Source organism: Zingiber officinale, chromosome 2B, assembly GCF_018446385.1.
Source record: "Zingiber officinale cultivar Zhangliang chromosome 2B, Zo_v1.1, whole genome shotgun sequence".
In the NCBI taxonomy this organism is placed as follows: domain Eukaryota; kingdom Viridiplantae; phylum Streptophyta; class Magnoliopsida; order Zingiberales; family Zingiberaceae; genus Zingiber; species Zingiber officinale.
Genome location: NC_055989.1, coordinates 96453177 through 96525265, shown reverse-complemented (window position 1 = coordinate 96525265; position 72089 = coordinate 96453177). Strand labels below are relative to the sequence as shown.

Genomic DNA, 72089 nt, shown 5'->3' with positions numbered 1-72089 from the left:
TAAAAAAAAAAATCAAATATTGAACCGGTGGGCTGAACCGACGGTTAACCGGCGGTCCGTCGATTTTGCACCAACAGAATCAGAACCGGCCCGACAACTTACCGAGCCGGTTCCGATTCGACCTGACGAACCGGGTCAACGGGCAACCGCCCCGTTGACCCTATTACGGATCCGGGCCAGGTCCGAGGCCGACCCCGGCCGGGTCCGGGCCAGACCCAGGCCGGGGTCGGGTCTAGCTCGGCAATGTTTTGGAGTTCAAAATCCAGGCTACCTTTGAATAAAAAAACATGGCTGTGGATGACGTAGGTTGTCGGTCCAATTTTTAGTCGAATGACGAGGCTGGTAAATTTGGTTGGGCCGCCTGTGGATGATTCTGCCTCGCCAATGGCTGAGAAATTTTTTCAGTTAGGTCGTGTGCGTATTTTTCCTGTCGCTCAATCTTCATTCAAAACCGATGCTTCTGGGGGCCAAGGTACCCTCCTCCCTTTCGCTCCCTTTCCGCGACGTCTAGCTGCTCGATTTCTTCGCGTTGCCTCAGAAGATTGCTCCTTTTGTTTATTCTCTAGTTGTTCGATCGGGAAAGCTTTCTCCTTTTGGCCGATTCTTTGCTGTCGGAGTTCTTATACTTGGATCTTCTCGTTATCTGCCTGATACCTCTCTTCCGAGTCCCGGGTTCATTTTCTCCTTGATTGAAGGCTGCGGGCTTCGGAGATCCTCTTGGGTTTCGATCGGAAAGTTTTCGCCTTTTCAGGATCATTTAGTTTCCGAGTATAACAGAACAATGCCCTAGCTTCGGTAAGTTCTTACGCATTCGCCAAAGGAGTATAAATAATTGCCCCCGGAGATACCAAAATTGAACCTCCCTTTCAGCTGGATTGTGGGATTATTGGGAAATTTTGACATTTGCACCAGAAGAATTCCAAGAGCTGGCTATGGAGGCTGTGATCCCTGGATACTGGTTACTTCCTTATTTTTTCGCAACCTTTTCTATGCTATATCTGTTTGGTTACTTCCTGATCTTTCACAAATGGAATCGAAAGTACCGTCCTGAAGCATCAAGTTGCTTCATTTCCCTGTTCCATGGTACCCCAGCTGTGTTCATGGCAGTTTTGGCACTTCGAAATGAACCTATTCAAGGATTTGCCTCCGCCAATACCAATTTCCAGAATGTCGTCCTCGACTTCAGCATTGGTTACTTCCAAGTTGATCTCCTTCACTACCTGATACTTCTCCCAGGGGACTATCTCTTCATTGCCCATCACTTGGCAACACTCTTCGTCTTCGTTACATGTCGTTACCTCGTTGCTCATGGTGCTTTCTCACTCCTGGTCCTTCTTGTGCTCGCGGAGGTTACTAGTGCTTGCCAAAACGTGTGGACACTGGCTGGACTGAGGAAAGGAGAGTCGGTCAGTGCAGCAAAGATATACAAAATATTGTCTCCTCCTTTCTATACTCTGTACACACTAATGAGGGGATTAGTTGGGCCAGTTTTCTTCTGCAGGATGAGCGTGTATTACTTGAGTGGGAAGGCTACTGATGAGATTCCCATCTGGGTTTCTGCTGCATGGATTATTGTGGTTGGTGCCGCGATTTTAGTTAGTATTTTGTGGATATTCAACTTATGGTTAGAGTTCTTCAGAGTGAAGGAGAATGGAGAGAAAAAGAACAGCTAGCTGCATGTTACCCTATCAATGGCAATAATGTGGCTTGAGCTACAATGAATTCCTTGGTGGATGTCACATTGTCTCCCTGACCAATGTACTTGAAAACTAAAACTATTATAACCTAAAGCTTCTAGTTGCGCAATTTGAATCACAGTCAATAATGCATCTGAATGACTATTACACTAGAAAGTAGTCTTGATGTTATTGTAGTTCTAGTTATTTTCTTTTGCTATCCTTCTTATAATAAAAATTTGACATATACATATTACATACAATATTTTTTACATCCTAGAATATTTGTTATCTTTTTGAATGTTTGATTTAGCGGAACAAGTTAATTGCAATAAGTGTAGCTTTCCCTTCCTCAAGTGACATTTTCTTGTGGTTTGTCTCAGTATTAATATATTGACTGGTGAAGATGATCTTAGTTTTTGGGAGGTTATGAGCTTTCCTTAATCAGGATTCTCGAAGGGTCTATAAGGTATGTGGATTAGATGCACCTTTATTATTGATGTAATGGTGTTTGCTTCCAAACTGAACTTTTGGCAGTAACTTGCTCATATAAAAAAGGAAATTCACATTAGTTGTTCGTAAATCCTTTTTGTTTGTTAAACTTATAGCATTAAGAAACCATGTCCATGCATTTTTTTTCTCCATTAACTTGAGCAACAAGCCTTCACAGAGTACCCATTTTTTCATCTACATTGTCTGAGAAACTCCAACAATATGGAGAGAGTAGCTTGTTGCATATCAAGGAAACGATAAGAGAGAATTCCAGCCTTTTATGGCAATTATGAGAAATTTTCTGCTTTTCTCGATAAGCTTATCTAAATTTTCTCCATTCAGATTGCCAACTCATTTTGAGAGCCTTCAACCTACATTTTTCTTCCACTGTTTACATTAGGTCATGCTTTAAGGAAATTCTCATTGTTTGAGTATGTTAACTGAGTTTTCTCTGTCACAAGACTTTACTCTCGTATTTCTTTTCCCGGACTTGACTTCAAACTGATATGGCTTCAGTGCATTATCAGATTCTTCTACTTCCTTTTCTTTCCATTCTCTTTTATTTCTTCTTTACTTTGGAGTTTGGCATGGCCAGTCAAAATGATTTAGCAGATCTTTTCGGTTGAGTATGGAAAACTGGAATGTGTTTTTACCATGATAGTTTCTCATGTCATTTGGTCCTATATTTTTGTTCCATTTATCAGATGCAATCGTTTGTTCATGGAATATGGTTGACAGTTCAAGCTTTGCAAAACTATGACTAAGTGATGTTAAATTGTCATTGAAAAGGTAATGGATTTGCTAGTTCTTGAGCCAGCAAGTGTTTAATGTTTGTATGTAGTTTGCCAGTTGCGGCAACTGTGTTACTGCATCTTCGTCTTGCTCTACCTTAGAAAACAACCTTCAAGTTTGACAATAACTTTCACCTATAACTTCATTTCTGCTTTTTTGCTAAAACCTTCTAACTTATGCTGTCATAGGCTACATTTTAAGGCTAAATAACTCTTCCTATCATATTTTTTTTATAATTTTTTTAATATATATTTTTAAAATGAAATTATTGAGTGAACCATAGCTATGAACTGAACAAGAGATGACAGCTAGAATAAGAACATTATGTTCCATTAACATGCTAACAATAACTTTCACTTATTGTTTCTTTGTCAGAAGAATCGAGTTGGGCCAGTTGATGGATGGAGCAAGCATTTCATTGTCGAGCTTACAAGACTACAAGGTATGCAACTTTTCAAGCCGTATGCAAAGAGCAAGATAGGAAATTAAGGAAAAACAAAAAGAGCTTGCTAGCCATAACCATGTGTGTTGCATCAGATCATCTCAAGAAGGTCAAGTCCATAGCTACTTGATTTGAAAGAGATGCCCAAACTTGTGCAAACTAATCTATCTAGATAATGGAATATGACTATTTTGAGGTAAAAGGTTGCTAATCATACCCTATGTGATTGGAAATCTTAGATTGAAAGATTAATGCTCAATACTAGCTCCTCCCATGAATTTTGTATCAAAAGATCCTTAAAACATAATTCGAGGTCAAATGTCTCACCCAAATATTGGCTCAATCGACCTCCTAGTGAGTTATTAATCTTATTGTGTATAGTATGTCCAAATCAAACTTGGTCTGTGAATGGACCTTTAGAGATGCCTATTGAATGAGTTAAGGTGACTGCCCACTCCCTACTCCACCAAGGTTCAATATGGAAATAGATCATCAGGAGGATACTCGTATGCCAATGTCATCTATTTTGGTCTTGCGCTACTATGGAGTTCGCAACAAACAATGGCTACTATAGCCGCACACTTTCTTTTTCTCCCTCTTTTATATCATAGCAATTTAGTCATAGACAACGCCCTATATTTTTCAGTCATATATTTATCGATGGTTCCTCTTCCCCTCCTTGGGCATAGAGGTCTTCAAATCCTACTCCTTAGAGATAGTGCTTTTGTAGCTTTGGTCAAGGCCATTTTGCTAAGCACCAACAACTTTTGTGTTTTTCTTGACTTCATTCAACTCATTAAGCAAATCATTGTCTCAAAGAGTTGTAGAGGGCACTTTTGAAGGTGTTTTGGTCTTCTTGTTTCTTGCTATAATGCTATCACTTCAACAATGAAAGCATGTCTTTATAATTTGAATCATGACTATAAGTTAGAATCGATAGGATATGTATTGGAAGCTAGAGGGGGTGAATGGCATTTGATTTGAAATTAAGATCTTTAACTCTCACTAATACTTTGCAAGGTCACACAATTGAATTAGTATAATGGAAATATAAATCATAAACAAACAAGTGCTAATACATAGGATTTACATGATTTGGAACCACCGTTTTCTACTCCATAACCTATAATTCTTGAAGTGGGTTACTCCTGAATCATACTAACTTTTTTCTTTTGGGAGGTGGAGAAACCTCTTACAAAAATCTTACAAGAATGAGTATAAGTAAGACAACTATAATGATAGAACTACAATTGAAACAATGAGAGCACAAGGAAGTAGGAACTTAAGCTTAGTTAACCATTGATTTGACAGTCTTGCAAAGCTCCGCTTGGTCCTCTATCTATAGCATCCAAGTAGTCTTCAAATAATATTTACTTCATGTTCTATAGCACCTCAATTAACTCAACCATTTCAGTTTCTATTTTCACAATCGCTTCAACTTTCTACTTGGCAACAAATCTCTCAATCGACTTACCCTAATTTCAATCTACTACTTTGCTTGGTAACAACTCCTTTAGTCTACTCACTCTGATTTCAATTGATTGAACCACTTTATCGTGTAAGGCATCGACAGCCACAACTTTCCTTTGCCTAATCAATGATCATATTTTTTACTCTTATTAGGGATTTAGTTGGTTGCCTAGCTGACTCCACTCTGATTTTTTTTTTTTCATGAGAAGATCCTTAAGTTGACTCCATAATCAACTCATCACATCACTCGACTAAGATCAACCTCCAATTGTCTAAAACGTTTAAATACGACCAAATTATTGGTTGAGTCATCATTAAAGTAAAGAACTGCCTTAATTCAAATTATAAGTACAGTTGACTCTCACAACTAACTTAAGAGTACTTGTTGCAATTTTACTTTGCCCATTAGGTCATCACCCATCAAATTGTCAGTCTTTTGGATGCATTGAGCCCTCTTCTTTCTACATATCATTCTTAACTTGTTCACCTATGTAGTTTGCTTTTTTGGCTCCATCAAAGCTGTCAACTCAATTGTCCTTGTCCTGCTCTACAATCCTTCTTTGATGTTTAATGGACCTTTGAGTTATTGGGTCAACACCAACTTGGTCGCACTAGTCAAACTTTGCGAGCTTCATGTACATTCTACCAAAAATCTATACAATATCATGCAAACATTAGAATCACAGGCGAATTTAACTTAAATCCTTTGACTAACACATCAAAACATTTTGGTCGAGCATGATCACGTAGGGCATGATTATTTTATACATTATATTCTCTCTTATACTTGCATGTCTCCTTTTTCCTTGTTCAATATGAGGACCCTTTACTATTTATATTGTCATTCCCATTTGATCTACCTTCAATGATGTTGTGGCTATCCCTATGGAGGACTACAAAATATTTACTATAAGATATTGGTTATTTGCTTACTTTGTCTTCTCGTTAATGAACTCCTAAAATTTGAGGTTTCTTTGTTGAACATAACTACTTTTTGGGTCTCTAGGTGGAGCTAGGTGAGGTTCCATTGGGGGAGGGAGTACCTTCATTAGGACTTGTCTAATTAGGCTTTCATTGTTTTGCTGATAAGTTGATGTCTTCCATCATCTAATGGGAAGATGGTGCACACTTTTTTTAATGAGAAATTCCTTCAGTGCTTAGTTTTATCTATATTGTCATTGATGATATCTTTTTTGTTGTTGTTGAAGTTAAGCAACCATTGTGAATCTATTGTCTTTCTCTACCTTCTTTTAGTTTATTCTCACTTGGGGAAGCCAATAATGATTCTCCAAAGAACTCTCTAATCAACATCTCTGCTAGCAAACTTTGGGTGGTTCTTTTTTATGCCTTCTTTGAGCTCTTTGTCGCATAATAAGGAGCTAATAATTACTCCATATATGAACTACCATGTTGGTAAGATCTTGGATAAGGTTCAGACAACTATTTTACAGTGTTCTAAAAATCGGCCTAGGCGGGTCCACTTAGGCGCTAGGCGCCAACCAGCCGCACTGAAAATATGTTAGTCGGCTAGCCTAGGTGGCCTTGGCGCCTAGGCGGGATTAGACAGGCCTAGGCGTCGACTAATTGGTTGAATTGTATAAGCACGACGGAAATAGTGTAGGGTTTTCATGATTTTTTTTAGTTTGAGCTTTTAAATTTAAAGTCCAATTATAAAAAAAAAAGAAATATAATATTTTTTTTTGTATTGGGCTTAAATTTTATCTTGCCCTAGCGGTTAGCACTAAACTTCATTTTTATCATACTGAGTAATCAGAGTTGGAGAAATTAGAGTAAATGAAGAAGCCCACATTTATGAGAAATCAAAGAGTTAAAAGGTGGGAGAAATCTATTTGAAGAAAAATTTATTGTCTGATATTTTCTTAACTGAGCGACTTGAAAGCGATTAAATTGAAGGTTTGGCTAAAGCCTCATCCTTTGGAAATATCATTTCATCAGACAACCTCGAAGAAGCTCTAGAGTGAGGGAACTTCACGAGGATGATTTTACATCTGAAGAAAAAGAAGATCACAATGATGATATTGAGTCTGTCTCTGATGAAGAACAAGTTGTTGAAAATTATGAAGAAGTAGAATAAATTTGTGATATTTTATTAGTTGTGTAATTTGAACTCATTATAAATTTGATGTTATTGTGTTGGAGTTATAGAATGCGATATATTATGTAATTTATATTGATACCGTGGAATTCGCCTAACGGCGTCTAATCCTCACCTAAGCAACCTAGGTGCTAGGCGTGAGTCTGACACCCAACTAGAGTCTAAAGAATTTTAAAACCTTACTATTTTACACTATGGTGATCAAACAAGAATATGTTTCATGCACTAGAATTGTAGAGAGGTTCAACTAATGAGTTCGGAGATGAATGAAATCTCAACTCTTGGAGATTGACATATCATGCAAGTAACATGTGAGATAAATATTTTCGAGAGGTATGGAATTGTATGAGATACCAAATAAACTAATGCAATGAGTGCATTTTAGTTTTGGTTTGATAGATACATGGGATGTGAGTGAAAACTAGAACTTTCAATTAAGATTTAATTGAATTATTTAGTTAGTTTTGTGTTAAACTTGAGATTGGTAAGGAATTTTAAAGAGTTTTTTTTTTCAAGTAGATATGGGTTAGACATATCTCTTTGCAAAATTTGAAATTTTTTAAAAGTTTATAGAATTTTTGAAGAGTTTATGAAATTAACTCGAATTTTCATAAACAGTAGTTGATTGTTTTAGAATTACTGGTCAACTAATACTAGTAGTGATTGATTGATTAGGGGTTTAGTCGATTGGTAATTAGAAAGTTAAAATGGAGTTTTAGCTTTGGGGTAATGACCATATGATTTAGAATTCCTATGTGGAATCCATTTAAGAATTTAGATACAAGTAGATGATCATAAAGATGCATGAGACTGATAATTGAGATATTATTGGAATATCTTTTTTATGTATGACAAAGGGGTAGAGTAGAGAAAAGCTGTGTGAAACCTTGTTCTATTCTTGGGAGGTTTTTCAATGTTGGATTTAGGAGAAACCTTGTTTGAAATTAGAGGTAGGAGAAAAAGATTATGAGAAGCTTTACTCTCATGGTGATCTAGCTCTAAGAGGAGCTTAGGTGAAGAGATAGACTGAGATTGGGTTTTGTTGCATTATATTGCATTTGATGCATGTGCATGAGCATTTTATTGCTACTTTGGTTTACGTAAATTAAACGCACTGTCAAACATAAAAAATGAGAGATTGTCCCAAGTGTTCCGGTGTGATTTTTTATTTCTGATGTTTAGGCAAAAGACTTAAGTTAGGCCTTGATGTTGTATTCGATATGTATTTTTCAGTGTACCAATTTGCAGGAACACACATGGAGCTTAGAGAGAAGGTGTGTTTGGAGTGGTCAAAGTGCATTCTTAGTGGTTTGGATGTTCAATGAGATCAAAGGAGGTTTTTATGATATCTAAAGGACCTTTAAACAAGGAGAACTGAGGTGGTGCTGGAGCAGTTCTGAAGCATTCGCCTGGTGCGACCAGGCCAACATCCAGATGGCTTAAGGTCTATAGAGATTGAGAAGGTTGCATGAGGCAGATCGAAAGACCACAGGATGAGGAACCTTGAGGCTACAAGGACGACAACCGATGGAGGCAAACTTTGTAGGTGAAGAATGACGTGTGGAGGAGTCAATGGCTCATGTGAATATGAGGGACTGCATAACCTAACAGGAGATGGTTGAGATGCGAAGGTAATGACTCTAGTGAACTGAGTGTTAAATGACCTCTATTGATGGGATAAGGGTAAAACTCAATATAGACAAACTCAATCTTAGAACTGATTGTAGTTAAGAGTCAACAGTTGCTTAGTGATGGACAATAGTCAACTGGTGAGTAGAAACCTAATACCCCAAATGAATTGGTTGATGGTTGAGCCAACTTATGAAATAGGAAGTTGACTAAAAAACTAAAATTCTAAAGTGATGGTAAACTAGGATTTGTGGTTTGGATTAATCCACTGTCGTGGATTTTAGACTAAAAGAAGAGTCGGGGTAGTTGATTGGGCTTGAGGAGTGAACAAAAATTGTTCTGTTCATGGATGAGTCGACATGATAAGTGCATAGTCAACTACTTGCCAACGTGGAAAGCATAAAGGAGTTGTTGCTATGTGATAACAGTCGAGGACTAGTCAACGAATGACAACAAACTAATTGAATGGTAGGCAGACTTGTAGCAAAGATTCAAAGGTTATAAAGGAAGAGTGATGGAGGCTTCTAAGGTAGACAAAATAGAATCGGTTAACCCTATTAGAAGTCTTGTATTCTCAAAGCTTTCCTTGTAATCTTGTAATCCTTTGATCTTGCTTCAATTTTTTCACCTCCAGTAGTTGATCGAGAAAGAGAAAGATAGTGGAGCTTTCTGTGAGGGATCCATCAATGGATTATAAGCTACGGAGTAGGAACCCTAGTGTTGTTGGACCATGTTTAATAATGTGTTTGCAATTTGGTAAGTGTGATCGTTTGTTTATGATTATTCTATTATGCTAATTGTTGTTGTGACCTTCCTATCTAGAGAAAGAGTAGATAGCACCACTTTTACGGGTTGGATGATCGTTATTCACCCACCCTTTAGTTAAATCATCCAATCCTAATAGCTAGATCTTCAGTTCTTGGATGCATCAAGTTCCGTGCCATCCTTGGCCTTTGAGTTCACCTCAACCTCTAAGCAATCAAATCAATATCTCATCCGAGCCTTCTAGTTACATGGCAACCTAAAAAGCTTGTTTGATATTGATCTCATAAGCTATCTATCAAGATCTCTTAGACTTTTCTGCAAAACCTCTCGAGTGCTTTTATAAGTGTTACTTTAATAGACACATGTAGTCTGCCTTTAATTGATTACTCAAGAAAATATTATCGTTGAACCACCAATTCCTATATCGATAATGAACTAGAAATATGCATGCTTTACTATTGCTAGTAAGTCTTCATGATTTATTTGTCTATATCTAGTTGGGGGCCGGTGATATTGGACCGTATGTGATGAGCGTTATCATTTTTTGTCACATATAATGAACTAGATGTAAAAATAAAAACAATAAATAATAAAAAAAGATAATGAACTAGAAGTACAATCTAGTCGAGTGGTCAAACCTCCAATCAACTAGATTGAACATCTAATCAATTGCTGCTCAAGCATAACTTTGTCCATTCACCAAACCCTTACATTTAGTCAGACTCACCAGGAAATTTCCATATAGTCGATTGAATCATGTTGGTGAATTCTCCTTCATTAGATTTACATTCTAGTAAACCTAGGAGAAGTGTTGCCATTAAGTTAAGTTGTAGACTTTGACTTGTGACATGTTTTCCCTTAATTGAAGGCTTTAACTATGCCACTAGATAGTGTACTCTTACCTAGTTAAAAACAACCACCCCAAATATGCTACCCAAAGTAAGAACAAAAGTTTACAATCATTCTCATAATCTCTTATAATTTCCATGTCTCTAGGTTTTCAATCTTGTTAATGCTTCTTGCCTTTGAGTACACCTCATTTTAAGCCTCTTGTCCATTGAATGCACCAAGATTCTCGAGCTTACTTCATGTGCAATCTAATCCTCCTCCCTACGAGTTGGTCAAACATCTTTAGTTGTAGTTTGGTCTATTCAGACAAATTCAAATTGATCAATCTAGATGACTTAATCAATTTGGGTGGAATAAACATTTTGGTGCAATCATGCTTTAAGTGATCCAATTTGATCATGCAATTTTGATATATTTGGTAAATGATTTAAGTTTAACTAATATTGTGTTTGTAGTGAAGTTTGTCAAGTGTGCAAATACAAAATACTTAATAGGTCAGGCAGGTGTAGGAAGTTGAAAAGTCCAAGTAATTCGAAGTTAACTGCATACTAGATAGAAAAAAAAGTCCAATGGATATTGGTAGAAAAGAAAGTCTTAAAGGAGTCAAATAGGAGTTAATAAATGAAGTCCAAGTAAGTCTTGATACTTGGTAAATGATAAAGTCCAATAGAAGTCGGTTACAAGTCATGAAAGTTCAAAGTTGACTTGATACCCAACATATGAAAAGTTCAGACGCAATTCCTGTTACACAAGAATTCCTAGGATAAGCTGAGTAGATTGGGTAGTCAACTGAAGACTTTCCTCACAATAATAGCTCTTTTGTGTTGATTGATCAAGTTTTCTAAGGATGATCTAATAGTTAGCACATATGGTATTATTCTAAGAGTTAGTAGTCATCTGTGATTTATTGATCTTGGGAGGAATTAACGGGTACTAAGGACGAGCACGATCACCTTTTGCCGACTCTTTTGCATTGATTGAACAATAAATCAGTCGACTAAGGAATGAAATTGAGATGACTAGGAAGGTTTTATCTCCATTGGAGCTAGCAGTTGGTAGACAAAACTTCTTTAATTATTAGTTCAGTCGATTAATGGTATTTTGAGTCAAGGTCATTTCTTCAAGTTAGATTTCTACGTAAAAAGAAACCGAAGATTACATTCCCTTGTAATCTCTCAAACCTATATTTCTTCGAGTCTTCAATGTCATTGACCAAGCTTTTGGTTGATATTGATCTCATGAGTTAATCTACTAAGATCTCTTAACTTTTCCATCGTATGCTAAGCTTTTAATTAATTTTGATCTCCTTGACTTCCACCAACCTACCAAAACATCATGAATTTATTGAGTCACCAAAATACCAAACTCTTACTTAACCTTAACTTTATGGATCATCATTGCACTTGCAATTGCTTGCTAAGCATATGCACCTATACACTTAACGGGCATGTTAGAATTGCAAACTAAGCCTAACTTTGAGTAGGGAAAACATCTCTCAACTCTTTTAATGGGATCCTCATTTTATTCCACAAGCGTCTTACACTTTATCTCTCATCTCTCTGCCCTTGTGAAATTAAGTTGGGCAAAATTGAAAAGGTTGTACCTCATTTTCTTGAAAAGATTTTTTTTTTAAAAAAATGCATCTTATTATATTTCTGATCTCAAGAATATTCTTATTCAATAGCACTATAACATAAAAAAAATTAACTAGTCAGATAACGTCAAATTTGAGATAACTAATTTGATTCCATAAAAATTTCTCATCAACCGCCACATAAGTACTACAAAATAGCTACTAAAATCATTTAAAACTAATAAGCAAAAGCATATAAAATTTAGATTTTTATCGAATCATGTAGATAAAGTATCTAAAGTACTAAATCACATAGGATAATTTTAAAATGATTATATACTCACTTTCATTTTATCCCTAATCAGTTAATTGATAAAAAATAAGTCGAATCAATTTTTTATTTGAAAATCAGTCGATTAATATATTTTACCAGTTGAATCGATTTATCTCTATGTCAAAATCTCAAAATTTTGAGCAAATCAGTCTATTGATTTGTTTTTTTTTTTTTTATCAAAATTGATTTTGGGTAAAATCGGTTGATAGATTAAATAATCTCAGATTGGTATGAAATTAATTATTATGTGTTCGGCTAGTTCTTCTTATTATATCTATGCTCTTAAATATCAATTTGAGTCAATATATTAAGAGTAGTGATTTTTTTAACACTAATATATTGAGTCAAATTGATATATGAGGGCAAGAATATAATTAGAAGAACTAGACGAATATATAAGAATTGGATTCATATCAATATGAAGTCGACAAAATCAGTTAATGAACCAAATGATCTCGGATTGGTATGAAACTAGTTCCTATGTGTTCGTATAGTTCTCCTGATTATATTCATGTACTCAAATATCAATTTGACCCAATATATTAAGAGCAATCATTTTTTAAAACATGAATGTGTTCGAAAAATTTAATTCATATTCAAAAAATCACTGCTTATAATATATTAGATCAAATTGATATTTGAGGGTATTGATATAATTAGGACAACTAATCGAACACATAGGAGCTATTTTCATGTCAATCCGAGGTCATTTGGTACATCATTCGTTTTTGGATAAAATCGATTGATGGACCAAACATTTCAAATTAATAAGAAACCAGCTCTTATGTGGTCGTCTAATTTTCTTTATTATACCATGCCCTTAAATATCAATTTGACTCAATATATTAAGAGCAATGATTTTTTAAACGTGAATTGAATTATTTAAACACATCATCCGTATTCAAAAAATTGTTGCTCTCAATATATTAGGTCAAATTGATATTTGAAGACATGGATATAGTCAAGAGAATTAGACAAACACATATGAACTAGTTTTATGTCAATCCGTGTAAAATTGGTTGATGGACCAAAAAACTTCAGATTGACATGAAACTAGTTCCTATGTGTTCGTCTAGTTCTCCTGATTATATCCATGTTCTCAAATATTAATTTGACCCAACATATTGATAGTAGTGATTTTTTGAACACGAATATATTCAAAAAATTTAATTCATATTCAAAAAATAATTACTTTTAATATATTGAGTCAAATTGATGTTTGAGGGCATGAATATAATCAGAAGAACTAAAAGAATACATAAGAGTTGATTTCATATTAATTCAATGATGTTTGTGTTGAGACCTTGACGCCGCTAGAGGGGGGGTGAATAGTGTCTCACCCAAATCGTCACTTTCTACACTTGTTAGTACGCATCGGAAAATAAAATACAAACTAACAAGAAGAAAACTAGACCCTATAAACACTAAGGAAAGACAATAAATCAAAAATAAACCGTAACACAAGGCGTTTACGTGGTTCGGAGATTAGGGCTCCTACTCCACAGCTGTCCGTAAGGTGGACGATCCCAATCCGTCGGTGGATGACTTCCCGGAAACCTCCGGCTAGCTCAAACCTCCTTCTCGGTGGAGAAACCTCACCACAACATTGATCTAAACACTCTTAGATCACAAGAAGAGCTTGGAGGCTTTGGAAGACTACTAATAGGAGTTAAGCACCTCAATTTCGTCAACCATACCTAAGCCCCCGAGCTCTATTAAATAGAGCTCGAGAGGAAAACACTAAGCTATTTTCCCGCCACCAGTCGACTGGTGTATGCACCAGTCGACTGGTCCTTTAAGTGAAGTCGACCGTTACCCAACGGTCGACTACCAGTCGACTGGTACAGTATACCAGTCGATTGCTATAGTGTACCAGTCGACTGTTATAGTGCTGCTACAGTGTTGCAACAGTACTGCTACAGTAAATCCTAAATACATAGAATTTTGCCCCGAGTACAATCACTCAGTACTCGTCCTCGCCCGACCAACTTAGACCTAGCCTCCTTCATCAGCCTCGCGTCCCTCGGATGTCTCCCCATCCTTCACGTCTTGCCCTCTGGAGCTTCCTTCGACCTTGTCCTTATTGTCAGGTCTTCCTTTGCCAAGAGGCTCCTCATCTCCGAGACTTCATCCATTGTCAAGTCACACTTGGACTTACGTTGCCAAGACTACATGCTTGGACTTACACCACCAAGACTCATCCTTGGACTTTCCTCTTTTGCCAAGATCACACTTGGACTTTCCTTGTTGTACATATATCCTGTACGCTCATAATGCATATCAAATACAACAATAAAACTAACTTAAACCTTTGCTTAAACATCAAAACCTAGGGCACCTAGATTGCTCCAACAGTTTGGCACCTAGGGCATCCGTCGGTGGATGACTCCCCGGAAACCTCCGGCTAGCTCAAACCTCCTTCTCGGTGGAGAAACCTCACCACAACATTGATCTAAACACTCTTAGATCACAAGAAGAGCTTGGAGGCTTTGGAAGACTACTAATAGGAGTTAACTACCTCAATTTCGTCAACCATGCCTAAGCACCCCGAGCTCTATTAAATAGAGCTCGAGAGGAAAATACTAAGCTATTTTCCCGCCACCAGTCGACTGGTGTATGCACCAGTCGACTGGTCCTTTAAGTGAAGTCGACCGTTACCCAACGGTCGGCTACCAGTCGACTGCTACAGTATACCAGTCGATTGCTATAGTGTACCAGTCGACTGTTATAGTGCTGTTACAGTGTTGCAACAGTACTGCTACAGTAAATCCTAAATACATAGAATTTTGCCCCGAGTACAATCACTCAGTACTCTTCCTCGCCCGACCAACTTAGACCTAGCCTCCTTCATCAGCCTCCCGTCCCTCGGATGTCTCGCCATCCTTCACGTCTTGCCCTCTGGAGCTTCCTTCGACCTTGTCCTTATTGTCAGGTCTTCCTTTGCCAAGAGGCTCCTCACCTCCGAGACTTCATCCATTGTCAAGTCACACTTGGACTTACGTTGCCAAGACTACATGCTTGGACTTACACCGCCAAGACTCATCATTGGATTTTCCTCCTTTGCCAAGATCACACTTGGACTTTCCTTGTTGTACATATATCCTGTACACTCACAATGCATATCAAATACTGTTAGGACCGAAAAGTAGCTAGAGGGGAGGGGGGGTGAATAGCTCTTGGCTCTTGTCATGTGCTTGTCGTTGCTTGTTTCTTCAAGAATGCGCAGCGGAAATACAAAGAAACAACATACAACACTAACACGGTTGGTTTACTTGATATCCACCTCACAAGAGGTGACTAGTCCAAGGATCCACACCTACACACACAACCTCCACTAATAAAACTCTCCTTTATGGTAACTACCAAGGGCGGAGAAGCCCTACAAGACTCAATACAAGAAGAAAGGGAAAGGTAATGAAATACAAGCTTACAATGAGTGCAAAAACCCTAACCCTAGTTTCTTCTCCTTGCTTTGATCCGCCTCTTGACTTGGAAGAACCTCCAAGAACCTTCAAGAACTGGCGATCTCGAGCTTGAGAGGAGCTGTGGAGGAGCTGGTGAAGATCTGAAATGAATTGGTGAAGCGGTGCTGTAGGAGACGCCTGCCTGCAGCTCAAATACGACGCAACGGTCGGATCCCGATCGATTCGAAAACTTCCAATCGATCGGGGAGGCTTTGGATCGATTCACGGATCGATCCAGAGCGCCTCTGTGCTCTGGAAAAACGCCTGGATCGATCCACGGATCGATCCAGCGCTTATCGCGCGAAGCAGCAACGTCCCAATCGATCGGCTGATCGATTGGGACCTCTGGATCGATCCGCTGATCGATTCAGAGGCTCTCTGTTCGTTAGGAAAGGCCTGGATCGATCCACTGATCGATCCAGCTCTTGATTTTTACCCAAAACCAAGTCCCAAGCCTCTCAAACCAACATCCGGTCAACCTTGACCTGTTGGTACATCATACCTAGCATCTGGTCACTCCCTTGACCTGCCAGAACTCCCCACCAAGTGTTCGGTCAATCCCTTTGACCCACTTGGACTTTTCTCTTCGTGCCAAGTATCCAGTCAATCCTTTGACCTACTTGGACTTCCCAAACACCAGATGTCCGAACATCCTTGATCCATTTGGATTTTCCCTTGCCTGGCTTCACTCACCAGGGCTTTCACCTAGCTTCACTCACTAGGACTTTCACCTGGCTTCACTCACCAGGATTTCCTTCTGCCTAACCTTCCAGTTAGGACTTCTCAGTCAAGTATCCGGTCATCCTTGACCTACTTGACACTTCTTCAATCAACCTTGTATTGTCAAACATTGAAACCCAAACCAAGACTCAAGCTTGGTCAACCTTGACCTGAGGGATGTTGCACCAACAATCTCCCCCTTTTTGATGTTTGACAATACCAACACTTTCACTTACAATACCACATGTAAGTTAGGCTAATCCCATAGCCTAAACCTTCTTTATGCCACTAGGTAATGAATACATAAATTAAGCCCTTCATTCTCCCCCTAAGAGGGCAAACTCCCTCTAGGTAATGAAAGCCTAACTTACTCTCTTTCATTCTCCCCCTATTGGCACACATCAAACCATGCCTCATTTTTGGGCACACATCAACAAATTCACTTGTTGAAAACTCTTCCCCTGAAGAGTTGCTCATCGTTGTTCACAACTTCACTCGTTGTGATCAACACAATAATGAAGGTCACATACCCTTCATTATCCTTAACCCTACATTTCCCATTAATGTAGTCAAATGCCCATCCTTGAGCATTTTTAACTTAAACCACTTGAACAATGAGGACATCCACTCCCCATTAAAGTTCAAACGCTCAACCTTGAGCATGTTCTGAAAAGAAGGTTAACCACCTCCCAAGGTTCATGAAAAATAATTTTAATGTCTTTAAAGAGTCCCTCCCCCTAAAGACATGGTAGTAACTTCTGTCATTGCACCAACAATGACTTGGAATCCCTAAACCTTTAGGAAACCCAAATTATGAAGTTTTGAGGTTCAAATATTCAAAAATTTTAAGCAAACCTCAACCTAAACTTCAACTTAGTCTCCCTTAACCAATCCATCCTTGTTTTCAACATGAAAACACCCTTTTTTATGTATACACATGTATTTTGAGGGGTTAGGAATGGTTACCTAGACTAAAATGGGTTCAAAATGCTGAAAATAAGCTTTCCCAGCCAAAATCAGCATCTTCGATCGATTGAAGTTAGGTTCCAATCGATTGAACCCTGCTGAATCGATCCATTGATCGATTCAATCTTCTTGGATCGATCCACTGATCGATCCAGCGAGCTTCTGCTTGCGAGAAATGCCTCTTCAATCGATCGGCTGATCGATTGAGGCACTCCAATCGATCCACTGATCGATTGGAGTTCTGATAGTTGCTGAAATTCCATTTCAGTCAACTTCAGAAACCCCTAGAAAATTATACAAAAATCCAAAAATTGTGAAAATTTGTGTAGACATTATTTAGGGTATATACTATCAAGGAAAAATAAATTTCTATAAAAATATATCATATTTTCAAATATTGACACAAACTTGAAAACTTGCATAAACTTTAGTGTTTTCTTCAAGTTTGTGTCTAACTATTCAATGGTGATTACTATCAAAAGATAGCCTTCACCAAGGTTTTCCAAAATCATTTTAAAAACCTTTTCAAAACCAATATCCCGTCATGTTCCTTGGGCTTAATGTACATGACTTATACATTAGCTTTCCCAATGATGGGAAAACACATAACTATGTGTTTTGATGAACTTAAAACTCAAAGAAATGCACTAAATCAACATGTTGAGTTTTGTTCATCATCCTAACATCTCACTTGTATCTATTGTGTACAAAACACATACAAGTCATCTTATAGGTCTTTGTGAGATGTAAAGTTTGGTTTTTCCCTAATCTAGGGATCATGCATATTTAGCTAGACATTTTGTAGATATTGGACATCCACCTAGGATGTCACTTGTTGATACACTTCGTAAATGCCATTAGTCCTTAATCTTAAGGAATTAAAAATAATGCATGATAATGTTATGACATACATCAAAATGAAATAGTTTTTAAAAGAAAGATTCCTATAACTACATGATGTATGAATGTCATGACATGGTATTTTTGGATTTTTCATAATAAAACATGAATGCAAAAATAGACATGATGTCATGACATATGATGGGCAAACAATCATGGCAAGGTTTAGCATAAATAAAATACCTAGATTACCTATCTAAGTGTCATTAAACCTTAGCTAAGTTAAAACTTAACCCTAGATTGCCCTCTAAATGCTCCAAGAAAATGCCAAAGCCTAAATTTGCATTTCTAGTTCTCTTGATTAACTTATGCCAATTGAAATTAAGCTTATTCCTCAAATGTTGGCATATTTCGTTCTTCCACCAGAGTAGCATTTTAAATTAAGGCTTAGATTGACCTTAAATTTCCTAAGAACATACCAAAATCCCAACTTGGTAGTTCTTATGATTTTTCCAATTTGTGTCATTTAAAATATCATCCAATTTATCAAATTGTGACATATTTTACTCTTCCCAAGAGTAAACATAAATCCACTTCATTTTCAAAGGTTAATAATAACCTTGAAAATGCTCCTTGAGTGTCAATTTCTTCAAAGTTGGGTTAACTACCCTTCTTCTTAGAGTTGACACTCTCTAACCCATCTATGGGGTAGAGAAGATGCTCCTAGGAACCCAAAACCTATTGGTGCTCCTTGGATGCTCTAGGTATTCACTAGGGATAACTTCCCTAGATACCTTCCTAGTGACATTGTTTGGCTTCTTAGAAGCCTTGGTCACTTTTTCTAGGTCAACTCTAGGGATAACCTCCCTTGTGACCTTGTTAGTGACTTTCTTAGACTTCTTAGAAGTCTTAGTCACTTTGGTTGCAAAGATACTTCTAGGGATATCTTCCCTTGTATTTTTGGCTTACCCACTAGACTTAGGGCTTGTTCCATAATTATATGGAACCCTATGATAACTAGGCACATTCTTTTTAGCTTTGAGTTTGTATCCCAAACCTCTATGGCCATTGGATGACTTTTGTACCCCTAAACCTAGGTTATGCTCATTTTGCCCTAATAGGATATTTTTCATCCTTTTTAGGGTCTTTTCAATTTTATCAAGCCTTGATCTCAAGGCTTGATTTTCTACCATTAAATCTTTAGATTTTGGTTTTTCATTAAACCCATGAGCATTTTTATTTTTAGGCTTATAACTAAAACCCTTAGTTTTCTTACCTTGATTTTCATCTACCTTCCTAACCCTAGGTGTGGTAGTTTTTGCATGAAAAGCTATATGTTTTTCCTTAACACTATCATGCCTCCTATTTTCATGGTAAATAGCATTAAAATGATAGAAATTTGAACTATCATGCTTTTTACCATCACGTAAAGGGGTGGACTCAATAAACGTTATCTTCTTCTTTACCTTGGAGGCTCCCCCTTAACTAGTGCCTCCTTGAGCCTTGACCATCTTCTTCCCCTTGGGGCATTGACTTCGGTAATGCCATTTTTGTTGACACAAGAAGCACACAATGTGCTCCTTGTTCTTCTTTGTCCCGGGGGTGGTCTCCTTGGGCTTCTCCTTGTAGGACCGTTGGGCCGGCTAGGAGGGGGTTGTTGGATATCCTGCTAACACAAAAAAGAAAACAAACCCTCCTCGAACTCTTTAGGCTAACACTTGCATAATTAAGTCTTTAAGCAGATAAATTAAAAGCATAAAAAAAACGAGGCACAAAAGATTTACTTGGTTACAACCGATGTGGTTGTTAATCCAAGGAAGATTAAGCTCAATAAAACTCCTTCGGACGGAGAAACCTCGTACAGCGTTGAAGTGCAGAAAACAGAAGCTTAGACTAAAAGAGAGTGTGCAAGCACTGGATTTACAATCAGTGAGTTCTATTTAAGCTTCTGGACCAAGGCTATATTTATAATCTTGGTCCAGGCGCCTGGAAGGGTTCCGGGCGCCCTGGGGGGATAAATTTTATCCCCCAACGGTCGGATCGAGTCAAAACTCGATCCTGTTGAAAAGTCGATTACGGGCGCCCGGAAGGGTTCCGGACGCCCCGGTCGGTTCCGGGCGCCCGGAATGGTTCCGAGCGCCCGGAGCCCTAAGGTCAACATAAGTTGACTTTTCGACTCTGGTTCAACTCGTCTCAGTTCGGCTCGTCTTGGTCTGGGTCTGTTCGCTCCGGCTCCGCTAGCTTGGGTGATCTCTGCCATCCGGAATAGGGCTCACCCGAACCCATCTTCCGGTCTTCTCGAGCGTGCTTCCCTCCGGCTTCTCGTCCCTCGGAATTGCCGCGTGTTCCTTCTCGTCCACCAGGGTCCTCATCCGCATACTTCGTCCCTCGGTCGCACCCCGTGCCGACCTTCGCGCTAGCTGCGTCTCTTGCTCCCCGAGCAATCTTTCGCTCTGGCTTTCGTACCTCGGAACCACCGCGCGCACTTCCTTCTCGTCCGCCGGTGTACTCTTCCGCAGCACCTCGTCCCTCGGACGCACAACGTGTCGTCCTTCTCGCTAGCTGCGTCTTCCGCTCGAGTACCTGTGCTCCTAAGCTCCTGCACACTTAGACACAAGGTTAGAAACAACGCAGGACCTAACTTAACTTGTTGATTACACCAAAACAACCTTGGGGTTCCAACAATCTCCCCCTTTTTGGTGTGATCAACCCAAGTTAAGCTAGGGTCAAAAATAGATATGTAATTAAACAATTTATTGTAATAACATGCAACATGATAGAAGTAATTAAATTTCAAACATTCCAAATTTTAATTTTCAATTTTCAATTTTCTACCTCCCCCTAGACTTATACTTTCCTTCTCCCCCTTTGATCACAATAAAAATGGGGAACAACTAAAATCTAAGGGTTGACATTAAAAAAATTTGAAAATATATTTCAATAATTTTCAGGGAAATATTTCTAAGTCAAGACAAATTTCTAAGTCAAGAAAAAAATTTCAAGTATTCGTCATCAATAATTAAACACTTTCTAAGCCGAAAAATTTATGCAAGAAAAGTTTAAAAAAAATTGATAGCATGAAAAAAAAATTTCTATGCATTTATTTATTTTATACTGATACTTATATCAACAAGTTTTAAATTTCCATTTCAATTTTTCATAACTTCTCAAATTACACTTTTTCAAAATTAAAGCCACAGATATTAAACATGCAATAATTTGTATCATGTTAATTTCTATTATTTTTTGAATTGCAACTTCACAAAAATATTCAAATAGCATAGATTCTAACTTGATAAAAATTTTCGACAATATAAAAAAATTCTTTCGGCAATGTGCAAAATTCGTTTGAAAGAATATTTTGTAATTTGCCAGAATTGTTTAACAATAAGAATTTGCAGGAATCTATTAATAATAGGTTTCTTAATCCGAAAATATTTTTCGATGAATCAATTTCTAATTCATAAAACTTTTTCAATAAAGTAATTTGTAATTCCAAATTTTTAGGACCAGAAAAAGTTTTCGATAATATTTCTAAGTTGCATAATTCTTTCGAAAAACTTCTTTGTGATTCACAAAAGTTTTTTAGCAAAGTTTCCAACTTGCAAAATTCTTTTGTTAAGATATTTTGAAATTCGAAGAACTCTTTCGATAATATTTCAAATTTGCAGGATAAGTTTGACAATTGATTTTCTAATATAAAAAACTTTTTCGATGATTCGCAAAAATTTTCAGGCAATTCTTCGATTGAATCATTCAATTGATCAGAGGTTCGAGTCCATACCTGACTTACCTTGTCAGTAATTGATTCTCCCCCTATCGAGTTGCTTTCTTCCGAAGATTCTCCCCCTTCATCGATCTCGGGATGTACTTCGGCTGTTGTAGTACTTACCCCGATTTCGGACTCTTCTGTCGGTGGCTCGGTGTCTATTGGGGTGTCAGCTTCTGAAGGTTCTTCGTAGAGCTGCAAGAACTTTTCCCAAAGTTCTTTTGCGCTTTCATAATCTGCGACCTTTTTGAAATCTTCCTTTGGTATTACATTCAGAAGATAATATTTTGCTCTCCCATTTGCCACAGACTCCTCACGTTGTTTTTCGTTCCAAAGGCGTAGATCGAGTCCTCCGTTCGTGTTCTTTGGTTCTTCATAACCAAATTTCATTATTAAAGAAATACCAGAATCTGAGTTAAGGTATACCTCCATGTTTTGTTTCCAGATGGAAAACTCCCCCTCGAATGCAGGTGGGTAGTCGCTAGCTCCGGCCATCGTTTTTGTTGCGTCAGACGGCGGTTAGTCCTTCTGAGGCGTACTCGGCTCTGATACCACTTGTAGGACCGTTGGGCCGGCTAGGAGGGGGTTGTTGGATATCCTGCTAACACAAAAAAGAAAACAAACCCTCCTCGAACTCTTTAGGCTAACACTTGCATAATTAAGTCTTTAAGCAGATAAATTAAAAGCATAAAAAAAACGAGGCACAAAAGATTTACTTGGTTACAACCGATGTGGTTGTTAATCCAAGGAAGATTAAGCTCAATAAAACTCCTTCGGGCGGAGAAGCCTCGTACAGCGTTGAAGTGCAGAAAACAGAAGCTTAGACTAAAAGAGAGTGTGCAAGCACTGGATTTACAATCAGTGAGTTCTATTTAAGCTTCTGGACCAAGGCTATATTTATAGTCTTGGTTCGGGCGCCTGGAAGGGTTCCGGGCGCCCTGGGGGGGATAAATTTTATCCTCCAACGGTCGGATCGAGTTAATACTCGATCCTGTTGAAAAGTCGATTCCGGGCGCCCCGGTCGGTTCCGGGCGCCCGGAATGGTTCCGGGCGCCCGGAGCCCTAAGGTCAACATAAGTTGACTTTTCGACTCCGGTTCAACTCGTCTCAGTTCGGCTCGTCTTGGTCCGAGTATGTTCGCTCCGGCTCCACTAGCTTGGGTGATCTCTGCCATCCGGAATAGGGCTCACCCGAACCCATCTTCCGGTCTTCTCGAGCGTGCTTCCCTCCGGCTTCTCGTCCCTCGGAATTGCCGCGTGTTCCTTCTCGTCCACCAGGGTACTCATCCGCAGACTTCGTCCCTCGGTCGCACCCCGTGCCGACCTTCCCGCTAGCTGCGTCTCTTGCTCCCCGAGCAATCTTCCGCTCTGGCTTTCGTACCTCGGAACCACCGCGCGCACTTCCTTCTCGTCCGCCGGTGTACTCTTCCGCAGCACCTCGTCCCTCGGACGCACAGCGTGCCGTCCTTCTCGCTAGCTGCGCCTTCCGCTCGAGTACCTGTGCTCCTAAGCTCCTGCACACTTAGACACAAGGTTAGAAACAACGCAGGACCTAACTTAACTTGTTGATTACACCAAAACAACCTTGGGGTTCCAACACTCCTTGCCCTTTTGTGTCACTTGACCCTTCTTCTTGGCCAAGTTGGGACATTTGCTCTTGTAGTGCCCACTTTCCCTACACTCAAAACATATTATATGATTTTTATTTTTAATTGAAACATTTATACTTTCTTGTGTAGGGATGACATCTTCTCCTTTGGATCCGGAGGTTGAGGCTTCCTCTTGATCCGATGATGATGCTCCTCCATTAGATTTTGCTTGACTTGTAGAGGTGGAAGCCTCTTCTCCATTTGACCCGGATGTAGAAGCTTCTCCTTCTTCTTGATCCGGCGTCACCAAATATTGCTCCCCCTCAATCCTAGAGGTGGAGGTTTCATCATCTTGTTCATGAAACAAGGAGTATGATCCCTCCTTGTTCTCTTCATTGCACTCCCTTGAAGATGAAGCTTCTTCTTGGACTTCTTCTTCGGAGGTTGAGCATCTCTCAACCTCGGAGTCCTCCTCTTGGTCTTGCTCCAAGGTGTCACCCTCTCTGGATTCTTCTTGCTCTTGTACAGTGGAGGGGATCTCTTCATGAAGCTTGGCCAATTTACTCCATAATGCCTTTGCATCTTCAAATTCTCCAATTTTGCAAAGGATGGTGCTTAGCAATAAATTGACCAAAAGCTTGGTCACTTTGTCATTGGCCTCGCATCTTTGAACTTGCTCTTGGCTCCACTTACTCCTCTTGAGAACTTTGCCCTTTGAATTTGTTGGAGTCTTGAAGCCTTCCATAAGAGCAAACCATTGCTCTATCTCCATCATAAGAAAATTTTCGATTCTCGATTTCCAAGAATTGAAGCTCGTGGAAGTGTATGGTGGAGCCACCCTCGTGTCGAATCCGAGTCCATCTCGGAATTCCATTGTAGAAGTTGAGCTTTTGAATTTCTTTGACTTTGACAATTTTGCTTCAACTTCTTCACCCTCTAGCTCTTCTTGTTATGCTTGACCCTTCCGGCGATGATTCCGGTGAAGAGCGGCCTCGCTCTGATACCACTTGTTATGACCGAAAAGTAGCTAGAGGGGGGGGGGGTGAATAGCTCTTGGCTCTTGTCGTGTGCTTGTCGTTGCTTGTTTCTTCAAGAATGCGCAGCGGAAATACAAAGAAACAACATACAACGCTAACACGGTTGGTTTACTTGGTATCCACCTCACAAGAGGTGACTAGTCCAAGGATCCACACCTACACACACCCTCCACTAATAAAACTCTCCTTTATGGTAACTACCAAGGGCGGAGAAGCCCTACAAGACTCAATACAAGAAGAAAGGGAAAGGTAATGAAATACAAGCTTACAATGAGTGCAAAAACCCTAACCCTAGTTTCTTCTCCTTGCTTTGATCCGCCTCTTGACTTGGAAGAACCTCCAAGAACCTTCAAGAACTGGCTATCTCGAGCTTGAGAGGAGCTGTGGAGGAGCTGGTGAAGATCTGAAATGAATCGGTGAAGCGGTGCTGTAGGAGACGCCCGCCTGCAGCTCAAATACGACGCAACGGTCGGATCCCGATCGATTCGAAAACTCCCAATAGATCGGGGAGGCTTTGGATCGATTCACGGATCGATCCAAAGCGCCTCTGTGCTCTGGAAAAATGCCTGGATCGATCCACAGATCGATCCAGCGCTTATCGCGCGAAGCAGCAACGTCCCAATCAATCGGCTGATCGATTGGGACCTCTGGATCGATTCGCTGATCGATTCAGAGGCTCTCTGTTCGCTAGGAAAGGCCTGGATCGATCCACTGATCGATCCAGCTCTTGGTTTTTGCCCAAAACCAAGTCCCAAGCCTCTCAAACCAATATCCGGTCAACCTTGACCTGTTGGTACATCATACCTAGCATCTGGTCACTCCCTTGACCTGCTAGAACTCCCCACCAAGTGTTCGGTCAATCCCTTTGACCCACTTGGACTTTTCTCTTCGTGCCAAGTATCCAATCAATCCTTTGACCTACTTGGACTTCCCAAACACCAGATGTCCGATCATCCTTGATCCATCTGGATTTTCCCTTGTCTGGCTTCACTCACCAGGGCTTTCACCTAGCTTCACTCACTAGGACTTTCACCTGGCTTCACTCACCAGGATTTCCTTCTGCCTAACCTTCCAGTTAGGACTTCTCAGTCAAGTATCCGGTCATCCTTGACCTACTTGACACTTCTTCAATCAACCTTGTATTGTCAAACATTGAAACCCAAACCAAGACTCAAGCTTGGTCAACCTTGACCTGAGGGATGTTGCACCAACAAATACAACAATAAAACTAACCTAAACCTTTACTTAAACATCAAAACCTAGGGCACCTAGATTGCTCCAACAGTTTGGTCCATCAATCGATTTTGCCCAAAAATGGTTGGTGGATTAAACGATCTCGGATTGACATGAAACTAACTTCTATGTGTTCGGTTAGTTGTTTTAATTATATTCACGCCCTCAAATATTAATTTGACCCAATATATTAAGAGCATTGATTTCTTGAACACAAATTAAAATTTCTAAAATATTCATATTCAAAAATGACTGCTCTCAATATATTGGGTCAAATTGATATTTGAGGGTATGAATATAATCAAGAGAATTAGATGAACACACAGAGACTAGTTTCATGTTAATCCAAAGATGTTTGGTCCATCAGCCGATTTTGGGTAAAATCGTCTAATGAAAATCGACTGATGAATCAAACAATCTTGGATTGACATGAAATCAACTTCTATGTGTTTGTTTAATTTTCCTAATTATATTCATGTCTTAAATATCATTTTGACCCAATATATTGATAACAGTGATTTTTTTAATACGAATGTATTTGAAAATTTTAATTCATATTCAAAAAATTATTACTTTTAATATATTAAGTCAAATTGATATTTGAGGGTATGAATATAATCAAGAGAACTAGACGAATGCATAGGAGCTATTTTTGTGTCAATCCGAGGATGTTTGGTCCATAAGTCGATTTTGGACAAAATCAACTGATGGACCAAATAACATCAGATTGACATGAAACTAACTTCTATGTGTTTGGTTAGTTCTCTTAATTATATTCATGTTCTTAAATATCAATTTGACTTAATATATTAAGATCATTGACTTTTTGAATATGAATATATTTAAAAAATTTAATTTGTATTCAAAAAATCATTATTCTCAATATTTTGGGTTAAATTGATGTTTGATGGTATGAATATAATCAGGAGAATTAGTTGAACACATAGGAACTAATTTTATGTCAATTCAAGATCGTTTGATCTATCAATTAATTTTGTTTAAAATCAATTTTGATAAAAAAAAAATCAATATCAACTTATTTATTCAAAATTTTGAGGTTTCGGTACAAAAGACAATTGATTCAACTGGTAAAATATCAATTGATTGATTTTAAATAGAAAATTGATTCGTTTCGATCGATTAGAGGTAAAATCAAAAATGAGTATATAATTTAATCATTTTAAAATTATTATATGCGATTTAGTAATTTCGAGACTTTATATATGTGATTCCGTAAAAAGCTATATAAAATTTGTATAACAACTATATAATAGTTATTATAATATTATAGTAAAAAGCTATATAAAATTTGTATAACAACTGTATGATAGTTGTTATAATATTGTAGTTAGTGATTATTAACTTCATATTTAATAGTACAATAAATATTTAATGGTTTCCCTTAGCTATTTTTATAGGTATAACGTGTTCCAATTAGGGTTTAGGTAGTTAGAGGGTGGCGATTTATTATAATAGAATAAGGAATTAAGATGGACGTATATTTTTGAATTTTTTTTTTCATTTCTTAACCACTCAACGATTATAAGCTATTTGGTTATTTAGTTTTCTTTATATAGTCTGAGGATAAACAAGAGGAATGTTACGATGATCATAATTAACTTTTGTTGCTCGTTTAATTTTATGTGTTCGCGCATGCTTAAATGATTTTAATCAATTCAATTTTTTTAATCACAAAGAAATTTTAATAGAAAAATATTTTATATACAATATTTTTAATAATTTAAATTAGTTTATTTTAATACGTTTATAAGATAGAATTATTGCTATCCTGCTGTAACATGCGAATAAGATTATTTTTGAGATAAAAAAGTATACGGGGTAAAAATCAGAAAAAACATTCCATTTTATTTTAATCATGGAAGCCTTTTTTTTTTTTAATTTGTAATCGAGTTACTCTGTATCTTTGTCATAGATATTAATACTGTGTGAGATAGATTTAACTTGTTTAATACTATTTATATTATAACTGTTATAATTTTATAATTATTATAATACATATTTAATCTAATAAAAATATTTATATTATAATAGATACGATTTTATAATTATTATAATACAGATTTAATCATATTCATCTAGTATTTATATTATGATAATTATGAAATATATATATATATATATATATATATATATATATTATAACAATAATTTCATAATTATTACAATGCCATTGTTACTATTACATATCCGACTCATTCATAATTTAATGTGTGATTGGAGTTCGAAAATAGTTGTGTTTATTTTACAAAGTATTGATGAGAACTAAAAATAAAAAGATAATTTTTTTTACGCAAAAGTATTATAGAATATTATTTAAGAGCATCTTTTGATTTTTAATCCATTGTTTTTTTAATCTAATTTTAATTATAATTATTTCCCTTCAATTAAAGGTCATATTTATATTTATATTAAAAATGAGGAACTAGATAACATTGTGTCTGAAGTAATTAATTGAGTCTCATGAAAAAATTTTAATCAGTTGTCAGGTAAATTAAAAAATATTCTTAACTGGTGGTTTAAAAGTCTAATATTTCATAATTATATATCTCATTTTAAAAAAAGGGTAATGCTAAATGGTCAAAATCTGATCAACTAAAATCAATACATGCAAGTGTACATATGGGTATTTTAATAATATCATATGTGTACATTAATTATATACATGTACATACATATATTCTAATTAAAAGATAAAAAATTCTAACTGATCATATTCTGATCAACAAGAATTATTTCTATAACTATATGAGATCAAATGGTAAATATCTGCATGACAACTTATCGTTCTGCTCCTATATATCATAGTCCCGGGGTAACAACGCATTTGTACTAGGTTTAATTCATGGAATAAAATGAGCAGGGAAAACATCTATCAACTCTTTAGCCCACCGCATTTATAATCCGTCCCCTTGAATTAGACACCCCATTTATACGCGGACGGCGGTGGGCTAAAGCCGACCGACTCAACTGCCACCTACTATTCTCGCTATTAAATATTCCAAAGCCAGCGGGTCGCTCCAACGCTCGCCACGCCACGCTCTTTCCGTGGCGAGCCTACAATTTGTTAATTGCTGCCACTCGCTCTCCGACTCCAAATCTCCAACCTAATGGATCATTGACAGCGTCGCCCCCACCTCTCCGGCTGCTGCTCGATTTGCTGCCTCGAGACATGGCCGCCTGTTCCTTCCACCAACACCTCCAAACCCTACCCACCTGGCTCCTCCTCCTAGCCGGCGCCGGCCTCTTCGCCCTCCTCAGGATCTCCCTCCTCCTCCTTCGCTGGATCTTCGTCACCTTCCTCCGCCCCGGAAAGAGCCTCCGCCACTACGGCTCCTGGGCCGTCGTAACTGGCTCCACCGATGGGATCGGCAAGGCCTTTGCGCTCCAGTTCGCCCGCAAGGGCCTCAACCTCGTCCTCGTCGGCCGCAGCCCTGACAAGCTCCGCGACGTCTCCGATGCCGTCCGATCCAGGAACCCCGCCGTCCGCGTCGAGACTGTGGTCGTCGACCTCGCTGGCGACCTCTCCGAGGGCGTCTCCCGTCTCCGGGAGGTCATCCAAGGGCTCGACGTCGGTATCCTCGTCAACAACGCTGGCGTCTCCTACCCCTACGCGAGGTTCTTCCACGAAGTGGATCAGGAGCTGCTGAGGAACCTGATTCAGGTGAACGTGGAGGGAGTGACCCAGATCACGCAGGCCGTGCTTCCGGGGATGCTGGAAAGGAAAAGGGGCGCAATAGTCAACATCGGCTCCGGCTCTGCCATCGTCATCCCTTCTGATCCGCTCTACTCCGTTTATGCAGCTACAAAAGCGTAAGATCTGTGTTCCTATTTGTTCCATGGTTCATTGTGCCTATGCAGTTATATCTTCTAATTCTTAAAAAAAAAAAGCCGTATGTTTGGTCAAGTGAAGGTAAATAAGATCTTTCATGCTAACTGGTAATATCTAACTTATTTGAATAGTAGTTTATTTGAATGGTAGTTTATACTGCCATCAGGTGCTTTTGTGGACTAACTTGAGATTTACTTCTCTTATTTTTTTTCTATTTACTAAACTTGGGTTGCTTGCAGCCTATATTGATCAATTCATTTTTTTGTTCGAAAAGGGTTGTTTAATTAATACTGTTTTCAGGTACATTGATCAATTCTCAAGATGCCTCTACGTTGAATACAAAGGCAAGGGAATAGATGTGCAATGCCAGGTAGTGTAAACTTTCAAATAATAACAGTGAAATTCAATTACAAATGGGGCGTGAATAAGTTTATGTTACCTTTTGTTGATATACTAGGAAATTTCTATGTAAATAGTGAGTCAGATGTAAATAGTGAAATTCAATTCTCATGGGTGCTTGCATACATGAATCTATCATGAAAAAATATTTTGCAGTTTCTTTTATTTAGAATTTCCACCAAAAATCAAGAAAGCGAAAAGTTGTTTCATTGCTGTCTAAATATTTTAAAATCATTTGTTTTCATGTGGATCTAATTTGGAGATGAACAGGAGAAAATAATTTATTTAGAACAGAGTGTACATTCCAAATGTGATCTTATTATCCTGAATGTTAGGGCTAAAATTCTAAAACTAGACAGTTATTTTCGAACAGTTAATTTTTCTTTATAAGTTAAAACCTTTTCCCAGTTATCTGAATTCTCACATGAAATGGTGAAATTTTAATGGTTCCTTGAGTTAGCTGCTTGTATCCTTGTACGTTATCTTTTTTAGTCATGTCCGAGGAGTGGTGGATCCTTAAAGAAAACCAAATTTGAAAGAGAGTTCTTATAACTGTTCTTATGTTTGATAATTTATTTGATACCCTTGCACGTTGTGTGGCTTGAGTTTCTCACCTGTTTCTGTCATTTTCCAGTTGGAATAGATCCCCTAAGAAATTATTGGTATTGCTGCATTCAGTTCCACGCAAACATGTCCTGCTGCCTTTTTTATCTTCCTCTGGATTAGTTACTTAGCTACTGGAACTCTGAGAAATGAGATTCCTGTATTATGTCCATCATGCTATATACTTTGACAATGAAAGGTTAACTGCATGAATGCAACAAGGAAATCATCTCTTATGTGGATAGGCTAAAAAATATGAGTTAATGATATTGTAGTGTTATTTTTATTTAGATATTCTAGCACTAACTGTTACATCTGTCAAATATTGAGTTAAACACAAATGTGGATTAAATGATAGGGATGAATTATTTTGTATTATATGTATGCTTATGTTTGTGGAGATTTGGTAATCAAATTGTTAAATCTTATCTTTCCTTATCACCATATTTGGTTCACACAGCCTAAAAAAGAAAAAGCGATGCAGTTTCTAATTGCGATAGGAGTATCAATCTGGTTATTGTAACACTGAAATAATCTCACATTATCTTTTAGGATGTTCTCAGTATTGAAAGCATAGTTGGCATCAATTTACTTTGTAAACAAAATGAGACACATTTTTCTAAGTTTGAGCATAGGAAGTAGTTGTATATATATATATATATACACACATATATATCTTCCATCTTCAATGAGTCCCTTAGTTGTAAATAATGTATGCACTCACATTTGATATGTGCCTCAACGTCTTTATCATGCTCCTTTGAAAACAAGTTGCAGACACTACAACTTGTTATTACCTTGAACAATAACAAAATATTCATTCCATCCTAAGGAAGATTGGTATATTACATCGCTCAGTTTGTTTCAGTAAAGCCATGCTCTAGTTTTATCCTCTTTTTTTTTTTTTCTTTTTGAAAACATGTTGGGCTTTAACATGTTGATTATTTCTCTATCATTATCCCAGCCACATAAGGTCATTTTGTTGCATTTGGCATGATCATGACGAGGTTTCTGCATTGGAATGCAGGTGCCCTTGTATGTAGCCACCAAGATGGCATCCATCAGGAGATCTTCCTTCCTTGTTCCGTCAGCAGACACTTATGCTCTGGCAGCTCTTCGATGGATTGGCTATGAGCCAAGATGCACACCTTACTGGCCCCATTCACTCATATGGTGTCTACTTTCACTCTTACCTGAGTCCATCATTGACCAATGGCGCTTGCGCTTCTGCATGAATATTCGCAAGAGGGGGCAGCTCAAGGATGGCAAGAAGAAAGACCAGTAGTGCCTTTAATCAAAATGTTAGCCATCTGTTCAACTTCTCCAGTATGCGATCCTGATCTCTACTCTAGAAGGTGTAGGATGTTTCTTGCCATTTGAATTTGTCTGACTTTGCCTCTCAATTTCGATTTATTTTATACTCAAATTCCTGTATCTCCTTTTGCTGCAAACAAGGTGACACGGTATGCTTAAAATAACACCCAGTTCAATTTTCCTTGTTGACCCAAACACAAATCAGTGGGAAAAAAAAATCAACAGTATGGTAATTCATCCAATGCTTCTCTAAGAGTGTTCAGTCGCATTGCTCTTTGATGTTTGAACTATCTTTGCAAGTTTACTTGGCACCACCATAGATGTCGATCTCTTATCGACTCTATCAAATAAGATGTCACAGAGTGCCAATCATCCAACCAAAATATAGTATCGTAATCATTCTCGATCAAATGTTTTATGGATAGCAATGCATATTTCTTATGACCAGTATGAATATCAAAACAACAGCCAAATTTTGGATCTCTCTAACCCCCCACCCCCCCACCCCCCCTCAAATTAGGGCATCTATTGTTTCTCTTTACATAAAAAAGCATAGTGATTTATTATGTTTTTTCGAATTTGACGTTAGATATACCTTTGAATATTCTTTGGTGCTCGAAGCAATTTTGTTTTCCTTTTCTTGATGCTTTGATGAAGTTGAGGACTCGTAAGTCACTTTGGATGTTGAGGTTGAACATTTTTGTTGATCCAGTTTTCATTGTCATTCTTCCTTGATGTATTCAGAGGATGTGGATGCTTCAATGAATTTCACTCTCAAATGTTGAGCACCTCTCGTTCTTGGATTCTTCTTGTTTGGAAGTCTACGGCTTCACATTCTTAGATCCTACAACTTCCTGTTCCGCCAAGGGGTTATTGTGGAGGTTAATCTACTTATTCTACAACTCGTGGATATTTTTGTGCACACAAATTTTACATAATACATTGTTAGGTGAAGCATCAACCAACATATTTGTTACCTTAATCTTTGCCTCAAATATTTGAACTTGATCTTTCGTCCATTCCTTTCTCTTAATTATTCTTCCCTTCTATCTTTTGAATCTATGGAAGTCTTTTAAAGCGGATCAATTTTCAAAGTTCATTAGCATCAAGTACTCCACGGAGTGCTTTCAAGAAGAAAGTTTTCCTCATCAAAGGCTGACAGGGTGTAGATATCGCGTTCAAGTCTAATTTCCATCTCCATGAAAGAAAGAGCTCGGATCACAATTGATCCTTCGCTTTCTTCTCTAACCTTGTGGTCGATCAATAGTTAAACTTCTCAAAATGTCCAAGTTTTATTATCAATTGTAGGATCGAATGATGAGGCTAGAAGGGGAGAGTGAATAGTTGATCACTATAAAAGCATGCTTAAAAGTCTAGAATCAAAGTTAGTATGCAAGGATATATGTAATACAAATGACAAAATCAAATGCTAACACTTATTCTTTTAAGTGATTTGATACCTTTGGCTCCTATTCCATGGCTATATCGTGTCAACGAGTCACCCCTCGTATCCCTTAAAAGCTTCTATTTTTATTTTTTTCATTTCTAAATCCGTAGAGAAATCTCTTATAACTTTGCCTACAAGATAAAAATAAGAAGAACAACAAAATGTGTAAAATATTGATAAAAAAAAGGAAAACAATTACAGAGATAGAGAATGATAAACTTTTATCATGACTTCTTTCACTTGCTTTCACTTCACTTTCATTCAATTTCACTATTGCTGAAAAGCCTCCAAAATAAGAGGAGATCTTCTGGGCCGTTTTTTGCGGTCTAGAAGATGCTCGCTTTTCATGCATTGATTGGAATGTATGGTCCCCATCTAATTTATAAATGGGGATCATGCATCCCTACCAATATATGAAAATGGAGCATCCTCTGAACCGCAAAAGCGGTCCAGAGGATCCAGCCTGCTCCAAAGCTTCCTTACATATAATCTTCATGTTCAATCAACAACTTGTTCTACCCTTGACCAATTAACTATTTTTGTGACCACTTCAACCTTCAATTTGCCAATGGATTTGTTAGTTGATTGCATCTGCTTCCAATTCGTTATGTGACCTCCTAATGGATACTTGAATTGAATGATCCCACTTTTAGTTGACCGTGGGCAAGGTCTGAACCGGACCTAGTTCAAGCTCACAACCAGGTCAATAGGTCGGATACCTAATGACCCGGGTCCCTGTCGGGCCTGTTAAGATTCCAACCCAAAAAAATCACCGAATTGGTGATTCAACCAGTTGGTTCAGGTTTTATTTTGTTTTGCTTTTTTTGTTTGAACATTTGGAATCGACGGTTCCAATTGTTGCAACCGTCGATTCTAGTCGTTGGATATAAATAGGAGGGGTTTTTTTGTATTTTTCGATGGTTGAGATCATTTTTTTTATCAATAACAATGATTTAGTATCCGTTACTCTCCAAATTTTATAAATTGAGAGCTCATTTCATTGTTTCCACACCCATCTCTTCACGCTTTCAACTCTAATTCTACACGCTTTCAACTTCCACTTTTGAGTTTCAATTACAATGGAAGGAGACTGAGGAGGTTCATCATCTCGATCTTGGAGGGATAAGGAAATAGTGAATCCAAATGAGACTAATCAACTTCCCACACCTAAAACACAAGGAAGTAACAGTGCAATTACTTCTAAGATTCAGAAAGTTCCTTCTTTAAAATATTCTATTTTTACTAAATATTTTGAGAAGGTCATTTTTCCGTTGGGAGAATTACGTGCAAAATGTAAGTATGTAATGCTTTCTATGAATTCCAAACCACCATCGGCTATGGGTCGTTGAAATGATATATAGAAGCGAAGCACCCAACGGAATATGGAATTGACCGTTCTCAAACATAATTTTTTTAGATCTTTCACTAGTTGCAGTACTGATTTTGGTTTATTTTTATATGCTAATAGGAAATTAAGAGATTTATTTTTATAGAACATCTTTGATTTAGTTTTAGATTGAAATACACTTTTGAAAATTTTTGTAAATAATCTCTTAATTCATGTGCTAAATGTGTTTTTAGAACTACGTACGTTTACTAGTACAATTTAAAAAAATAGTAAAATAAGAGGAAAAAATAATTAAAGAATTTAGCAAATTAAATAATAAAATTTCTTTATATTATGATATTTGGAGTGATAATTGACAAATACATTTGTATATGAGTGTGACTTGCTATTAGATTAATAACTCCTAAAATATCCAAAATAAATTGTTAGCTTATAAAGTTTTTGATGAATTACATACTGCATATAATATCATAATTATTATGTTTAATTTTAGAAGAATATGGATTAATTTTAAAAATATTTTTAATATCATTTGATAATGTTAGTTCTAATACTGCTAGTATTATTGAACTAAAATTTATATGTGACATATTATGGGTGGTTTATTTTTTTTCATATTCGTTGCATATATCATATTTTAAATTTATGTGTTCAAGATGATTAAAAATTTTAGAAAATTATATTAAACCAATTAGATCTGTGATTTCTTATTTATGATCATGTTCATATATAATGAAACAATATGGTAGATTTTATAAAAATAATGGAATAAGGCCAAAAAAATGTTAACGTGATGTACTAACACGTTGGAATTCAACTTATCAATTCAATATAGAGAATTATTATGTTCATTTTTTGTACAAAATATTAATAATATTAATATATATTTATTTTCACAATAATGAAATATGTATAATAGTATTTGTAAAATTTTAAAAATATTTAATGATGTAACTAAATAACTTTTCAATTTTTATTATCCTAGTTCTCGTTTAATTTAAGAATGTTTTTACAGTATAGTATTAGTTTTAAATAAAAATAATATCAATAAATTTTTATCTTTATGTATATAAGTAATAAAAATGAAATGAGAAAAATATTTTTTTCTTATTCCTAAAATTTATTTAGTTGTATTTACTGTAGACACTAGATATAAATTAGAAGTTCACAAGAAATATTAACTTTGTATTATATACTTTAATCCATTTAAAGATTATTCATCCTAATAATATTGTATATAATATGATATTTATAAAGAATATAATATAAAATATGAAATACAAATTAATATTCATGAAACACAAAATACTAATAATAGTAATAATTTAAAATTTATAAAAGTATAAATTTTATTATAATAATGAATGAAATATTCAATGTTGATGCTAACATTTTAGATGAACGACGATCGATTTTATCTCTCGATTCGTTGGAAGCCCAAGTATTACTTGACGATTGGAACAGGGGTAAAAAAAGAATATAAAGAATGCAACTATCAGATGAAGAAGTCAAAGAATTTGATATTGAAGGAACAAATACTATTAGGAATGGAAAAGAGATGTGAGTAGCAATACTAGTGTACCACTTCTCAAGGTAAAAAGATAAAAAGGTAAAAGAAATGCATGAGCTTTAATTCTCCTATATTTTAAGAGAATACGTAGTCAACTTAAATAAGTACAAATCTTTTTTATTTTTATTTTTTTATGAATTTATAATTTTATTTTTTTTAATGTAATAATCTTGAACTGTGATGAATTATGGTGAACCAAACAATGAAACTGATGGTTTCGAATCATGAATTGACTTCGAATCATGATCCATAATCATTTCGACTATTACAGTTAAAAGTCGATCCTAAGAACCATCAAACCGGTTCCGAACTACAACAGTCAATTCCAAACCATCTAACAACTCTGAATCATAATCGGGTTTACTTCTGCATGGTTGTTATACCGTAGCTGGATGAGTATTGGATGATGTCTACAAATCTCTCTTAGATTCCATCTTTCCTATTGTGTTATTAATTCTGCTACTGTACATAGTCTTTTGACATTGTAAGTCAATTGCGTAGTAAGTAACCTTATATGAATTAACTACATAGTTGACTTGTAAATTGAAATATTTTATTTGTTGGTAAATTAACCTTATTAAGACGGTGCGATGCTAGTCATGTTTACAAACACAACACCAGGATTTTACATAATTCTCAGCCTCCTAAGACTGTTACCTAATCTCTACTACCACTGGTATTATCCTCCTCTAATAAAATCCTGAGATGGAAAAACCTCGTCCTTTCGGATGGGTCTAGTGGCTAGCGCATGAGATGTTGTCATCATAAGGTCTGGGGTTTAATCTCAATGTATTTACCTTTTGCCATCTGAGATGGAAAAATCTCTTACAACATTTGATAACAAATTACAGATCAATGAAGCAGTGAAACAAGAAAGAAAGAAGAGAAAATGAAAAACCTTGAAAGGCAATCTATTCTTCACTTTGCAAGCATGAATGAGTAAGCCTTCAAGCATAAATCGTGGGCAGAAAGAGCAAGAGTGGAGAGATTGAATAGAAGCTAAAATCTCCTTTTATACAGCTTTTAGTCAAGCACAGTTTGGCACATTCCTCTCACTGCTCTTACCTATGAATCAATTGGGGTATGTGTTGACTGTTGACTCGATCGTTGAACGATGACTGACTTCTGGTCTACAATTGATATCATCCTAAATTTTGAATAATATTCAACTGATAACGATCAATCGAGTTGGACAGTCGAACTGAGAACTTTCTGTTATCGTTGAAACACCCAATCCATTGATTGATGCCTTTTAGTCGGGTTGGCTAGCTGAACTGAGAACTTTCTGTTCTCTTTAAAATGATATTAACAATCAACTAATATCTATCAGTTGAATTGACCCATTGAACTGAGAACTTTCCCTTCTCTCCGAAATATTAAAATAATCAACTGACATCTTTGATCAATCGACTAATAATCAATTAGTCATATTGCCCAATCGATTGCTAAACTCTATTCACTTTACTATCAATCGATTGTGCAACTCGACCATTAAAGTTATTGTGCACAAACCCTCAACTTGTTTCAGGGTTTAGCACATTAGTCTATTGCTATGTTATCGACTGTCGTCATCCCTTCAGCCTAACTTGGGGTCTCACAAATCCTAAACTCCCAATAGACATCTCCTTTTACCATCAATCGATTGATATAGATGTATCAGTCAACTGTTGCACTATTTTTAGCTATTATTATGGTTGAGTTTGCCTAGACTTCGTCTACCCTCAACTGTAGTTTACCTCATGTAAGAGATCCTATTTTCTGGATTTTTGTGCTTAGAGTCTTCGTATCTCCAAGTCTTCATTTGCACTGTGTCCAATCTCCTACTTTGAATGGTTGCCAAGAATCCCGTCTTCAGTTTTCTTGGACTTCCCTGTCTTATAGTCGGTCTTTAGACTTGCCAGGATTTACTTTTGTCAAGAATCTGACTTCCTTACTTCTTGGACTTCCATTCCTTCCCTCCCATCTCCAAGTTTGCAATGACTTTTCGTACACACTTAACACGAAGGTGAGACTTCGCATTATCCATCTTAATTTAAATACGGTCAAATATCAAAACGGCATACCAGAACATGATTGCTCCAATAATATGTCTTTTTTTAATATTTGACAACTCGTTTAGGCTTATCTAATGATATCATGGTAATGAATAATTCACGTAGTCATAATCATCACACACTACATAAATTTTACTACACATGCCATATATGAACTTAAAAACTCTAATTCTCCTCCTTCGTCAAAAATAAAACGAGTTCTAAAAAACGGAGCTACCCCTATAAGCATGCATATGACATAGGATGAAGCTTCCCCTTTAAGATCATAGCGACAATTCACATAGAACACAAGGAAAAACATGCAATTCAAACAAAACAAACAGCATAGGACTATATAGGAACACAAAACAACATCAGAGCATTACTTCAAAAGAATGAATATCCAACGTCATACAATAGTGGCGATCAAAAAGTAAATATTCAACCATACATAAGCCAACGTCAAAACATACATGAGTTAGACAAAGATAATTAGTACAATAATAATAGTCCAACTATCATAACGATCAATCATCATCATTAGCAGGAGGTGGTGATAGAGGAGGCGGAGGTTGCTGCCCCTGAGTTTAAGATCACAGCATCTCATATATATCGAGCTGATGGTGCTCGAAAGTCCAAATTTGATTATGCACCTTGATGCAAGGGTATCCCTTAGGTGCAATGTGGCTAATAAGGTTAATGATCAAGCCAGAATAACATGCAGGGTCAACAACGACCCCAACTCATGGTTATTCCCGACTCCCGACTCTCGGCTACTCCCGACTCCTAGCTACTCCCGACTCCAGATTACTCCCGACTCTCGACTCTCGACTCTCGACTCCGACTCCCGACTACTCCCGGCTCCTGACAGCCAACTCTCGACTCATGATTCAAGCTCCCTCAAATAAACAGTTCTAACTATCAAGGGTTGGAGCAATGAAGCGTTATGCTATTCTCGGAAGATAATGTATACGGTAGCTGTTATTGGAAGAAAGGCAAAAAAACACAGCAATTAACTTAAACATAAATGGATCGTAATAGACATTTATGTCAGAGAACATGGCCACGACAACAAGAAACAAGGGGGGTGTGGGAAGAATGTGTTAGAGAAATTCCGTCCTATAAAATGTGATTGACTCTTATGAGCAAAGGTACACGTGCACACGTCCTTTCAAAAACCCTAATTTCCGATAAACACCTTCTTCTTCCGTAATTGATTTGAGCATCGGAGTAACTTCACCGAGAATTTCCCTGGCTGTCATTCTAATTCATTTCTTGTGAGTTTTCCTCTTCATAGAATAAAAGCCACGCCATTTTCCTCGTTAGCAGTAACAACAACGTATTACCAGTGAGTCATACATCTCCGTTCTTAGGCAGGATCAAATTAGTGTCGTTTGTGGGAACACTGAGCTAGGAACTGGACTGAGATGATAGATGGATGACCTTGGACGATCTAGTGCGAAAGCTAACGAAAGGGCAAATGTTATCACCATAACGACAAAAGAGTTCAACAAACTTGTGGCGCCTCCTGTACAAGCGGTGTTAAGGGGCAACACTAACCTTCAACATTCTCGAGATTTGTGCCCTTAAATGAGCAGTCGTCCCAATCCGTAGAGGTGGCACCGACATTATAGCCTAGGTTGAACAGGTCAGGAGAAACACAAAAGGCGCATTCCGGGCCCCTACTAGCACTTTCGCTATGAGGGAAGAATCTCTAGGGTCTTTAGAGGAAATCCCCCATCGAAGTCCCTCTAAGGAAAAGATGTATTTGTCTAGTGAAAAACCTGATGCTAAAGGCCCTCCTTTTTCATCAAGAGTCCTTAAAGATAAATTTCCAAGGCATTTCCGAACCCCAAAAATTGGAGAGTATAATGATGCAACAAATCCTGAAGACCACCTTTCTAAATTTAAAAATGCTGCCTTATTACATCAGTAGATAGATGGGGTCAAATGCTAAGTTTTTCTAATGATGTTATCAGGCTCGGTATAAAGATAGTTCAACCGCCTTCCAACATCCTCCATACAGTCTTTCGAGGATTTTAAGACCATATTCATGAGGCATTTTGCCACCAGTCGAAAGTATTACAAGATCCCTCATGACCTGTTCGCCCTCTAATAAAAACCCATGGAATCCTTATTTGCAAAGCTTTAACAGAGTGGCCATGGATGCACCTTTGGTCAATCCCCAAATGCAAGTCAGTGCATTTTCTCAAGGCTTAATCGATGGGGATTTCTTTAGATCCCTGATGAAAAAGTCCCCGACTGACTTTGATGGGTTACAAGCTCAGGCTATCAAATATGTCTAAGTAGAAAAAGCTTAATTTATCAAAAGGAAGGAAGTACTAGTCCAAACGTCAGCGACCACTATGGCCGATCGAAGGGTGCCTTTTCCTTCCTTGCGGAATCAGGATGCCCCAAATCATAAGGAAGAAAAAATTGTACAAACGATAGAGAATAACCCGACCAGAGAGTTAAGTCGGGAGCACATGGTGAAACCTTATTGTGATTTTTATTGGTCGAGTACTCATTCTGTTTGTGCGGGAAGCATCCGACGATCGAACCGGTATTTTGATTATGTCAAAGGGTTCAAGTTAAGTTGGTTTGTTATCTAATGTGTGTGAATGAGTTTGCAGGAAAGTCCTAACTACAGTTAAGCAGGTGGAAAATCCTAGGGGGTGGTAACCCTTGGTGGTGGAAACCCCTAAGGGACGGTAACCTTAGGTCCTAGGGAGTGGTAACCCTAGGTGGTGGAAAACTCTAAGGGGCGGTAACCTTAGGTCCTAGGGGGTGGTAACCCTAGGTGGCGAAAAATCCTAGGGGGTGGTAACCCTAGGAAGAAAGTCCAGTCGGTCTGGAGGACCGGACTGACATCAGGTATGCTCTCTTAAGTGGAGTAGGTGAGGACGTGTTCCCCGCGGAGGGAACAGTAGGCACCGGTTCGACCTAGGGTTTCTGGTCGGAAATTCGAAGTCAGAACCGGACAGTCCGGAGACTGCCAAAATATTTCTGTTATTATATTTATTATGTGCTAACTTTGTTTTGCAGGATATGTTGGTATTTTGTAGACTAACATGTTTTACAGGGACTAAAAAGTAAAGTGTCTCGGATGAACAATACCCGAGGCGCCCTCATGGAGCTTGGAGGCGCCTCGGGTGCAGAGGAGGAGAAATGCGCGCAGCAAGGCCGGAGGCGCCCTCATGGAGGCTTGAGGCGCCTCGGACAGCCTTGAAGGCGCCCCTCAAGGAGCATGGAGGCGCCTTCAACAGGATGAGCGACGAAGAAGTCTCAGCTTATCCACGCGCGGCTGACTCGACAATTAGAGGCGCCCTCAAGGAGGTTAAGGACGCCCTCAGCAGGCTTTATAAGGAGATCTCAACCAACAATTTGAAAAAACACATTCCAAGTGATCCTTCTTCCGTGTGCTGCTCAAGAGATGTTCCAAAAGTGTTGTAGCAACACCCCGACGACTCGGAGCTTCAAATTTATGATTTCTTAGTGTCGGTATAATTTCTAGTACATTTATAGTTGTTTCCCAAAGTAAACGCTCAACGAGCGTGGGCCTTGGAGTAGGAGTCGCCCTAGGCTCCGAACCAAGTAAATACTTGGCGTCTTTTTGTGTTTGTTTTCTTATTCCGCTGCTTAACTCTCGTCGAATTTTCGAAAACGATAAGTGAAAGCCACGAGCGCTATTCACCCTCCCCCCCTCAAGCGCTTCCCGATCCAACAATTGGTATCAGAGCGGAGTCGCTTTGATTTGGTGCAACCACCAATCAAGCATGTTTTTTGTGGTGTTTTTCAATTTTTTGAAGTCGATCGGAATCGGTATTCTTGTCGCCTTCCGATCTAATTTTTTCGTAATCAAATTCTTCTCTTGAAGTCGGTGCAACACCACTCGAGATCGTATTTTATTTTTCTTTTAAACCGCACTACTAATCCAGGATCAAGTCCTAGGACGAGTTTTTTGATTTTTTTTCTTTGTGCAATTGATTTCGCTTTCAATGGCTCTCCAAAAAGGCTATAGCACTGCCCCCCCCCCCCACCGCTCTTCACCCGAGATGACTTCGGTTACTGGAAGGGTCGGATGGAGTCGTACCTTCAAACTAACTTCGAGGTATGGATGATCATACAAACCAGTCTTGAACTTCCACTCGACGACTCTGGAAAACCGATTTCATGCGTGAACTGGGATGCAAGCATAATCAAGAAAGTAGAAGCAAACGCCAAAGTAACCTGTACACTTCAGTGTGGTCTAACCAAGGAGGAGCTGAACCGTGTCGGCCCATTCTCGAGCGCTAAAGAACTGTGGCAAAAGCTGATCGAGTTGCAGAGGGTGCGTCCGACACTAAGGTAAGCAAGAGGGATCTAATTCTCAATAAAATTTATAATATTAAATTGCAAGAAGGAGAGATGGCTAGCCAGCTCCACGTCAAATTTTGGTTGCACGCGAGCCCGGGGTGCCCTGGGTCTGGGCGCATGGACCCAGTTCGGGCGCCCGAACCAAAGTCAACTTTTGGTTGACTTTTTGTTTGGATCTTCCTCTCCAGCTCCGCTCCCTTGGGTGTTTTCGGCCATCCGGAATAGAACTCACCCGAACCTATTTTTTTGGCATTCTCGAGCAACCTTCCGCTTTGGCTTCTCGTCCCTCGGAACCATCGCGCACTTCCTTCTCGTCCGCCAGCGTACTCTTCCGCAGCGCCTCATCCTTAAGATGCACCAAACCTATCAACTCTCTCCCGTGTTGACCTTCTCACTAGCTGCGTCTTTTGCTCGACTTCCTGCGCTCCTATGCTCCTGCACACTTAGACATAAAAATTAAACCACAACATGACCTAACTTAACTTACGAAAATGACATGGAATTAGGTCTTGTATGTTTGTCTAGTTCTCATAATTATATTCATACTGTCAAATATCAATTTAACATAATATCTTCAGAGCAGTGATTTTTCAACTCAAATCATATCTTTTAATCAATTACTATAATGTAGCAATTGATTCAGAATATTGTTCATCCGCACAGTATGGTCTCGAATTGATTGCTACAAATGTAGCAATTGTTTCAGATTATTTTTTTAAAGAGTAATTTGAGTTAAAATATCACTACTCTCAATACAGTATTCCAAATTGATATTTGAGTGTATGAATATAATTAGGAGAACTAGACGAATATAGAACCTAGTTCTATGTCATTACGAGCTTTCTACGTCTCGTCCCTCGAAACCGTCGCGCACTTCCTTCTCGTCCACCAGCGTACTCTTCCGTAGCACCTCATCCCTAAGATGCACCAAACCTATCAACTCTCTCCCGTGTTGTCCTTCTCACTAGCTGCGTCTTTTGCTCGGCTTCCTGTGCTCCTATGCTCCTGCACACTTAGACATAAAAATTAAACCACAACAGGACCTAACTTGACTTACGAAAATGACATGGAATTAGGTCTTGTATGTTTGTCTAGTTCTCATAATTATATTCATGCTCTCAAATATCAATTTAACATAATATATTCAGAGCAGTGATTTTTTCAACTCAAATCATATCTTTTAATCAATTACTATAGTGTAGCAATTGATTCAGAATATTGTTCATCCGCACAGTATGGTCTCGAATTGATTGCTACAAATGTAGCAATTGTTTCAGATTATTTTTTTAAAGAGTAATTTGAGTTAAAATATCACTACTCTCAATACAGTATTCCAAATTGATATTTGAGTGTATGGATATAATTAGGAGAACTAGACGAATATAGAACCTAGTTCTATGTCATTACGAGCTTTCTACGCCTCGTCCCTCCGTCGCGCACTTCCTTCTCGTCCACCAGCGTACTCTTCCGCAGCACCTCATCCCTAAGATGCACCAAACCTATCAACTCTCTCCCGTGTTGTCCTTCTCACTAGCTGCGTCTTTTGCTCGACTTCCTGTGCTCCTATGCTCCTGCACACTTAGACATAAAAATTAAACCACAACAGGACCTAACTTGACTTACGAAAATGACATAGAATTAGGTCTTGTATGTTTGTCTAGTTCTCATAATTATATTCATGCTCTCAAATATCAATTTAACATAATATATTCAGAGCAGTGATTTTTTCAACTCAAATCATATCTTTTAATCAATTACTATAATGTAGCAATTGATTCAGAATATTGTTCATCCGCACAGTATGGTCTCGAATTGATTGCTACAAATGTAGCAATTGTTTCAGATTATTTTTTAAAAGAGTAATTTGAGTTAAAATATCACTACTCTCAATACAGTATTCCAAATTGATATTTGAGTGTATGGATATAATTAGGAGAACTAAACGAATATAGAACCTAGTTCTATGTCATTACGAGCTTTCTACGTCCATAAGTTGGTTTCTGGCCGAAATCGGCTGATGGACCTAGAGAGCTTGAAATGGCATAGAGTTATGTCCTATGTGTTTGTCTAATCCTTTTTATTATATTCATGCCCTTAAATATCAATTTGACATAATATATTGAGAGCAGTAATTTTTTAAACTCAAATTAATCTTTTAAAAAAATTGGTCTATTTAAAAAAAAATAACTCCAATCGATATCTACACTAGGGTAAATATGGAGGGGTGAAATCAGTATGGGATATGTGATTTGGTAATTTTGAAACTTTAGCACGTGATTTGGGTATTTAAAAAAATATTGAACTAAATAACATCGAACCTAGGGTGACCAGCCCGACCCCACAAAAGTTTCATACCAGCCGTAGGGTAAATCTAGAAGTGCTCACGGCAGACAACCCAAAAGTCGAGCATCCCATGGTTGTGCTCCCCATTTGGAGAAAAAAATCTCTATAAATATATCTTAGCTAGGGATCGAAGTTATTTAGGTATTCAATGGTAGCAAAAGGTGGAATCTGCCACTCTAGCAAACCAGCCTGGTCGAACCCACGACCATCTGTGAGAAGGTAAATCGAGAAGCTATAGTTGGCTAGTGCAGGGAAGACATTTTTCCTCGACTTTGTCGAGATTTGAACCCTTATCCCATGGTAGCAACTCTGCCTCGGGGGCATGATTTGGATATCTAAAAAAACAATTAACTAGGTTAGGTAATGTTGAACCTACGATGACCGGCCCGACCCCACGGAAGTTTTCCACTGGTCACCTGGGTAAATCGGGGAAGTGCACATGGAGGTCACCAATCTAGCCCCACGGAAGTTTTCCACCGATCACTTGGGTATATCAGGGAAGTGCACATGGAGGTCTATCTTGAGAGCCAACATTCTTAGTGTTGGGATCCTTTGTACGGCTAGAGAGGGGGGGTGTGAATAGCCGACCCCAATCTTTCTTGTTTCTTCCTACGAAACGTGTTAGCGCAGCGGAAAATACAAAGAAACGAAAGAGAAGAAATCAAACCTTAACACGAGGATGTAACGAGGTTCGGAGATTAGGGCTCCTACTCCTCGGCGTGTCCGTAAGGTGGACGAGTCCAGTCAATCCGTCGGTGGATGAGTCCCCGGAGAACCGGCTAATACAATATACTCCTTGTGGGTGGAGAAACCTCGCCACAAACGTTTGCAACAGCAAACAAAGAGTACAAGAACAGCAAGAAAAGCAATACAATATGAATACAATAGCACTCGCTTGCCTTCTTGTCGGCTGGATGAAGCAGCAACTTCAAGCGACGCCTACAACAGCAGGAACCCAGCCGGAAGCTCACGCGAAGCTTGCGAAGAAGAGCTCAACAAAACTCAAGCACCAGAACAGCAGCTCTGTAGCAGAAGAGAAGAGGAAGAAGTAGTAGTGCAGCTACAGCTCTCGACCCCTTTATACCTGCGAAGAAGACAGCGAAGAAACTAGCCGTTGCGTCGCAACGGCTAGAACCCCGATCGGTCTGCAGACCGATCAGCCTAGGCGCATGAGGCTTCTGTTTGTCACCTGATCGGTCCCCAGACCGATCAGGTGTCGCGATCGAAGCCCTGATCGGTCTAGGGACCGATCAGGCCCTGCTCTGATCGGTCCCCAGACCGATCAGTCAGTGCACAGAACCTTCTGTGCGTACTCTGATCGGTCTGTGGACCGATCAGGCCACAGATGGATCGGTCCACAGACCGATCCCTACTCTTGGCTTTCATTCAGCGACATCGTCTCCTGATCGGTCCCCAGACCGATCAGGACATGGCCTGATCGGTCTGTGGACCGATCACCCTGCCTTTCTTTTCGCCTCTGTTCGCTTGCTGATCGGTCACCATACCGATCAGTAACCGAACAGAGAGTTTCTGTTCGGTATCTGATCGGTCACCAGACCGATCAGAGCAAACAAGGTATCACTGGATCGGTCTGGTGATCGATCCAGAGCTTGGTTTTTGCCCAAACCAAGTCCCAAGACTTCCAAACCAATATCCGGTCAACCTTGACCTATTGGTACTTCATCCCTAGCATCTGGTCACTCCCTTGACCTGCTAGAACTCCCTGCCAAGTGTCCGGTCAATCCCTTTGACCTACTTGGACTTTCCAACACCAGAAGTCCGATCATCCCTGATCCATCTGGATTTTCCCTTGCCTGGCTTCACTCACCAGGACTTTCACCTGGCTTCACTCACCAGGATTTCCACACTGCCTAACATCCCAGTTAGGACTTTCTCACTGCCTGGCTTCACTCACCAGGACTTTCCCACTGCCTGGCTTCACTCACCAGGACTTTCCACACTGCCTAACATCCCAGTTAGGACTTTCCACTGCCTGGCTTCACTTACCAGGACTTTCCAACTGCCTAACATCCCAGTTAGGACTTTCCCAGTGCCAAGTCTCCATACTTGGACTTTTCCAGTGCCAAGTCTTCATACTTGGACTTTTTGCGTGCCAAGCTCCCTGCTTGGACTTTTCCGTGCCAAGTCTCCATACTTGGACTTTTCCAGTGCCAAGCTCCCTGCTTGGACTTTTTCGTGCCAAGTCTCCATACTTGGACTTTTCCAGTGCCAAGCTCCCTGCTTGGACTTTTCCGTGCCAAGTCTCCATACTTGGACTTTTCCCGAATCAGGTCAACCTTGACCTACGGTTGCACCAATAATCTCCCAAACATCTATTCTTGTCCCACATCAAGAATAGAACTCTCTCACGAGTGTCAAACATCAACATGCAACACAACTAGGTCAACCTTGACCTAAGGTTGCACCGACAATCTTCCCAAGTCAAACATCAAAATACAACTCGAGTCACGTCAACTCGAGTCGGGTCAACCAGGTCAACCTTGACCTAAGGTTGCACCAACAATCTCCCCCTTTTTGATGTTTGACAAAACCATAATCAAGTTAGGTTAAACCGATAACCTTAACTCAGGTTTTCCAATGTTCTTCCTTGAACATTCTTTCCAAACTCCAATATTCTCCCTTGAACGTTTCTCCCCCAAACTTAGGTTAACCCGATAACCTAACTTGGGTTCCCCAATAATTCTCCCCCTTTTTGACACACATCAAAAAGAATTCCAATGTTCTTCCTTGAACATTCCTTGACATTCTTCCCCTAGCTTAGGTTAACCCGATAACCTAACTTGGGTTCTCCAATAATTCTCCAATGACTACTCTCCCCTTTTTGACACACATCAAAAAGAAAAAGGAGGGTATCAAGGTCAAGAGTTTCTTCCTAATGAAAGTCTCATACCTTTCATTTGAAACTCTTAATTTCCCCCTTGATACTAAACTCAACAATCAACTTAGTGATAATCCCATATCACTAATCCTTAAAAGTCTTTTGGAGTAAAAACTCCCCCTAAAAGTCAACTCCCCCTTGACAATTAGGTAAAACTTCCCCTAAAGGTCAACTCCCCCTTGACCATTGCACCAACAATGTCTTGGCGAGTTTCAAACCTTTAGAAATCCACAAAACCCAACTTCCAGCTGAAATTTCAGACCAACAGCTGAAAATCAGAAACTGGCACGCACTGATCGGTCCCGGACCGATCAGAATCCCCCTGGATCGGTCCCCAGACCGATCCACGCTTCATCGATCTCATTGGATCGTCACCGATCCAGGGAACTTCTGATCGGTCGGGTGACCGATCCACACTCTGAAATCGAGATTTGATTTCCCTTCCGGAAATTCAGAAACTCCTAATAAATTTCAGAAAATTCCAAAAATCGTAAAATTTTGAGGATACACTCCTCATACCATATACTATCACGGAAAAATAATTTTCTATGAAAATAGTTTCCATTTTTCAATCTTGATACAAAGTTCAAAAACTTTGAAATAGTTCAAGTTTAACTCAACTTTGTATCATAATGTTCAATGATGAATGCTATCAATAGGAAAGCTTCATCAAGGTTTTTCAAATCAATTTTAAAATGCTTTTAAAATCATTTGAATTTAGGACCATAATCTTAGGGCTAGATGTACATGACTTGTACACAAGCTTTCCCTATGATCCTCCATTTCTTGAATTAGGCTCATCTAGGTACAAGAACTATGCACCTTGATCCTAACTCATGATCCTAATATCTCACACACATCTAAGGTGTATCAAACCACATTCAAGTCAATTTGATGTGAGATATGGGTTAAGGTCAACTTAGGCTAAGTTCTCATGCATTTTCTAAACATCAATTTGATCTCAATATCAAATTATATGTTTGTCCTTAAATCAATTTTATTGATTATAATGCAAGAGATGATGACATGGCATATAATGATATCATAAGTAAAAACATGTGCCAATGTCATGATGTCATGGCATAAAGTTTGAAACTAAACTAACACATGACATATAATAACCTAAGCATTATCATGGCATTTCAAATGATCATAAATTAAATATGATGTCATGACATGGCATATGGCAAACAACCATGGTAAGTTAACACAAATAAAATACCTAGATTACCTATCTAAGTGTCCTTAATCACTTAGCTAACTTAAATTCTAATCCTAGATTGCCCATATATCCCTAAGAGAAAACCAAAATCCCAATTATGGTATTTCTCTAGGTTTTCTTAAATTTTGCCAAATAAGATTAAAATCGATATTTTTCAAATATGGCACAATTTACTCTTCAAGGAGTAAACGATAATTCATTTTCATTTTCAAAGGTTCACAAAACCTTGAAAATGCTCCTTGAGTGTCAATTTCCTCAAAGTTGGGTTAACTACCCTTCTTATTGGAGTTGACACTCTCTAACCCATCTATGGGATAGAGAAGATACTCCTAGGAACCCAATATCTATGTGAGCTCATTGGGTTCACTAAATATTCACTAGGGATGACTTCCCTAGCAACCCTCCTAATGACCCTCCTAGGCTTTGAAGCCTTGGTCATTTGGGACTCATCAAGATCAACTCTAGGGGTGACTCCCCTTGTGACCTTGGTGGTGGTCTTCCTAGCCCTAGGTTTTGTTCCATAATCGAATGGAACATTATGATAAGTGGGCTTGACCACTTGGGACTTAGGTTTGTGACCCAAACCTTTCTTGTCCTTGGACTTGGGTTTTTGACTCTTAAACCCTAGAGATGACTTCTCCATGTTCTTAAGAGTCTTTTCCAAAGTATCAAGTCTTGACTTCAAGACTTGATTCTCCTTCTCTAATACCTCAATTTTTGATTTATCACTCTTCCTTGAGGTATTCCTAGGCATATGTCTAGTTGATTTAGGATTCCTACCTAGGTTATCCTTAGCCTTAGATGGGTTGATCCTAGGGTTAGCCTTTCTAGAATTATCCTTATCTAGATTCACATGTTTAGCTCCTAAGCACATGTATTGATTCCTAAGGTTATCATGCTTGTTATTATCGACAAGTGCAATAAAATTCCTAGCATGCATTTTATTAGAATTGCAAAAATGAACCTTAGAGGTTACCTTAGGGTTTGCCTTAGCTCCCCCTTTACATGTGTTTGGCCTCTTGTCCTTGTGAGGTTGCCTCCCCCTTGGACATTGACTCCTATAGTGTCCCCTTTGCTTGCATTGGAAGCACACGATGTGCTCCTTGCCCTTGCGTTTCGAGACTCCGGCTTCCTTGACCTTTGGCGCCGGTGGAGTCTTTCTTACCCTCTTTGGACACTTACTCTTGTAATGTCCATGTTCCCTACACTCAAAGCACATAATGTGCAATTTACTTGAACTTAAAGTGTTTGAGTTACCTAGGGTCGAGGATGGATGGATGCTCTCTTCTTCATCCCTCCCGGAGGTAGAAGCTTCTTCTTCGTACTCCGATCTTGAAGAAGAACTCACCTCCTCTAATTCCTCACCTCCATGATGTGAGCTACTTGATGACTCACTTGTCTCCTCTCCATGATTTGAAGTGGAGCTCTCCTCATGGAGTTTGGCCAAGTTGTTCCACAACTCCTTAGCATTATTGTATTCACCTATCCTACACAACACATCATTAGGTAAAGAGAATTCAATAATTTTCGTTACCTCATCATTGATGGTTGATTGGTGGATTTGCTCCTTCGTCCACTCCTTGTTCTTGATAGGTTTTCCTTCCTCATCCATCGGAGGGGAAAACCCTTCTTGTACACAAAACCAATTTAACATATTAGTCCTAAGAAAATACATCATCCTTACCTTCCAATATGTGAAGTTGTCGTGAGACTCGTAGAAGGGTTGAATCGTGACATCTTCTCCATAGAGATTCATCTCTAGCCCGTGCTCCCCCGGGTGTTGATCCGTCGAAGAGCGACCTCGCTCTGATACCACTTGTTGGGATCCTTTGTACGGCTAGAGAGGGGGGGTGTGAATAGCCGACCCCAATCTTTCTTGTTTCTTCCTACGAAACGTGTTAGCGCAGCGGAAAATACAAAGAAACGAAAGAGAAGAAATCAAACCTTAACACGAGGATGTAACGAGGTTCGGAGATTAGGGCTCCTACTCCTCGGCGTGTCCGTAAGGTGGACGAGTCCAGTCAATCCGTCGGTGGATGAGTCCCCGGAGAACCGGCTAATACAATATACTCCTTGTGGGTGGAGAAACCTCGCCACAAACGTTTGCAACAGCAAACAACGAGTACAAGAACAGCAAGAAAAGCAATACAATATGAATACAATAGCACTCGCTTGCCTTCTTGTCGGCTGGATGAAGCAGCAACTTCAAGCGACGCCTACAACAGCAGGAACCCAGCCGGAAGCTCACGCGAAGCTTGCGAAGAAGAGCTCAACAAAACTCAAGCACCAGAACAGCAGCTCTGTAGCAGAAGAGAAGAGGAAGAAGTAGTAGTGCAGCTACAGCTCTCGACCCCTTTATACCTGCGAAGAAGACAGCGAAGAAACTAGCCGTTGCGTCGCAACGGCTAGAACCCTGATCGGTCTGCAGACCGATCAGCCTAGGCGCGTGAAGCTTCTGTTTGTCACCTGATCGGTCCCCAGACCGATCAGGTGTCGCGATCGAAGCCCTGATCGGTCTAGGGACCGATCAGGCCCTGCTCTGATCGGTCCCCAGACCGATCAGTCAGTGCACAGAACCTTCTGTGCGTACTCTGATCGGTCTGTGGACCGATCAGGCCACAGATGGATCGGTCCACAGACCGATCCCTACTCTTGGCTTTCATTCAGCGACATCGTCTCCTGATCGGTCCCCAGACCGATCAGGACATGGCCTGATCGGTCTGTGGACCGATCAGCCTGTCTTTCTTTTCGCCTCTGTTCGCTTGCTGATCGGTCACCAGACCGATCAGTAACCGAACAGAGAGCTTCTGTTCGGTATCTGATCGGTCACCAGACCGATCAGAGCAAACAAGGTATCACTGGATCGGTCTGGTGATCGATCCAGAGCTTGGTTTTTGCCCAAACCAAGTCCCAAGACTTCCAAACCAATATCCGGTCAACCTTGACCTATTGGTACTTCATCCCTAGCATCTGGTCACTCCCTTGACCTGCTAGAACTCCCTGCCAAGTGTCCGGTCAATCCCTTTGACCTACTTGGACTTTCCAACACCAGAAGTCCGATCATCCCTGATCCATCTGGATTTTCCCTTGCCTGGCTTCACTCACCAGGACTTTCACCTGGCTTCACTCACCAGGATTTCCACACTGCCTAACATCCCAGTTAGGACTTTCTCACTGCCTGGCTTCACTCACCAGGACTTTCCCACTGCCTGGCTTCACTCACCAGGACTTTCCACACTGCCTAACATCCCAGTTAGGACTTTCCACTGCCTGGCTTCACTCACCAGGACTTTCCAACTGCCTAACATCCCAGTTAGGACTTTCCCGTGCCAAGTCTCCATACTTGGACTTTTCCAGTGCCAAGTCTTCATACTTGGACTTTTTGCGTGCCAAGCTCCCTGCTTGGACTTTTCCGTGCCAAGTCTCCATACTTGGACTTTTCCAGTGCCAAGCTCCCTGCTTGGACTTTTCCAGTGCCAAGCTCCCTGCTTGGACTTTTCCGTGCCAAGTCTCCATACTTGGACTTTTCCCGAATCAGGTCAACCAGGTCAACCTTGACCTACGGTTGCACCAATAATCTCCCAAACATCTATTCTTGTCCCACATCAAGAATAGAACTCTCTCACGAGTGTCAAACATCAACATGCAACACAACTAGGTCAACCTTGACCTAAGGTTGCACCGACAATCTTCCCAGGTCAAACATCAAAATACAACTCGAGTCACGTCAACTCGAGTCGGGTCAACCAGGTCAACCTTGACCTAAGGTTGCACCAACACTTAGGTCTACTACCCATTAAGGAGAAAAATTCTCAATAATACGCAGTAGTTAAGCCTCGACCTCTAGATCCCTGATCTATCACTAGAGGACCTAACCATGACACCATGCTCCCGAGGGCAATGATTTGGGTATTTAATGTGGCAAAAGACGATTCACTCGCCCCCAGTGCCCCCGCCAAGTCATCCCTAGGTCAACACGAAGGAGGTAAATCACGGATGGCTATTAGCCATTAGTGCAGTTGTCAATGCATGAGGGAAGGCATGCTCGAACACGTTGAGTTTAAACCCCATGACCTAATGTGACAGCACCCCATGCCTTAACCACTACACCACCATGATTTTGGTATTTAATATGGCAAAAGGCGATTCGCTCACCCCCGTACCCCCGCCAACTAGTTCCTATACCAACATGAAAGAGGTAAATCACGAGTAGCTACTAGCCATTAATGCAGGTGGCTACGGAATGGGGGAAGGCATGCTCAGGCGTGCCAAATTTCATCCCCAAGACCTCATGTGGCAATACCCCATGCCTCAACCACCGCACCGCCCCGAGGGGACCATGATTTGGGTATTTAATGTGGCAAAAAGGTGATTCGCTCGCTCCAACGCCCCCGCCAACCCATCCCTAAGCAAAAAAATGATAAACTCAATTAGCTTCATTGACTAGCTCTAGGGGTGACCGGTCCGACCCCACGAAATTTTCCCACCAACCACCAAGGTAAATCTGGAAGCACTCGTTGAGGGCAGTCCAGAAATCCAACATCCTTTGGTTGCATGCTCCATTTGGAGGAAAAATTTCTATAAATACGTCATAGCTGGGGATCGAACTATGGGTGTCTAAGTGATAACTTGGATGCCTTACCTTTGTACCATAGCCCCGAGGGCATGATTTGTGTATTTAATGTGGCAAAAAAAAAATGATTCGCTTGCCTCTAGCATCCCCACCAACTCATTCCTATGCCAACATGGAGGAGGTAAATCATGAATGACTACTAGCCATTTGTAACGACCCGGCCCCTCGACCCCTTGAGCGGCCCAACTGGCGGTCCAACTAGCGACCTCTTATGTCGTCGACCGACGACCCTCGGCCATGCCGTTACTCACTAGGACTTCTCACCCCTAGCTAGTGGATTTTACCTTCCCCATGATTCGAACTCTAGACCTCCAGGCTAAGTACTAGAGTTTATGAACCCCTGGCGTTCACTTGGCTACCAGGATTCATAAACTCTAGTACTTAGCCTGGAGGTCTAGAGTTCGAATCCTGGGGAAGACAAAAATCCACTGGCCAAGGGTGGAAAGACCTAGTGAGTAACGACACGGCCGAGGGTCGTCGGTCGACGACATAAGGGGTCGCCAGTTGGGCCGCCCAAGGGACCACCAAGGGGCCGCCAAATGGGCCGCCAGTTGGGCCGCCTAAGGGGTCGAGGGGCCGGGTCGTTACACCATTAGTGCAGATAGGCAAGGCATGCTCGGACAAGCCAAGTTTCGACTTCAAGACCTCATGTGGCAACACCCCCATATCTCAACCACCGCACCACCCCGAGGGGACTATGATTTGGGTATTTTAAAAAAAATGATAAACTCAGTTAGCCTCATTGACTAGTCCTATGTGTGATCGACCCGTCCCCACATAATTTGTCCCAAATCAATCCTCCTTCCATGATTTGAGTATTTTTAAAAAATGCTAAACCCAATTAATCTCATTGACTATCCCTAGGGTGACCGGCTTGGTCCCACGAGCCAAAAAGCCCAGCATCTTTTGGTTGCACGCTCCATTTGGAGAAAAAATTCTTGTAAATTCACCATAGCTAAAGATCGAACCGTGGATGTCTGGGTGGCAACCTGGATGCCCTGCCATCGTACCATAATCCCGGGGGCCATGATTTGGGTATTTAAGAAACTTACCTACATGGTTTGATTAAGAAACATTAAAGGGACAATTAATATAGGAATTTAGTACCCTAAGACCAACAACTTTGATCTAATAGGATATTCTGAGTGAGATTATACCGGCTATAAAATAGAATTTTATATAGAAAAAATATGTATGACAGTTGTTAACTTCTAAGACAATCTATATTCAACTAGTGTAGTATAAAGCAACAATGTATTATACTTTTAATAACTAAAACAGAATATATAGCTTTCAATGATCCTACATTTTTGTTGTTATGTATCAAGAAAAATATCTATGTATATATAATATAATCATCCCAATATGAGAATGGCCCCTACATAAATGGGTGGCATAAGAGGAGGAGGACTGTTTTCAATTGGGCACGTTAAAATTAGAACTTCTTGGTTTTTTCCTCCTTTTTCCATGAGACGAGGATTTTGGTTGTACCCTAACTCCGGCTAAGGATATTCCTCTGCATTAGTAGGAATTTCATTTTAGCAACAAGGAACCAAAGGGTATTGCCATTGACTTTGGAAGTCAGTCCGGATGATGTACTCAGGCTGATCCCTCGCAATGGACTATCAACGTTGACGCCAACCCGTCACCCCAGATGCACTCTCCTTTTTTCCCATGATAAATTTGAGCTTATTCTGTTCTAAACTCTCTCGGACCCGAGCTATAGCCCAGCAGGCTTGAATGCGGCTCCGCCGTTGTGGACAAGGCCGGCAGGCTGCCTAGCTCCATTATGTTCTGCGGCCATGATCCTTCACGTCCACGCAATCAATAGGCAGAAAAATCAGATACAGTTACAATGGCCGCAGCCCATAATGGAGCTACAAATTGGATTGTATGGACATGAAGGATCAAGAATGGCCACAGCCCATAATGGAGGTCGGCAGCCTGCCGACCCTGTCCACACCCTCGGCGAACACCACGCCCATTCCCATGAAGAAATGTGACTCGATGTGGCAATGGAATGCCCACGCGCCGGGGTTATCCGCCCGGAATCGGATTGCCGTCCACCCGTACTGGTGCACCGCCACCGTGTTCTTCATGATCGGATCCACCAGATTGAACTCCTTCTCGTCCGTCCCCGGCACGAACTTCCCCATCCCAAAGCCCAGCACCCAGAAATCGTGGCCGTGCAGGTGCCACGGGTGCGTGTCGCTGGTGTTGGGGTTCATCATGTTCGCGTTCTGCAGCACCACGTCCACCGTCGAGTTGAACTCCAGTCTGTAGATCGACGTCGAGATCGTGGCGTTGGGATTCGTCTGGTTGATGTAGATATCGTAGCTCCTGTAGTCGTAGGTCTCCGGTGCCGGCGCTTGGTCGAACGCGTGGCGCAGGCCCTTCTTCAGCGCGATCAGGTACGGCGTGTGGGGCATGTTGAACGACACGTTGTTGATCGACCACCTGACGCGACCCTCCACCTTGTTCTGCGTGTTGAGTAGGAGAAGGCTGCGATCGACAGCCGGCGGCGGCGGGTGGACGTAGGCCGGGTGTGACCGGAGGGCCTTGCTTTGGTTGAACCGGTAATCAGTGTCATTCCACGGAGGCCCAGACGGAGGCGAGCTCGGCGGCAGCCTTCTGGGGTGGTTTGAGTAGTAATTGAGGATGCCGGTTCCCACCGGAGTACCTGGTTTCCGGCTGACCACATTGACGGCGAGCCAGTAGTTGCGCCCGGGGTCTCGGTCGGCGGTGAACAGCACGGAGTAGGTCTCGCCGGAGTAGATGGTGAGATTCTCGACGACGAAGGGCTTCGCGTAGTGCCCGTCCGCTTCCACCACCGTCAAATTGTGCCCCTGCAATCGTTTGCCCAAACGACGACATAAGTAAGCATGCACCGGTCGCCGAGCAAGTGTAAAATCTCGACAGAGTCACGCACCTCGATTTCGAAGTTGAAAGCCGAGAGGGAGCTGAAGCTCGCGATCCGAAGGCGGTAAGTCTTGCCGGGGACGACGGCGAGGACGAAGGGCGAGCACTCGGGGTTGGTCGCGTTGCAAACTTGATTTGGCCCCGAGAGAGAGCAGTTGAAGCTTCCTCTTCCGTTGATCAAGATAGACTGAAACAGAGAGGCAGAGAGACATGAGACATCGATCGCTCATCCTGATAGAGTGCTCTCGATCTCCAAATTCGTTCACCTGAGGCTCTCCCACCCAGACAATGGGGATGGAGGTGAGGCCAGTGGCCTGTTCCTGGGTGCTATTGTGCCACCAGTCGTTGAGGACGATGCTGCGATCGTAGTCGTAGGCGAACGGCTCGGCGACGCCGTCCGGCACGGCTACCTGGATCAGGCCGTAGAGCCCCGCAGACCTTTGCATCCCGTAGTGAGCATGGTAGAGGTAAGTTCCCGGCTGAAATACACACACACACACACACAAAAACAGAGACCGCCGTCATCATCAACACTGATTTGCGACTTGCTAACTTCAATTTTAAACTTGAACCTACTCGATCGACGGTAAATCTGTAGACGAAAGTGTCTCCGGGCAGGATCGGGCACTGCGTCACGCCCTCCGTCCCGTCGAACCAAGGCGTTCCGATCTGGACGGAAACAATATATCAAACAGTAAAGAGGAGAAATTAGACGTATCGATTTCCAGCCGCTTCTCTTCCTCTGTTTTGCTTCTTTTCCTGTTTGTTATGTTCCACACGAGAGAAGGGAGTACCTGGCGGATGCCGTGCCAATGGATGGCCGTATTCTCGGTGACCAGGCTGTTGTTGACTTGAACGACGACGGTGTCGCCCTGCTGGGCGTAGATGGTAGGGCCCGGTGTTTCGCCGTTGACGGTGATCGCCAGCTTCTTCATGCAATCCGGGGACTTGAACTGGTAGGAGATGTCCCATTTATGCAGGTGGACTTTGGAGAGCGCTAATTGCGATGGCGACAGGAACAGCAACAGCAGCAGCGGGAACAACAGAGGCTTGGCTATGAGCGAGCAGAAGCTGGGGCGGGCGGCGGCGGCGGCCATGACAGGAAGAGGAGATTTCTCTGGCAGAGGAGTGCCACAAAGACGAAGGAGAAGATCGCTAACTGAACTCAATTCCGGTGATCTGGAGATCTTCCTTGTATATAGATTGGTAGCCTGGATGCGCTTTCATCGTTCAAAATCAGCGAAGCTTCCCACATCTTTCCCGTATTCTGTCTTCGTCAACGACGGAAAAAAACATTATTTAATACAAAATTCTAGTTAAAGCGAGATATTCTTGGTATGAACAAAAAAAAATATATTAAAAAGTGTGTTTCTTCGTAATAATCATCAAAAGCTTCTAAATAAACATTAAAAGAATATGGACAATAATTTTAAAAAAGACCTTACTAATATAAGGACATCTCATTATATTTTTTTTTAGTAAAGGAAAACTAACTGTTACAACTATAATATATAGAAATAAATAAATTCGATTTGATAAACAAATCTTTACATATAGTATTTTTTATATCAATTTTTTTTACCAATTTAATCAAAATTACTCAAATTTAATCAAAATAGCGTCAAATTTATCATAAAACTATAAAACAATGATTAATAGGTTGTTATAATATTTTAGTAATTAGTATTTGCTATAACATTTTTAAGATGAACTTATCATGTTAAAATATTTTTTTTAATGAAGATTGAATCATTTTAACTGAGATGTTAAAGATATTTTATATAAAAGTATTCTATTTATATGATCTTTTACCAAAGTGAATTAATTTTGTTCTTAATCATTATTCAGTAACTAATACAATAATCTTATTATTATTTGAATATGTATCCTTTACTAATTAAAATACAATAATCTTATTATTATTTTATTAAGAATCTGTATCATTTATTCACTAACTCTCAATTAATTTAGGAAAGCCTAAAATTAAATTATGATAATATCTTTTTTTTCTTTTCATACCAAAAATAATTTTAAGATTTATTAGTAATTTTCAGACACATTAATTAAGGATCTAGAGTTCAAGATTTAACTGCATTATAACATTGAGAATTTTTCTCATTAATTAATTAAGGATCTAGAGTTTAAGACTCAGCTGCTACATATTATTATAAAATTTTCTTAATAATTAATCAAGGATCTAGAGTTCAGGAGTTAACTGTAACTTATTATTGAGAATTTTTATCATTAATTTTCACTGGATATGATTACTTAGCTGGGAGGAAAATATTTTTTTTCAATTTAGGTATACAATTTTTATGATCCGATTATTTTTTAGAGATAATTTGCTTCCTTAAAAATAATATCCCCTAAGTGAGAATTAAACCCTCATTAGTTAGAAAATCCATCCGATTTCTTACCATCTCACCATACCAAACTCTTTTGATTCTTATATTTAAAGGCATCCTTTGAGTTTTTTTGGCTAAAGAATATCATATCATAAGTTTTTTTCCATAAATTATTCCTCTTTATCTAAACATTATTATAGAATGTTTGGATAAAATTGCTATAGTATTATGATAAGAAAAATGATACGCAAAGAGAAAAAATTTTAGGAAAAAACTTAGAGATAGACACATAAAATGTTGAGGCCACAAAAATGAAAATAGTGGGTCATGAATTTATGTGTCTATCCCTGAACCTTTCCTTGAGATTTTTATCATTACTCTTACCATAATTTTGACATCCTCTTTATTTTTTACTTAATATAACTACTAAGGTAAAAAAATTTTAAAAAAAAACACAGCTTACTTTATTGTACTTAAATCGGGTCTTTTGTTAAAAAAAAATAAAATAGGGCTAATCCTAAATTTTATTCCTAAATTATCTTTTTTATTTGATTGGTCCAAGTACTTTTGTAATAGTTCGGATTAAAATTATAACATGGAACAACGATTTTGATCAAAATTGTTTCAAGTATTTTTTAGTTAAAATTGTTTTAATTAGTCAAAATTGATCCATATAATTTTTTTTTATCAATGTTGAAATAATTTTACTTAGCTTAGAATAATTTTGATCAACGTTGGAGTAGTTTTAATTAACATGGGAGTAGTTTTAATTATGGTTGAAACTGTTTGTCAAAAATATTATAAAATATATAATATTAAAACAATTTTGATATAGTTGAAGTAAGTTTAACTATGCCCGTACCCTCGTTGTTAAGAGGAGGTTTGAAATCGTTGTCATAGATTTCGGTCTTCTCTCAAGTCATGTGTATTATGCGGACAGTTTTCCTTATCTATTTCGAGCAGTAATTGTACTCTCAAAAAAAAATTTTTAAAAAAAACTAGAATAATTTTATGTTTGACCAATTTGATAAAGAAGAAAAGTATGTTTTTAAGATGAAAAATTAAAATCCTACGCGGTTTTGATTTTTTTTAAATATAACGTCTTGTAATAATAATAATAATAATAATAATAATAATAAAAAAAAAAAAAAGTACTAAAAAAAACAAAATATGATACTTTTAATTAGCCTACAAATACGTCAAGACAAAAGTTCAATATCCTTTTAATTAGGTTCCTTATTTAGAAAAAAAAAATCTTATAAATATATCGTAATTAAGGCTTGAATTACGGGTGTCTAGATAATAACATGAATATCCTATCATAGTCCTGAAATAATAAAAATATTACAAGAATCATAAAAAAAACAAGGATAAATCATATAAAATTAAAAGTCATTATTTTAAAAAATTATAAGGTAAATTACCTAATCACGTATATAAAATTTAGAAATATCCAAAGCATATAACTAAATTTTAAAATTATCAAATCAAAACACATACTTATTTTATCTCTCCACATTTATCTCAATCGATTACTATAATGTATCAATCCATTCGACATACTGTTCATTAGCCCATTTAGAAATTGTTTAAAAAATTATTTTTTAAAAAAATCGTTGCTTTTAATTTATTACGACAAATTGATATTTGAGAATATAAATATAATCAAGAAAATTAGATGAACACATAAAACATGGTTTCATATCGTTCTTGTTGGTGCAATTTTTCTGAGTCAAAGTTGATCAGGTTGACTAAGCTTGAATTGGCTCGAGCTTGAATCTTGATGTTTGAAAATTTTAATATTTGACAATATATAGAGATTGCTAGTGTAATTGTCCATTTGGGAGATTGACGATCAAAGGTTAACCAGAAGAGTCAAGTACGTAAAAATTGATTAGATACTTACAGGAAAGTCCTAACTGGAGGTTGGGTAAAGGAAAAACTAACGAAAAGGTTGGCAGAAGAAGAAAATCCAAGTGGGTCAGGTTTGACCGGACACTTGGTGTGGAAAAGTCCTAGTGAGTGAAGCTAGGTAAAAATCCCTAATGAGTGAAGCTAGGTAGTGTTGAAAAGTCCTAGTGAGTGAAGCCAGATGAAAATCCCTAGTGAGTGAAGGTAGACAGTGGGAAAAGTCCTGATGAGTAAAGCCAGGTGAAAATTCCTAGTGAGTGAAGCTAGGCAGTGATGAAATCCCGGTGAGTGAAGTTAGGTGAAAGCCCTAGTGAATCCAGCTAGGCAGTGAGGAAATCCTGGTTAGTGAAGTCAGGTGAAAAAATCTTAGTGAGTGAAGTTAAGCTGTGAGGAAGTCCTGATAAGTGAAGCCAAGTAGTGTAAATCCAAATAGGTCAAGGTTGATTGGACATCGAGTGTTCGGAAGTCTAAGTGGGTCATGGAGGACCGAACACTTGGCACTAGTGGAAATTCAGGTGGATTAAAAGATTGACCGGACATTTGGTAAGTGGAAGTCTAAGTGGGTCATGGAGGACAGCATACTTATCACAAGGCGGCAAATCCAAGTGAATCAAGGGTGACTAAACACTTGGCACGAGGAGATAAAGTCCAAGTGGATCAAAGAATTGACCTGACACTTGGTGACGATGTCCCAGCAGGTCAAAGTTAACCGAATGTTGGGCAAGGGAACCTTAGACTTGGTTAGGCAAGTCAAGGTTGGTCAATTGGTTGGGAAATCGATTGAGCCAAAGTCCCAGTTGATCGATTGGGGAAGTGTCGCGAGCATAGCGGTCCAATATATTGGGGCTACGCCAATCAATCAATTGATCGATTGGAGGCTTTTCTCGTGAGAGCATAGAATGTGGCTAGATTGATCTATTAAGTCACTCCATCGATTGAGGCTGGTTTCTCATGATGACGTGGAAGAGAGGCTGAATTAATTGGGAAGGAGCCCAATCAATTCCGAAGTTTTCCGCGAGAGTACAAAGGCGCTCTAGATTAATCAGTTGATTAAGTCTCCCCAATTAATTGATCAATTGATTGAGATATAACTGTTGTGCAGGTTTGAACGAGAATCTAACATGGCAATCAATTGGGACTGATTGGGAACCCTAAAGCACAAATAAAGGGTGTTTTCTCCACTGCTCAACCTAGCCCTCCTCTCCGAGATCATCTCCGCTATTGTCGTCAGTTCTTGAAGCTTCTTGGAGACAATTGCTACTGCACTTCCAAGGTTCAAGAGGAGTTTACAAGCTACAAGAGATCAAGTAAGAAGAGATTTTCCATTTGTATTCTTGTATTTACTTCTTGTTTGAATTGTATTCTTGTTGAGAGCTTGTACGAGATTTCTCCACCTCCGGAGTATTTCCGAGGAGTTATTTCATAGTGGATGTGTGAGAGAGGGATAGATCCTTGGATTAGTCACCTTGTTGAGGTGGATACTAAGTAAATCAAGGTGTTAGCGTTTTCTTCGAGTTTCCCACTGCAAATCATCATCGACGAAACGAACGGAGCTAATCATCCCCCTCTAGCTCCCAGAGTGTCCCAACAGTTCTAAGCTCTCTAGATCCATTAGCTAGTTTCGGCCAAAATAGCTTGATGGACCTAGAGAGCTTGGAATAATATAAAACTAGGTTTTATTTGTTCATCCAACTCTCTTTATTATATTCATGCCCACAAACATCAATTTGACCCACTATATTAAAAATAATGATTTTTTAAATACGAATGTGTTCAAAAAATCTAATTCATGTTTAAAAAATCGCTGCTCTAAATACAGTATATCAAATTGATGTTTGAGGGCATGAATATAATTAGAAGAATTAGACGAAATAAGACCTAGTTCTATGTTAGTTTGAACTCTCTAGGTTTATCAACTGATTTTGGTCGAATTCATGTTTAAAAATTGCTGATCTAAATATAGTGTGTCAAATTGATATTTGAGGGCATAATATAATTAGAAGAACTAGATGAAATAGAACTTAGTTATATATCATTTCGAACTCTTTAGGTCCATCAGCTGATTTTGGTCGAAACTGGTCAAAATCGACTGATAGATCTAGAAAACTCGAAATGACATGAAATCAAGTTTTATATATTCATCTAGTTATTCTGATTATATTCATTTTCTAAAATATTAATTTGATATACTATATTGGGAGCAGTGATTTTTTTGAACATAAATGTGATCAAATAATTTAATTTGCGTTCAAAAAATTACTGTTTTCAATATAGTATGTTAAATTGATATTTGAGAGCATTGATATAATCAGGAGAAATAGACGAATACATGAGACATGGTTTCATATTATTTATAGATCTATAGGTCCATTAGTCAATTTTTGACCATTTTCAGTCAAAATCGGTTGATAGACATAGTGAGCTCGGAATGACATAGAATCATATTCTATGTGTTTATCTAGTTCTCCTGATTATATTAATACTCTCAAACATCAATTTGACATACTACATTGAGAGCAGTGATTTTTTAAACATGAATGTGTTCAAAAAAACTTATTTTATGTTCAAAAAATCACTACTTTCAATATAGTATATCAAATTAATATTTGAGGCATGAATATAATCAAGAGAACTAGATATATATAGGATCTTATTTCATGTTATTCCGAGCTCTCTAGATCCATCAGCTTATCTTAGCCAAAATCAATTGATGGACCTAAAGAGCTCGGAATGATACGAAACTAATTCATATGTATTTGTCTAGTTCTTCTGATTATATCATTATTCTTAAATATCAATTTGATATACTATATTTAGAACCATGATTTTTTAAATATAAAATATATTTTTTAATCAATTGTTATACTCATATGTTGATGAATAGTATATCATTGTTATTCTGAAACAATCCATTAGGATCAATATGGAAGGATAAAATTTAATAATTTTAAAACTATTCAAATTTAGACATTGCAAAACTTCATAGACAGGTGATTTGGTCATATAACAAAGTCAATTTCCATTGGTCAGTGACCTATCCAAAAGATTAGTCTGGTCAAAAGTTGTTCGCCGATCTTCATTATAAATGATAAGACAGGTTGACTGACTAATTTAGTTTCTTTTGCCAATAATTTTCAACTAGTGATCTCCCTAATGACGATAGAGTTAGGACGTCATGGATGATGTTAAGATCATGGCTCTATACATAATTTCGTGCCAGACCGTTAATGTCCTACTCTACTATGACTGACAACCCAGAATGCCTTGGCTGCAATGGTTGACAATCGTGTTAATAGGTAGCTTCACGGTAAGGTTGCTGAAAATGACTACCATGACAAATATGATTGCTTAACGACTACTACTCTGGTTGTGTTCAACTATGCCAACGTACAATTGGGGCAACATGTCCCTAATGCTCGAGTTTGACCCAGTTGTATTGACGTGGTTGGATTAAGTTATCTTTTTTTTTTTTTGATAGGCCAACAATTACTTAACGAGTAGTACTACATTCGTGGTGTTCAACTATGTCAATACAATTGCTCACGGGATAATGATACAATGGTAGATTATTTTTTTTTAATTTTTTTAGACATTTAAGGATTGAATTTCAATTTTAATAAATTAACAGATGAATTTTTCTTAATTGATAGTTGACTTAACAAAGTTTAGTTGATGGGTCGTTTACTGTAAGTATTTTCTGATTTACTCTAATAGTCGATGAAAAACTTATAAAACTAGATTGATCATCCTAAAATTAGTCGACATAAGTTAGATACCTAATACTAATTAAAAAAAATTTATGCCAGCAAAATTAGGATAACATGTGTGCCCTAGACATTTAGCTTGACTAAGTTATGTTGATGTTGTTGAACAAGAGTTTAAGTTATATTTAGCTTATATTTTTTTTTATATGTTCGTTGAGTGTGCATTCTACAAAACATAAAGTAATTTTAGTCTTCTTATTATTTTAATCACGTTTGGTATTTATAATATTTTTGATAATTTCTATCTTTTATAATTTGAGTGTATGTTAGATTTTTAGCATATTTAAAATTTTTTCCTTTTAGTCCGAATTTCTTTACTTTCTTTGTATCGGAACATTTGAAATCTATATAAATAATTATTTGGGTCAATATAAGAAAGTCTTTGATCAAAAATAATTTAATCACGTCGTTCTTCTTTTTCCCAAAACTTTGTGTAGTTTTTGGATGTCTATTTTTTAGTATTCTTTTGAATCAATATATTTAGAAGATCACTTTTAGTATTCGTGTGAATCAACGAATTTGATAGTTATCCGCTGCGTCAGTTGGTATCAGAGCGAAGTTGATCTTGTGAAGTCAATCGCTGTCTCCTTCAGGAACGACAAGTTTTGCTTTTTTAGTTCCTTGTATTCATGTGCAAATAAATAGGATTTAGAAGATTACTTCCGATATTCATGCGCGAATCAATGAATTCAATAGTTTTTCGATGCATCACACTAAAAAGACTGCAATACATCAATAATGCTTCTAATGATGATATGACCAGCAATTTGATAGTGAATTTTCTCCATCATGGAGAGAATGATACAGGAACAAAAGAGTAATTTTAGTTTTTTTATTATTTTTATTGAGTTTGGTATTTAGGGTATTTTTAATAATTTATGTCAATTATATTTTGAGTGCATTTAGAGTATTTTGGATTTTAAGTATATTTAGAATTTTACCTTTCTACGTGAATTTTTTTCTTTCTTTGTATTTTATGATTTGAAGTCTATATAAACAATTGCTTAGGGGTGATGTAAGAAAGTCTTTGATCAATAATAACTTAGTCATGTCGTTATTCTTTTCCTAAAAGTTTTATGTAGTTTTTTGATGTTTATTTTTTAATATTCTTTTAAATCAACATATTTAGAAGATTACTTCCAATATTTATGTATAAATCAATGGATTCAATGGTTATCTGTTACGTCAATAGAGGAGTTTGACATATTGAACATGGAGTTCGTAAAGTTTATTACATGATAGGATTGAGTTGGCAGATTATTGAACCAAGAGGTCGTGGTGGTCCGGGAGCTTGACAAGTTGCACATGGAATAAGAAAGACTATGACCGCTAGGTCAAATTGTGTTCGCGTGATCGAGTTAGTTGTTGGTTCGATGACTTGAAGGCTTAGAACAAGGTTAACTCAAAGGTAAAGTGATGAATGACTTAGTGCATTATACTCAAGAAGCATCAAAGACTTGAAAATATATGAGTTGTAAGAGATTAATATAACAGAATATAACCTTGGATTATATTTCTAAGTGGGGTCTACTTAGTTGCTCGTAAACTAAGGATCATTGGATTTTGGAAGACTTCTATTTTGAAATTCTCAATTTGGATTGTAAGCCCTTAGATAGTTTGAGACTTAGAATATTTTGTTAGGGCCAGTTAAAGGAAGGGTGAATAACTTAAATCACTTCGTCTCGATTGCAGTCTTATCGTTTGAATGTGTAACAAAATACTTGAATCAAACTTAACACCACATGCATAATACCTTAGCTTTACTTGGTATCTGCCTTTTAAGGAGACTTATTCAAGAACAAGTCCTAGATATGTACCACCACTAAATCTTCTCCTTCTCGGATACCTTCGGGCTTCTCGGATACCTTCGGGAGGCGGAGAAGCTCTTATAACAGTACTACAATACACAATAGAAAAATGAAGCAAAAAGAACTTACAATGAGTTGCTTGAGAGATTTGACTTCTTCTTCTTCAAATGTTTGTACCAAGGGATACCAAATCTCTTGGTCCACATTTTTGTGGACCAAGAGATGGACCACATGGAATTACAATCAGATCGTAATGACGATCCGACCGTAATTGATTGTTATCCCTCTCTGGGTTCATCATCCCCCAGGTTATAGTTTGGGATGGGGTGGGTGGCCGAAAGCCGCCCAAAGGCCGCCGATGGTGGACAAGTGACTATGTTGTTGGTCGTCGAGCGGGGGTGGTCTTCGGGCAGCCTCCGGCCACCTGCCCTGACCCAAACTATAACCTGGGGGGACGGTGAACCCAGAGAGGGATCGTAATCAATTGTGACCAGATCGCCGCCACGATCCAGGTACAATTCTATGTGGTCTATCCCCTGGTCTACAAAAATATGGACCATGAGATCTCCCCCCACACCAACGATGAAGGTTGACCATAAGAACTTCTCAACAAGAATTCTTTAAATGGAATCTTTTTTCCTTTTATATGAATACTTGACTCGGATTGAACTCTAGGCTTCATTTAAGACATCAGTCAATTGATGCACACAATCATTCGATTGATATGGTCTCCGACAATTGTTCATTCCATTGAATGACTTCTAAACCTTTTGAAATCTATCTAATTTTGTTAATAATTTGAACATCAGTCGACTGTTACATCCGAGCAATTAACCGATTGCTTCTATTTGATTCCTGATCGACATCAGTTGACTAATATCAAATATCAATCGACTAATGCCATCAATCAAATCGAACAGCTGAATCGATTAGCTTCTCTTCTATTTCTAAAGCTATCAATTGATTGATCAAACAGATGATACTATAGTAAATTACTATTCATGAGTATTGTAGCAAAAAAATTATAGCAGAACTGTAACACAATTACTGTAGCAATATTAAATCATAGTTACGATAGCAACCTATTTTTAGGGTTTTATGTCCATTAGTCGATTGATACACCCTATCAATCAATTAATACTTCACTCTTACCAAAGTTGAATTCTCGTCTTGTTCAGTATTTAGTTGATTTCAACCTACCAAAACTTCTTTTGTTGGGCATACGGTCAATCTCAACCTATGGAGATTTCCTTATTGCCTAGCATCCGATCAACCTTAACCTACAGGGACTTCCTCGTTGTCTAGCATCCAATCAACCTTGACATGTCGGAACTTCCTCGTTGCCTAGTATCCGATCAACCTTGACTTGTCAGGACTTCATCGTTGCTTGGCATCCAGTCAACTTTGACCTATCGGGACTTCACACCTCATGCCAACTCTACTTTTGATTATAAGTGTCCAGTCAACCGCAACCCATTTGAACTTTCCTTTTGCCAACTACCTATTGAACTTCCGATCACTAAGTGTCCGGTCAACTGTGACTCACTTGGACTTTTCGTTCATGTCAACTCCATATTAGACTTTTAACCACCATGTGTCCAGTCAACTGTGATGCATTTGAACTTTTTATATCTTATCAAGTATCCGGTTAACCTTAACTTACTTGATTTTTCATGCAACAAACTTAATATATTGATCGATTGTCAAGTATCTAGTCAATCTTAATCTACTTAACGTCTCACTTGATCAATTAGCATACTGATCAAACATCAAAATCTCGCTCGAGTTAATGCGAACTTGGCCAATCTTAACTAAAAGTTGATTGCACCAACATATTTTTGTCTAATGTTTTCATCTCAAAACCTCCTGAATGCTTTTTTTAATGTTGCTTTATAAGACACATTAATCTGCTTTCAATTGACTACTCTGGAAAATATTATTGTTGAACCACCAATTCCCTACAACGATAGTGAACTGGAAGTTCACTGCTCCGATAGTGAACTGGAAGTCCAATCTAGTCGAGTGGTCAAACCTCCAATTAATTTTGGTTAAGCATTTCATTCACCAAACCCTTATATTTAGTCGATTCACTAGTTAATTGCCATATAGTCGATTGAATCATGTTGGTGAATTCTCCTTCGTTAGATTTACATCCTAGTAAACCTAAGAGAAGTGTGGGGATTAAATTAAGTTGCAGACTATGACTTATGACCTGTTTTCCCTCAATCGAAGGCTTCAACCATGTCATTAGATAGCCTACTCTTACCTAGTTAAAAATAACAAACCTAAAGATGCTACCAAATGGAAGAACTTATGTTTACAATCCTTCTCATAATCTCTCACAATTTTCATGTCACTATATCTTCAATCTTGTTGATGCTTCCCGCCTCTGAGTTCAACTGGTTTTAGTCCATTGAATGCACCAAGATTCTTGAGCTTACTCCATGTGCAATCTAATCCTCTTCCCTACTAGTTGGTCAAACAGGTCTATATCCGCAATTTGGTCTATTCAAATAAATTGATCAATCTAGATGAGTCAATCGATATGGACAACTTAACCAATTTGAGTGGAATAGATGTTGTGATGCAATCATGCTCCAAGTGGTCAAATTTGACCAAGTGATTTTGATGTGTTTAATAAATGGTTTAAGTTAGACAAATATTGTGTTTTGCTAGTGAAATTTGTTAAGTGTGCAAGTGCAAATTACTTGATAGTCACTATAAGTATAAGAAGTTGAAAAGTTCAAATTAGGCAAGATTAACTGAATACTTAAAAAAATAGAAATTTAATGATCATTGGCAGAAATGGAAGTACAATAGGAGTTAGCAAATGAAGAAAGTCCAAATAAGTCATACTTAATGAATGATAAAGTCAAATAGAAGTCGATATACAAGAAGTCATGAAAGTTTAAAGTTGATCTAATACCCAATATATGAGAAATTTTAACTTCCCTCTCACACTAGTAGCTATCTTGAGTCGACTAAACAATAAATCAGTTGACTAAGATGAGTCGAGTCAACTAAATCACTATTTAAAATTCAAAATACCACTATCAAGTGGACCTTATCCACTTGAGTCAATTGTGAAGCTTAAAGTTAACTGAGGTTCAAGTTGAGTAAGACGCTAGGGTTTTTAAGTTGATTGGAATCATGAAAGCTCAAATGATAAATCTATGATCTATTATAATTAAATTGAAAAAAAAGAAGTCATATATGACTTTAGAGGTCTAATGAACTTATAGATGTAGTTGTTTTTGAATTTAGAATAATGCAGGGCCACGTACCAATTCTAAACAAAACTAGTATATAGACTTAAAGTGTTAAACTGAAACATAAAATCTTATATCAATTAAAGAGGGTCCAGGCAGTGTAAGGTCAAATAGTAATTTTGAACAAAATTATCAAGGCCTTAGACAATTCTAAAATGCAAAAGGAATACATTTTTTGATATTTTCAAAATTTTATATCAAAATATATATCACTTACTTTTTTTTTAAAAAAATATATATATTTAATTTTTTTAATATTTTTTTAAAAAATTTACAAATCATTAAGCATTTATTTTATTAAAATGGTAGGTAAACCCTCTTATATTTTTTGTTATATGTAATTGTTTTAAATGTTCCGATCCGACTAATCCTAGAAGAGATCAGCTCGACCACAAGAAAATTTTTCATCATCTATCAAAATAAATTTAGAAGTGTAAATGGTAGTTAACATAATAACTTAGTGATTCCAGTGGTTCCAACATGAAGAGAAATTTCTTATACTATATGTGTTTAAACCCTGAGTACATAGGGAGTCCTATAATATACACACCATTATATCATAGCTCGAGGTAGTCAAAAATTCTATAATGGGGCAAAAATGATATCGCTCATCCTAAGCGGTCTAGTATCGTCGATACCACGATAAGATACAGATAAGTAAATCACGGAAGACATTTTGTCCTAACGTGGTGTCCCTTTACATAGGAGAAGTCAGACCCCCAATGATGTATTTTTACATCTATTAAGAATTGACCTCAAAACCTATTAGAATAAATACTCATACAATCTGTGGACGGTCAAAATCTGTATGTGGCAAAAGATGATTCGTTCGCCCCCAATGTCTTCGCCAACCTGTCTCAATGCCAATACAGAAGAGGTACATCACGGATGGCTACTAGCCATTAATAGAGGTGGTAAGACATGGAGGGAGGTATGGTCAGACAAGTCGAGTTTTGACTCCAAGATTTCATCTGACAATATCTTATATCTTAATCATTGTACCGTCCTGAGGGGACAGTCAAAACCTCTATATGAGTTCCCGTGGGAGTGTATATACTTCAAATCAATTGGTGATCAATTTAAACTATTTTAGTATGTTGAGTAAAGATTGATCAAATTTTGAATGTCAAATTGAAAAGAAAACATCAAATGGAATGTCCAAAGAGATCATTTTCAATATATATATATATATATAAACAGAATGTCCCCTTCGATAATTCTTTTAAAAATGGGAGTCCTTTTCAAGATGTGCCTATGCAGCAAAGAAATAAAATAAATAAATAAACTAAAAATTGACCTAGATACTTAATCCACTTGATGAATAGTCGTAGAATTATTGCGGAAGCAAAAGACATGGTCACGTTTCTAGAGCCAATCCTCTGTATCTTCTTCTCCAAACCGCGTTTTTGACTGTGTCACATAGAAAAAATGATAATCAATCCCGGGAAAGCCGGTTCCTTTGTGCCAATTGCCGAGCAACTTCTTGATTACGACCATTTTGGCTCTGTCATTTTTTTTTCTTGACCTCCTAAATTTAATATGAATTGACTATTGACTTGGCAAACATGCGGAGTTGACGATCTACACGGATGACCGTTCTTATGCCACTCGTTAATAGTTAAAATCGTTGTCGACGACACGGACAGTTTATCTGGTCTAGAAAAGTTTGCAGATCAAAAGTAATTTGCATCTTTAATTTTTTTTCCTAACATTCTTTAATTAAATGCTTATGATATTAGAATCTGCATCATTAATTTAACTTTAAATGATAAAAATATTGGAATACAATTTATACGTTGCACATGTATATTACTCTTTTAAAATTTTAAAATAAGAAATATTTATATCTGTGATTCCTTTTCTTCACAGGAATTAGTATAGCTTTGTCATTTAAGAGAGGATGAGATAGGAGTAGTCTTTCGAAGATGTGTGTACAATCAAAATGGCATATTGAGATTGGGATGTAGAGATAGAATATGGGTCCTTTAGTTAAGGAGAGAGTTTATGGTGAGGATCTTAGGCACAGATTGTTCCGATAATCCAACATAAGATGTTAGTGCATTGTCACCTCATCCATGGATCCAATCATCCTACAACTGAGAGATTTGGGCTCACTCAGATAATGGTGGCTAATTGTTTATGCCTTCTTTTGCCACCACAGGTTACTACTAGGCATCCAATTAACAAGCTTTTCAAGTCAGAAGACTTCATATTACCAGATGATCATGCCTCCACAACATTGATCGATCTTCAATGGGCATGCTGAAGCCTGATGATTATGATTCCACAGTCGTCTTGTTC

General features: G+C 38.4%; 4 protein-coding genes and 1 long non-coding RNA gene across 8 annotated transcripts in view; 3 read left to right on the top strand and 2 right to left on the bottom strand.

Moving 5' to 3' along the window:
* Positions 1-338: 338 nt before the first annotated feature.
* On the top strand, positions 339-6895 carry LOC122046450. Its single transcript, XR_006130297.1, has 3 exons — positions 339-472; positions 2060-2145; positions 3336-6895. It is a non-coding gene; the product is annotated as an uncharacterized LOC122046450 (long non-coding RNA).
* LOC122046449 (TLC domain-containing protein At5g14285-like) lies at positions 407-1868 on the top strand. The gene has a single exon (XM_042607158.1). It carries the CDS (start codon positions 933-935, stop codon positions 1671-1673), a length of 741 nt encoding a protein of 246 aa, XP_042463092.1. The 5' UTR covers positions 407-932; the 3' UTR covers positions 1674-1868.
* Positions 6896-28786: 21891 nt separating the features above from the next.
* Positions 28787-32102, top strand: LOC122046448 (very-long-chain 3-oxoacyl-CoA reductase 1-like). The gene is made up of 3 exons (XM_042607156.1): positions 28787-29586; positions 29906-29975; positions 31635-32102. The coding sequence occupies exons 1-3, from the start codon at positions 28946-28948 to the stop codon at positions 31890-31892; spliced, it is 969 nt and encodes a 322-aa protein (XP_042463090.1). The 5' UTR covers positions 28787-28945; the 3' UTR covers positions 31893-32102.
* Positions 32103-55600: 23498 nt separating this feature from the next.
* Positions 55601-57878, bottom strand: LOC122046447 (L-ascorbate oxidase-like). Its single transcript, XM_042607155.1, has 5 exons — positions 57486-57878; positions 57268-57360; positions 56958-57170; positions 56702-56878; positions 55601-56618 (listed from the first exon to the last, which is right to left on the bottom strand). The coding sequence occupies exons 1-5, from the start codon at positions 57786-57788 to the stop codon at positions 55680-55682; spliced, it is 1725 nt and encodes a 574-aa protein (XP_042463089.1). The 5' UTR covers positions 57789-57878; the 3' UTR covers positions 55601-55679.
* Positions 57879-71752: 13874 nt separating this feature from the next.
* LOC122046446 (protein STICHEL-like 2) overlaps positions 71753-72089 on the bottom strand; it is a 20513-nt gene continuing 20176 nt past the window's right edge. For all 4 annotated transcript variants that reach the window (XM_042607152.1, XM_042607151.1, XM_042607154.1 and 1 more), the window contains exon 8: positions 71753-72089. This exon is cut by the window's right edge and continues 230 nt beyond it. The gene's annotated coding sequence lies outside the window, so the exon portion shown is untranslated.

What these genes read in the sequence shown, in the direction of transcription:
- LOC122046448 (XM_042607156.1), top strand. Translation starts at nt 28,946, where the DNA reads ATGGCCGCCTGTTCCTTCCACCAACACCTCCAAACCCTACCCACCTGG. An exon ending in GTTTATGCAGCTACAAAAGC is followed by an intron (nt 29,587 to 29,905) that starts GTAAGATCTGTG and finishes TACTGTTTTCAG; the next exon opens with GTACATTGATCAATTCTCAA. An exon ending in GAATAGATGTGCAATGCCAG is followed by an intron (nt 29,976 to 31,634) that starts GTAGTGTAAACT and finishes ATTGGAATGCAG; the next exon opens with GTGCCCTTGTATGTAGCCAC.
- LOC122046449 (XM_042607158.1), top strand. Translation starts at nt 933, where the DNA reads ATGGAGGCTGTGATCCCTGGATACTGGTTACTTCCTTATTTTTTCGCA.
- LOC122046447 (XM_042607155.1), bottom strand. Translation starts at nt 57,788, where the DNA reads ATGGCCGCCGCCGCCGCCCGCCCCAGCTTCTGCTCGCTCATAGCCAAG. An exon ending in ACAGATTTACCGTCGATCGA is followed by an intron (nt 57,171 to 57,267) that starts GTAGGTTCAAGT and finishes TGTGTATTTCAG; the next exon opens with CCGGGAACTTACCTCTACCA. An exon ending in TCTGGGTGGGAGAGCCTCAG is followed by an intron (nt 56,879 to 56,957) that starts GTGAACGAATTT and finishes TCTCTGTTTCAG; the next exon opens with TCTATCTTGATCAACGGAAG.